We start from the raw sequence: 72,089 nt of genomic DNA, 5'->3' as shown, positions 1-72,089 counted from the left end.
TTGTGACCAAAGACGGGTGGAATCGATACATCGTCAAAGCATGTAGAATCCATTCATGCGACACACTATCAAACGCCTTTTTGAAGTCCAGGTATGCCATGACCAGATTTCGCCCTTTCGTATGGGCATCCTCCAGAATCATCTTATCCACCATCAGGTGCTCCTTGCAACCGAGACCAGCTGCTGCACAACCGCGCTGCTCCGTTGCAAGTATTTCATGTTGATTGATGTGCTGCCACATAATCTTCGATATGGCGGCGGTAAAGAGCTTGTACTGTATCGGAAGACACGTAATTGGTCTATAATCTTTGGGCATTGCCGAAGGTGGAGAAGTCTTAGGAAGGAGAGTGGTAGCGCCAGACGTCGTCCAATACATGAGATATAACGTCTTTCTTGTTGTTTTTCCTTCTCCATGTAGCTGCTTCCAGCATGGTAAACGACAGTACCATGGCCTTTTCAGATTTTCATTGTACCTATTTGTAGTACCTCCCGGGATCAGTATTTTCCACTTGAAATAACATCCACCCCAATGCCTCATTCTTAGCATTCTTTTATTCGCTTCCATGTAATTGGGCTTATTGCCCGTTTGGTATTGCGAATTCAAATAAAAAACAACAACAACAAACAACAACAACGTCAACCATCCCGGAATGTCACTGTGGCCATCTATCACCCTCTGGAAGGCTCTCCGAAGGTAAGAGTGCAGGCTTGTCAGCCTCTTCCACCAGTACCCATGCAACTTGTCATGGCCCGGAGCCCTCCACAAGGCTAGTTTGCGTAGGCAGTCAGCCAGGATGTCCTGGGTGATAACTGCGCTACTCTGCACAGGGACATGTTCTTCATAATATTCTGCTTGCCTTACATACCACTCACCAGCGGTGAACGGCGCAGGTGTAGACAGAAGATCACTCCAGAATTCGGTGGCTTCACCCGCCTCTGGAAATTGCGGCGTCTCCAATCGATTTGAAGCACCACTAACTGAGTGTGCAGGCTCCCGAAGCGTCCGGTAGAAAGCACGCTCATTCATTTGGAACATTTTGTTGGCTTTTTTGGCCTTTTCATTTTCTCGGTATCGACGCATTCTGGCTGCTAGCGCAAGAAGTCGATCTTTCTTTCCCTGTAGCTTCATTTCCAACTCGTCTGTGTTTCCGGCTTCAACTTCATATCTCCTCCAGAAGTCATGATGTTTCTCCGATGGATATCGCAGCATGCTGGTGAGTCGGGAAACATCCGAGCGGAGTTGATCGATTTCCTTTGTCAATCGGATCTGCCACTGCGGCGGATGGTCCTTGTCACTTCCGTTTTGCTTGGTATTGCCAGTCGGATGATTCTGACTGCCTTGGATAGTCGATATGCAAACGCAAGCACCAGCATACACGAGGCAATTGATCTCATGGAGCGACGCCTCACCATCAGGAAATAGCCGGCGACACACAAGCTTGAGCTGAGAGTTGACCATGGCGGTAACACTGTATAATAATTTATTTTGTACATGCTTTTTTGTTGGATTAGGGAGGCATTGTCGCTGTGCCATGTCGGCCACGACCTCTGCACGATACCTCTTCTCCAACTCCTCCGTTACATCACTAATCTCCTCAGGCAGCAGCTCATCTTCCAGGTTGTACTGCTCAGCATCAGTGTTGGTGGCGTTTTCTACAGTCGGTAGATTGGGTTCAACACCACACGCCACATCATCACTGTCATCACTACTACTACTACTAGGTAACTCACATGTACACGTACCGTGGGGTGAACTGCTTCCACATGCACAAGCGCACACAGCCTGGCCACGCGGTGTCATGTCAGCAGCAGTAGTCGCACCAGCAGCAGCAGCAACTGCACTAGCTGCAGTAGCAGTAGTACTAGCACTAGCAGTAGCAGAAGCACCAGCACCACCGCAGCACCCCGCCAGGCCACGGTCGCCTAGCGCTCCAGTCGCCATGGCTTCCTCACATAGCGCATCCCGAGACGCCTCTGGACTGGTCTCCGTCCTTGCTGGTTCTTCTGCCGTGCACTGCTGACGAATGGCCTCGACATCGGCGGAGGAGAGTCGTCCGCTCTTCCGAATTTCTCGCAACTGGTTGGCCAAATTTACCTCGCTTACCTGTCTCTCCAGGACCCTGCCACACCAAGCATCGTGCATCCGTCTCATGTACCCACGAGACTGGACACCTCCAGGCGTCGCAATTGCGTAGCACTTGGCCAACACTCTCACTTCCTCCTCTGACCAGCGCTTTCTCCGGGCCCCCTGGCCCCCATTTCCATCCATTATTGAAATAAGTATTACAATGAACAAAACGTTCAATTTTCTGAGCGGACGAGCCATTGAGCCACGCTAAGGAAGCTCTGCTCATCATTATTATTATTATTATTATTATTAAAATTGCAATTTCAAATTTGGACTTCACGGAGAATTTCAAAGTTTTAGGAAATTAGAGGCCACATGCCACGTACTGCTCTTTGTGTTGAGTTTCGGAGAGAAAAGAGCAGTACGTGGCATGTGGCCTCTAATTTCCTAAATTATTATTATTCTTAATTCATGGATGACATGGTGTCAACCAATATTATGAAAGAGGGCTACCAGCCATGGAACAAAAGAACAAGAAGGCAAAAATGCACACGCAAAATATGGCAAGTTAAATGAAAATGAAAATGAAATAAAAGTAAATCAATCCAAAACCAAAATCAATTATAAAAATCAATCCAAAACCCAAACGAATTGTACAGGTAGCATATGTGATTTACTTTGGAGCTTGTAGTAATACACAAAGAGAATGAAAATCAATGATTAGTAAATGAAGATCGACGTACGTGTATATTTATCAAGCTTAAAAACGCATTGAGGGTGTTGCTGGATTTTAATTGCTGAGGAAGAGAATCCCATAATTGGTATGCTAGGAATACAGGCGATTTGCTAACGGAATTGTTTCTTGCAATTGGGAAACGAAGCGAGTTCCGGCTTGTTGAGGATTCATTGAACCAGTTTAAGGGGGCAGCCTACCCATAAATTTCATATGGCATTCAATTGACCGTAACTTTGGTGTTTCTCAGTGGATTTGAGTGAAATTTTGACCACACACTCCTGCCACTATGCTGGCCCTCAGGACATGATTTACAAGTTCTTGCGCCTCACTGACAGGCTTTCCAGGCCGGAAAAACTCAAATTTCCGGCATAATGCCACGGTGTGCGAGCCACCCAGGAGCCAAACAAATGCATTTACATTTTTTCACATTTTCGTGCCCATTCTGTCCGTGCGCGGGACCCAAACCTAAAACAAGTCCAGAAGCAGCCATGGGTGGTGGGGTAGGGCCCCTCAACGTGGTCCTGGAATCTGTCACAACGGAACGAGTGGGCGTTCTCTCGCGGACTCCCACAGACCCAAGTCAATTTTTGAATTTTTTAGGTTTAGGGTGTGCTACGAGGTCGTACCTTTGATACAACATCCAGTGCTGGGACCTCCACAGCAAGCCATTTCCACAGCGCTGCACACCAAATCCAGGATGCCCTCAGAAACCGGCAAAGACTGCCACTCACGTTTCACTTCTGCCTAGTACTGAATCCTACCTGACTTCTTGACACGACTCAAACTTGCCAAAGTCACTAAATCAACGTCAACTACAATAATCAAGCCACATATCTGCAACGTCACGAGGGTGCTGGCAAAAGTCCTGCTGCACGGCTGCGGGCTTCGCCCGCCGCCGTGCAGCCCAATACGTGGTTTTTTAACGTGATTTTTTTGGACTTTTTTGGACTTGGGGCAAAATTCTGCACACTTTCGCGTGTTTCCATAATACGACAAGTTGCGCACGGTCTGCTCACATTCAAATACAGTGCTGCCAACAAATGACAGCATGCAACAGAAAAATATTTCCTTGCAAGGGCACATTTTTGGCCATAACTCTTGAACGGCTGGTCAGATAGGGACACAATTTTCAGAGAATTTGCAGCTACTCATGCTCTTTCAACTGACGTAGCACTCAATATGAATTTACAAATTCGATTTTTCAGCGAATTTTTGGGTAGTCTGCCACCTTAAGGGGGCACATCACCCAAAAATTTCATATGGCATTCAATTGACCGTAACTTTGGTGTTTCTCAGTGGATTTGAGTGAAATTTTGACCACACACTCCTGCCACTATGCTAGCCCTCAGGACATGATTTACAAGTTCTTGCGCCTCACTGACAGGCTTTCCAGGCCGGAAAAACTCAAATTTCCGGCATAGTGCTACGGTGTGCGAGCCACCCAGGAGCCAAACAAATGCATTTACATTTTTTCACATTTTCGTGCCCATTCTGTCCGTGCGCGGGACCCAAACCTAAAACAAGTCCAGAAGCAGCCATGGGTGGTGGGGTAGGGCCCCTCAACGTGGCCCTGGAATATGTCACAACGGAACGAGTGGGCGTTCTTTCACGGACTCCCACAGACCCAAGTCAATTTTTGAATTTTTTTAGGTTTAGCACGTGCTACGAGGTCGTACCTTTGATACAACATCCAGTGCTGGGACCTCCACAGCAAGCCATTTCCACAGCGCTGCACACCAAATCCAGGATGCCCTCAGAAACCGGCAAAGACTGCCACTCACGTTTCACTACTGCCTAGTACTGAATCCTACCTGACTTCTTGACACGACTCAAACTTGCCAAAGTCACTAAATCAACGTCAACTACAATAATCAAGCCACATATCTGCAACGTCACGAGGGTGCTGGCAAAAGTCCTGCTGCACGGCGGCTGGCTTCGCCCGCCGCCGTGCAGCCCAATACGTGGTTTTTTAACGTGATTTTTTGGACTTTTTTGGACTTGGGGCAAAATTCTGCACACTTTCGCGTGTTTCCATAATACGACAAGTTGCGCACGGTCTGCTCACATTCAAATACAGTGCTGCTGTCGTAACCGGGTATCCCGCTAGTAGTAGCGTTCAGCCGCAATATACGGCTACTGCCCAACCACTCACACAACAAGGTCACCGTAACCTAAAGGACGTTTATTGCTCCTGACAAGAAGAGGGAGAAACGAGAAGTGACCCTAGCGGCTACGAACACCTCCTATTGTAAGCTTAGCTAAAAACATGAAGTAAACATCAGCGCGGGTTATAATGCAATAGCGAACGACCATGCCAGCTGAGAAGCAGTTACGCTGCTAATGTATTGTTCAGTGCAACAGCAATAGCACCGGCTATACGGTGAGGTCCTACGTTGTCATCAGCGGGACTAAGAGTACTCAGTACTAGTACGGACGTACATGTATATGCGCACCAGACCATAACGACGGTGACAGGTATGAATATGTCGCACTGTCACCAACTGATTTGTCAGGGGAGAGCTAGAGGCAAGATGATGGCGGCGTGGATCAATACTACTACTAGTACATTACAACAAGTACACAGATGTAGAGGTAAGGGGATACGTAGTCGTTAGGACAGCTCTGCATGCATGATGCTCGCGGCCAACAATAATAATAACATACATCTAGTCATGAGTAGGAAAAGTCACAGTTGTAGCATTGCCGGATATGACATCTCCCCCGGCTTCGCAAAAGACACGTCCTCGTGTTTTGCAAAGGTGGAATAACTAACAAATGGAAAAGACTGTACAGAGAGTCCGCGTAGCGCAAGCAATGAATGGAGGGGAAAGAAGGGAATTTAAACCTACCCAACGTATTTCACTAACACTTTCGTTTTAGGAACGGTAATTATGGAATTGCTAATGCCACATGATTATTATAATAGTTCACAGCACCTTCTCTAAGAACATGAAATATCAGAACCGTGCCGGCGGTCTACGATTCCTTTGCGGCCGCGCCATGGCATAAGGCGTTTGTGGCAGCTGAACTACTGGTGGCAGCTGAGGAATGGGAGCATGCGCTTGTGCCATAACGGCAGGCTCACCACCATAAGTTTCGCCATTATCGCACTCGTCCCGGTACAGAAGGTCTGTGGCATCGGGTTGGTACGCTTCAGGTTGTCGAACTTTAGCGGGGTTGCATCCGGAATCACCCATGGGCTCGACCTCCTCCGGTACTGGTTGCAGGTGTTGCGGACGCACTAGACACTTCTTCAGCCGGTTTACATGGACTATCATGACTCCACGTTTCCCGACAGGGTCCCGCACCCTGTACAGGACAGACGACAGCTTGGTCATAACTTCGAACGGACCGCGCCAAAGTTTGGCAAATTTGGCTGAAGTTCCAACTGGGATGGCGGGCACCAGCATCCACACCAAATCGCCGACTTCGAACGACACGAGCACTGCGCCCGCGTCATGGAGATGTGCTTGATGGCGATGTACCGCCCGCAGTTTGTCCCGCACAAACGCATGTGTTTCTTGCAGGGAAAGTCGCAACTCCTTGACGTATCCTGCAGTTGTCTCGGCCCGAGCCGTCGTGACCGGGGGTAAACCGTAGGCGACATCCTGTGGCAAACAGAGTTCTCTACCAAACAACAGGTAAGCCGGGGTATACCCTGTACTGGTTTGTGGCGTGGCCCTGTACGCCAACAACATGGCGGGCAAGTGTGTGTCCCAATCCCGCTGGTGATCCGCCACATAGTGTGACAAGACCTTCTCGAGCGTCTGATTGAAACGCTCCACGAGACCATCGCTGGCTGGATGATACGCTGTGGTGCGTGTTTTTCTAATACCCAACAGGCTACACACGTGTTTGAACAGAGCAGAGTCAAAATTCCGGCCTTGATCTGTATGTATACTTTCCGGCGCACCATAGCGTGCAACAAACTCGCTAGCAAATGCTGAGGCAATGGTTTCGGCGTCCATCCTCTGAAGTGGGTAGGCCTCTACCCATTTAGTAAAATAATCTGCGATAACTAAGATGTGTTTGTTGCCTCTCACAGTTTCAGGCAGGTTAGGAATAAGATCCATAGCAATCCTTTCGAAAGGGTAGCCACACCATGTTACTTGCAGAGGGGCGCCTCGCCCTCTCTGCGCTGGCTTACGTCTCTGGCTACACGATTCACAGCTTGCGACCCAGTCTTCGACGTCCCGTTTCATTCCATACCAGTGAAACCTTAGCGATAACTGCGCGTACGTGCGTTGTACTCCCCAATGACCCCCGTGGTCATGGTACTCAGACAAAACCGCAGTCCTCTGGTTCACCGGAACCAGTACCTGGGTCCTGGGTGGCACAGAGACGCATGGATCTTCCCACTTTCTGCACACCACCCCCTCCCGAACGAACATGCGCTGGCGTCCTCGCCAGTAAGACCGGAAAGCAGGACTGACACCTGTCAAGTCCGCGACCTCAGCAGATTCATCACCGCTGAGCAATGTAGCTAACTGAGACAAATCCGTGTCTCTGCTCTGGCAGTCGCGCCAGTCCTGCAACGTCCAACCGCGACGCTGCACCAAAGGTGAGGGTACTACATGCTCTGCCACCGTATTAGCAGAGACAGAAGCCACCGCAGACGCCTTCCCAGGAAGTCGGGATAGGCCATCGGCGTTGGCATGGGACCGCCCCGCACGGTACTGCATAACATAATCAAACTCACTGAGGAACTCTAACCAACGCGCGATAATCGCAGGGGGATCCTTAAACCGAGACAAGTGCTCCAACGCGCGATGGTCCGTGCGCACCAGAAATGGCCTACCCAGCAAATAGCACCTGAAGTGCCGGAAGGCCCAAACAATGCCGAGCAACTCGCTCTTCGTGGACGCATACCGCTGCTCCGTGTCGGTAAGAGATCTACTGGCAAAAGCCACGGGCCGTTCGCAGCCCTCAGAATCAGCTTGGGAGAGCACCGCGCCCAACCCCACCCCTACATAAGGGCCCACTTACTTGGTCGATGCATCTGGTGGAAGCTCTACCTCTGACCATACCTTTTCCAGGTGCAATGCCGTTTCGACCGCCGCTTGGACGGTTGCCGGTGGGTTCTCCTGTAAAAGCACCCTAAGAGCCACTGGTGTAAGAGATTCGATAAATTGGTCTGACACCAAATCATCGCGAACCGCATCTGGCATCATAGGGTAAGCCCGGACGACTAAGCGACGAAGGTCATCAGCGACCCGCAGTAGGTCCTCACCCGCCTTCCGTCGCCGCGTACGGAATTGGGCCTTGTACTGGTTTGCAACCGCAGCAGGGGCAAACCGATTGCCCATATTGGTTGGTTGGTTGGTTTTTATTTCACTTCGCACATTCAAACGGGATGACGACCCAATAAAATGACGGCGAAGGCTTAGCCTAGAAGTTGCTATGGAAGAACATAGTAAAAGCTATGGAAGCACATAGTAAGAGAATAGGATACTAATAACTGCGGGTAAACGGGGGGAGAGAGAGAGAATACGATGTATCTGTGATACTACGTGCGGGTTACTGAACTGCACGGGGAGGGAGAGCAGAGCAATCAGCAGCAACTCGAACTACTCCCTACAGGCGTATGGTACACATGCATGCTTAAACTCAGGTAGCCGGGTAATTGTGCGGACCTCACCAGGGAGAGCGTTCCACAGCAGAGCACCAGCAACAGAAAATCTCCGCTGACCGCGGCGGGTACGGTTTGCCTGGCTTAGTAGGCCATTTGACTGCTGATGGCGGGTAGGGGTGCCTTGTGCCGGGGTCAGAAGCTGGGCGAGCACAGGGCTGGTGCGGGCGTTGATGCACCGCCAGATGGTGATCAATATTTTCTGCCTGTAGAGCTCGCTGACACGGTACAGGGAGTGAGCAGTGAGCAGCGGCTGCATGGCTGTCCGGGGCGGGTTGCCATCGATACAGCGGATGGCTCTGTTTTGCGTGGTTTGCAGTCGTTTCAGTTGACCCTCTCGCATTGCGGCTGAAAAACAGCAGGAGCCATAAAGCAGGTCGGGCATTATGACCGCCTTCACATACACCTGACGAGAGCGTCTTGATAGGCTTCGGCGTGCCCGCCACAAGGCGCCAATTTTCTTGGCAACCTTGGTGACCACATAGTTTACATGGGTGTCCCAATCTAGGCGATTGTCAAGGTGAACGCCGAGGTAGCGCGCAGAAGATGCTGAGGGGAGGAGACAGTCGCCGCTTTTGACTGTTACTTCCTGTACATGCTGCTGGGGAGAGATAGTCAGAACCTGGCTCTTGGTGGCGTTCAAGATAAGGCCTCGGGACTTCAGCCAACCGGCCAGAGCAGTTGCCGCTGTGGTGAGGGTTCTGGACGCTTCCGCCGCTGAGGCCTGGGAGTCGTACAGGGCTATGTCGTCTGCAAATTGTACACTTGGCACAGGCGAGGAAACCAAAGGGACATCGCGTGTGTATATACTGAAGAGGACAGGGCCGAGAACAGAGCCTTGGGGCACTCCGCAGGTGCAAGCCAGAGCAGGGCTGGTTGAAGGCGAGATGAGGATCTGCTGCTTGCGGCCGGACAAGTAGTCGACGAACCAACTAAGGGCTTTTCCAGAAATTCCAACCGCAAGGAGGTCTTGAATTAACTTGTCGTGGTGCACTTTATCAAAAGCCTTCGACATGTCTAATAGGCACAGCCCTGTGGTCTTGCCACTGTCTCTCGCCTTCTGCAGATTATCAGTCAGCACACAGAGGGCGTCTTCCGTGGAACATTTCTTGCGGAAGGCAAATTGTGTTTCGGGTAATGCCTGGGTCAAGTCCAAATGACGAACTAACTGGTGTTGCACTACCCTCTCCAGCAACTTGGACACTATTGGGAGAAGGGATACAGGCCTATAGTTGGTGGGGACTGATGGGTCACCGGCCTTGTACAGTGGCACGACAGACGCCAATTTAAATGCGGATGGAATGGTTCCAGTCCTCAGCGAGGTGCAGAACAGCACAGCAAGAGAATATGAAAGCAAGTCAGCACACTGCTGTAGCAGAGAGCCCGGTATGCCGTCACTACCTGTGGCTTTCCGCGCATCCAACTTCTCAAGGAGATGTCGGACGTCAGCAGGAGTCACAGGATCAAGTTCGGTCAAGGAGACGGGTCCAGCGGGACCGTGCGGGGTACAGAGTTGTTCAGGACGGTTGGGATCGGTGACAATGGAGTGGAACGTGTCGGCCACCTCGCTGATGCTACAACTAGGATCTTGGCGGCGACGTGAACGCCCAGTGACTGCATTTAGAATGGCCCAAGACTTCCTAGGGTTGGCCACATTTTCTTCGCACTGACGGGAGAAGTACTCGTTTCGCTTGCGCCGATACGCGTTCCGAGCAGTGCTACGTGCTTGTTTAAACTCTGCATACAGTGTGCCGTTTGTCCTATCCTTCCGCCAACGGCTGTGCAGCCGCCGTTTACGCTGTTCGAGCTGGTGCAGCTCTCTGTCAGACCAGGGAGGTATCGCCCTCCGGGAAGGCTTAGAGTTGTGCAGCGGGGCATGCTTGTCCAAAACGTACAGGAACTTAGTGTGCCACTCTTTCCACATGTGATTTACATCATTGTGATCCGAAAAATCATGTAGAGAAGCCTCAAGGATATCTTGCCGAAAAGAGTTAATGTCAACGCCACGTATATTCCTGGTCAGCCGCGACGTCGTGGATGACGCGGGTGGAACGTCAACGGCAAGCTGAATAAAGGCTTCCACAGCGCTGTGGTCACTAATATCAGTGGGCACAACCGTTGCTAGGGACACTAGCGCCGGGTTGGTCAATATGAGATCGATCATCGTGCCTTCAGGGCACTGTGGAGTTTCACGGGTCGGCTGCATGACGATGTTCTGGAGGCCAAACGCAGCACAGAGGTCGGTGAGGTGTTTGTGCTGGGGTGCCGGATGGGCTGGGTCCATATTTACATTAAAGTCTCCAACTAGGGTCACGGAAGAAGACTGCACAGCTGCTCGTACAATATCTGCTTCCAAATCTGCCCAGTAAGACACTGGCTCCCCCGGTGGCCGGTACACGCAACCAACCAGGTGTCGACCTGGTTTTCCGTTTATTTCTACCCAGACTGTTTCTGTAGATTCAGAATGCAGATCTGGGCGGGATCGAACTGGGAGATCTTGACGGTAGTAGAAGCAGACTCCGCCACCCAAGCGTTGAGTGCGGTCTTTTCGAATCAGATTGTACCCGGCAATACTGAGCTCTCCGTCTGTAATCTCGGGATCTAGCCATGTCTCTGATAGACCCAAGATGTCGTACTGACGCGTGCGGATGAGGCTGGCAATCTCTGGCAGTTTGTATCTTAAACTACATGCATTGAGCGTGGCTATTTTGATGCCAGACTGAGTCGGCGTAGATGCATGGGGTATAAAAGGTGGTGCATGAGGATTGAGAGGGAGAGTCATAGTAGGGGCTAAAATGTTGATGCAGATAGATACAGACAAATGCGGAATAAGCCAATGAGACAAACAATGCAAGGCGCGCAACCTCTAACAACTTACAAGCTGTCCCTTCGCCTGCTCCCATATCAGCGCAGAGATGTTGCCAATTCACTCGTCGAGCAGCAGGCAAGGTAGTGAAGAACCGGCGAGCCGCATCGCGCAGCCTCACCCCAAGGAACTGGGCCCTCTGCGGATCCTGCCATCCGTTGACTTCCGCACACTGTATGAAATAGGCCAAGTATTCCTGCCAATCTCCTTCTCCATCAAAGGTCTCTGGCATAACAGCAGGCCGAGCAACCGCGCCGCCTGCTCTCGCTGGAGCGGCTCCTGCAGCAGGAACACCTCCAAGCGCAGCTGCCCCCACAGCAGCAGCGGCACCACCACCTACGGGCGCTGCACCGGCAGCACCCTGGTTTTGCCCTCGTTGAGCCATCGCACCTCTCACGCACACAACAAATTAAGAACACAAAAAAAAGAAAACGCGGGACGACAGGACCCAGGCACAATCCGTCAGGAAACAAGGTACAACAACCACCAACTGACTCCCCAGCGACGAACACGTTGCTTTATACTATCACTGGGCCCGCTAGCACTTCCTAGCGGCCCACCGAAGACCCAGGTCTTCGCGCGATACTCCCGATCGCCCACGACCAGCTCATCAAGAGCTGTCCATTGTTACCTTAGCCGTCCCGACACCCTGACCTCTGTGCATTCGGTCCACACGCACACGCACACACACACAGTACCCTAGTACATCGTTATCCTGGCGTGGCGCCACCAGACTCTTAAATTATCCTCGTCAACTGTAACCTGAACTAACCACAGGCTCCCAGGATACATCAACTCCATCGGATCACACCGAATCACAACCACTAGACCCTTATCAGAGCGCTGTTCCGAACAAACCACCAATGCCCTCAAGGGTAACAACAAGCCTCTAGACGTACAGACAACGCAACCAACCATGACACCTACTCAGACTGATCAGAACCACAGCCAATGCTGATACATGATTTGGAACTAACCGCAGTTCCACACCTAGTCTAAAGCCTTGCCAGGGTTTCGGTCACGACCCGTAACTGAACTCATGCGAGCAAGTGACTGCTAACCGCAAGCAGGTGACGCACACAGCACAACAGCATGCCGCAGACTAGTTCATATCCAAGCATTGGTTCATTGAAGGAGAGGTAGACATACATGATACATGCACATGTAGATCATGCGTTAGCAATACATACAAGTCAGTATACACGATGTCCGCGTGAGCAGGCGCTCATTGGGGTTCCGCTGACGGTGCCGGCGGTGGTGGCGGTGGTGGCCGGACTGGTTTAACGACCACCGACCGTAGCCGACCGGTGTAGGTTGCGCTGACCTCTTCCTCGTCTTCCGTGCCTCCGTAATCGAGATCGGTGTCCAGGTCCATCGCGACCTGGTCACCTTGACGTTCTGGCCCGCCGCGGACCGCGTCAGCATAGGGGGGCTTCTTGGGAGGTGCAGCATTGACAACTCCCGCCACACTTCCCGCTGCCACCACGGCAGCTGCAGCAGTAGTTGCGGCAACTGTTGCCGCCGCCTCACCGCGAGGCTTCTCCGCGGGCCAACCTCGCTTGGCCAAATGCGCCTGCCACCGCTCCTCCCGCTTCACCCGCCGTCGGTCAGAACAGGACCTCTTTCCTGGTGCGACGTTGGCAGACTCCTCGCTTTCTCGTCGCCGCTTCTGGGGTAGGGAACCGTTCCGCCTTGGTACCGGAGGGGAATCCTCACTCCTGCCGGCATCCGCACCGACGAAGGAGGAGAAGAAGCCCTCCGATGACCGCTGCAACCGAACCAGCTCGCCACGCAGCCTCCGCAGCAGCGTGGCAGGCCGTTCGCGCCCGGTTGCCTCCAAGGCCGCCGCTCCATCGCGGAGCGCCCTCCGGACCTCTTCTGCCTGGCAATTGCTAGTTTCCGCCATCTAGCCGTCCTTTGTAGAGTGGTGGGCAGACCCTGCTCGCAGCGCCAAATGTCGTAACCGGGTATCCCGCTAGTAGTAGCGTTCAGCCGCAATATACGGCTACTGCCCAACCACTCACACAACAAGGTCACCGTAACCTAAAGGACGTTTATTGCTCCGGACAAGAAGAGGGAGAAACGAGAAGTGACCCTAGCGGCTACGAACACCTCCTATTGTAAGCTTAGCTAAAAACATGAAGTAAACATCAGCGCGGGTTATAATGCAATAGCGAACGACCATGCCAGCTGAGAAGCAGTTACGCTGCTAATGTATTGTTCAGTGCAACAGCAATAGGGCTTGAAAGTGCTACGTCACAGCATAGCAACAATTTCAAAAATTCAAAAATTGGATCCACTTGGATCCAGTTTTTGTATGGATCCAAGCACATTTCAAGCCGTCTTACTCTCAGCAAGGTGATGTAACCAGTGAAACTGACTGATTTGGCTACTGGGGGCGGGGTTACAACTGGTGGCGAAATAAAAGTCACACCTGCATGCGACATGAGTGGGTTGCTATGTACCCACATACTTAGGCAATAGCAAAGTCACACCTTAGTGGATCCAAAAGTAGAAATCTGATGTCAACTTACTACTCCCTGGCCGTTTTGACGTCATCACTTTCAAGCCCTATAGCACCGGCTATACGGTGAGGTCCTACGTTGTCATCAGCGGGACTAAGAGTACTCAGTACTAGTACGGACGTACATGTATATGCGCACCAGACCATAACGACGGTGACAGGTATGAATATGTCGCACTGTCACCAACTGATTTGTCAGGGGAGAGCTAGAGGCAAGATGATGGCGGCGTGGATCAATACTACTACTAGTACATTACAACAAGTACACAGATGTAGAGGTAAGGGGATACGTAGTCGTTAGGACAGCTCTGCATGCATGATGCTCGCGGCCAACAATAATAATAACATACATCTAGTCATGAGTAGGAAAAGTCACAGTTGTAGCATTGCCGGATATGACACTGCCAACAAATGACAGCATGCAACAAAAAAATCTTTCCTTGCAAGGGCACATTTTCGGCCATAACTCTTGAACGGCTGGTCAGATAGGGACACAGTTTTCAGAGAATTTGCAGCTATTCATGCTCTTTCAACTGACGTAGCACTCAATATGAATTTACAAATTCGATTTTTCAGCGAATTTTTGGGTGATGTGCCCCCTTAAGGAATGCTGCACATGCTGAGGGGCAGTGATAAGTTTGATTTTGTGAATGTATACGCAGAAGGATCGGTCAATGTAATGTTTCAGAGGAAATCTACAGCAATTTTCATAGAGAACGGCTATGTTGGTCTCGGGCGGCAAACGAAGTATTGCCCGGAGAATCCGTCGATGCACAATCTCCAGCTTTGCAAAGAGGCCATTACCAGCGCCACACCACGCCACACAGCATTACAAGAAAATAGGCAAAACGTATGTATGATAAAATATTGTATTCAAAATGGCTGCTCCACAACGAGTGCATTAATACTAAGGAGTAGTGCACGTCAGTAGGGAAGTTTAGTCCCACGCAGTCTGTGCGCACTTTGGGTGTGTTTACCACGTGATCACTAACAAAAAAACCACGTGATACTCAGTGACCCGAGTACAGCCGTTTTCTGATTCACGACATACTGGCTGCGTTCGATTATGCACTTGAATCGATCATGAATCCATTCGCATGCATTCAAGTCGTTCAATTTCATGTCTTGAGCCCTGGAATCGATTCGGAATCCATTCCCCCTATTCACATGGGGTGATGTGAATAACGCGAATCGATTCATGAATCGATTCAGGAATCGATTCGAGTGTGTAATCGAACGCACTCACCGTGTATGGAGGCTCACCCGGTAGTGTGACTCAAAAAAACATTGCGAACGTGGGTCCAATGCATGCATGAACTTTACGTATATCACCCAGGTTCCCGTATCCGTTACGTGGGACAAAACCTCCCTATTATACTTCTAACACATAGTAGTCCACACACCTGCAACACGCTTATCAGTACAAGTATGTGTATTACATCACAATCATAATGCACACGCACGGACTGGCACAGTACTGGCACATTGCTGCAGGCAGCATACTGTTTCGGACAAGTAGGACTCCTCAGTGTAACAACGGGATGAAGTGCATGTAGAACTGAACAGGAAGCCATGTCCACAAGACTTTGATTCCTACATACATCAAAGGAACCGGCGTAGTACCTTCACGTCCCACAGCTACAACGCTTACATCGAGTAGTCTCCTACCGCTGCAACTAAGGTATAAGTCAGAGCTCTCATACTTACAAAGAGCTAGTTGACTCTGTAAATCTGTCGCTGGGTTCAGTTTTCTTCCTCCGAGACATTGTTTATCTGAAAGAGAACATGGCGACGGAACCAGTCGAGAACGAACTGGATTGTGTTCTAGAGGATGTGTGGATTGAAGTTCTGTTACCTTTGCTATCCATTCGCGACATCTTCCAGCTCTGTGCTGTCAACAGGCGCATTCGAGATCTGTTGCTGAATGAGTGCACATTTAGACGTCTCTGTCAGGTGAGTAGTAATGTACAGGATTCGTGTGTTTGTGTGTTTGGAGAAATTTGGTTTCAAGTAGAGTCAGTATCCTCTAAAGCGTACCGATCACTTCGTGTATATAATTCGATGTATCACATGCGCATATACATTTTTTTTTTTTTTTTACTATGTTCACACTCCCAGCTCGGATATAATAAAGAAAGACAATGATACTGAGACTAGGACGAACGTGACAACTATTGAGCAGGGGCTGCACCGAGACGCAGCAGTGATGGTGGGGCATTGATGGCTCTGCCGACCTGAGGTCTCGGCATCACGGCCAAAAACACGCACCAAAAACAAAAGATAGAGCTGTACGAGTCAGCAAAATGAAAAGAAAGGTAGGGTTAACATCAGCGAGTGTGCGGGAGAAACTGTGAGACTATTAACAAATTACAAGGGCTGTTACTGAGAGGAGCATCATCATGGCTGATCATGGCAAGTCGGTTGTCTGAGCCAGTTGTGGTGCATAGATAGGGATAGAGGAGAACGACGAGAGCATCATCATAGCGAGTCGACTGCCCAGAGCCAGTTTGTGCTTCGCAGATGGCGATAAACATTAGTTTTGAATGCTTGCATTCCCTTGCTGTGGGGAGGCTGGGACAGAAGAGCGGCGGGGAGGGAGTTCCAGTCACTAACCCTGCAGTGTGGGAACGAGCGCTTTAATGCCAGCGGGACAGATGCAAGCAGCTGGTGTTGGAGCTGGTGGTCATGGCCAATGACGCTACCATGCTCGCTGCGAGTTCTGGGGCTGGATGAGGGGAAATGGCGCGGTGGCAAAACAGAGAGCAGCTGCGGAGGGCCAGGCAGGTAATGCAGCTTGTATAGGCAGGCAAGCGAGGCAACAGTACGACGGATGGCCAGGCTAGGTAATAGTGCACCTGGACCGATGAGTCGCAGAGCACAGCGTTGGATATGATCCAGGCGTTGCAGGTAGCTGGGCGGAGCACCTATCCAGATGAGGGGGGCATACTCCATAACTGGTCGACATGTAGAAGATAGGGTTCTCACCCGTTAGAAAACATCTCTGACTGCGTATCTCTAGCAGTTATTCATCAGCACTCGACCGAAGGCCGGTGATTAGCTTAGATTGCCTTAGATTAATTTGTGGCTGCTGCAGACAATAAAAGTATCGGCAAGTCTGTACAGTTGTCCGTTTATTAGATATGGCGATCTTACGCTGCATACGGAAATTGAACCTGTACTCAAACCCAGTCATTCCAGGGTATAGTGGGTTTCTGCCTACAGAGTTCGTTTTAGACTCCAGTTGGCGGGAGTCCCAGCGGGTACGACTCGTTGGTGGCAATAATCATTCAGCTGAATAGATTGAACAAATTAATACACAGCAAAATGCACAACAGAAGAGCAAAGACACTCAAGGCTTGGTTGCTGCTACTTCAAGTTTCATTCTCACGCAATCATCAGGCAACGGCACTCTGGGTACATCCTCCGGTACAAAGCAAAATGTAAAATTCAGGTGGACTTGCAAGGGCAGTGCGAGCAACTGTACAAATACAATCAAATATTTTTCATGCTAGTCTTCATGGCTGCCAAACTTCGAGTTGTGTAATGTTACGCTCAGTGCCTGATATAAATTAAGTGTTGGTGCTACAAGATGAAAAGTACATTGGCTGTTTCATGTACGCAAAAGCAGCAGCAGTTAGAATACAGTAGCAACGAGCCACCCTAATAAAAACTATAAGTAAAAAGACAACCAAATTATTCACATGACATACAAATAGTCGCTTTGTCTCTCTCAAGTGGCGCAACAGTTAGGATCCAGTTGGCAAACGTGGGGCCATGCATCATATGGATGTTAAATGTGATGATTGGTAAACAACAGATCGAAACAGAACACATTTTTTTAATATCGATCATAGGAACCACGAGAGGGTTTGGAGGGAAATAGGAACGAAATAACTCCAACACACAACCGAGAAACATTACAAATCAAGGATCTTAGGCTGGATAGCTGCGGAGCCAGGAAGAACAGAGATGGTATGCTCAGATTCTAGTATAACATTGTATTATTCAATACTTTTACGACTACAGCCGATTACTGTTTATACCTTTCGGAGGAAGAGGTTGTTTCGACTTCTGCGATAGTTTAAATTATGCGTTTCTCCCTACACGGGAGCTGGCACGCATCCTGCAGACTTGACTTGCACTGTAGTGACTTACTATTGCCATTGAGAGTACACAAGACGTCCATCGAACATCCCACTCGGAAAATCTGCAAGAACGCACTACCGTCCTTGCTCAATACACAGTGTAGAGTTCACCCCTCATCAGCTGAGCTTGAGTAGGCTTATGAAATTTGTGCTTCGTCAGCACTGAATTATGCAATGCTTTCTGCACCGAAACATCTCTAGCGATGCTAACTTCAGCAACACTCCGTATCAAGGTTAACAAACATCTCTAGCAATGCTAACTTCAGCAACACTCCGTATCAAGGTTAACAAACATCTCTAGCAATGCTAACTTTAGCAACACTCCGTATCAAGGTTAACAAATATCTCTAGCAATGCTAACTTCAGCAACACTCCGTATCAAGGTTAACAAACATCTCTAGCAATGCTAACTTTAGCAACACTCCGTATCAAGGTTAACAAATATCTCTAGCAATGCTAACTTCAGCAACACTCCGTATCAAGGTTAACAAACATCTCTAGCAATGCTAACTTCAGCAACACTCCGTGTCAAGGTTAACAAACATCTCTAGCAATGCTAACATCAGTAACACTCCGTATCAAGATTAACAAACATCTCTAGCGATGCTAACTTCAGCAACACTCCGTATGAAGGAGGGGTATAACAAACATCTCTAGCGATGCTAACTTCAGAAGGGAAAGGGACAAAGTGATAACAAAAAAGAGCAGTACATTACACCTAGAACATTTACGGCCAAGCTTGGCCGCACAAAACATGACACTTTACTTGAACAATTTCAACCCAATTATACTATCCTTCTGTACACACAAATTAGGCTTATACAGACGCTGACAGATGGCTTCCAAACTTTTAACTGCAGTCCATTACCATGACGACCACGGCACAATACAGTGCAAGAAGAGTCGGAATACGAATTGCAACAATCAGGACTAGCCAATAGCCAACATCTATATTCTAAGTGTAATGTACTGCTGTTATTTGTTATCACTTTGTCCCTTTCTCTTCTTTGTTCATTTTTCAGTTGCAAGTTTAGTGTTAGTACACGCATTAATTATTGCTCTCGCTTTCATTGATAAAACTCACACTTGTAAATTTCACTGCTGTTGTTCTCAGTGTTATTTCTCTAACATAGATTTTCTATAATAGTTCAATTTTGTTTTCATTGTCCTTTAGTACAACGAAGATTCCTGATGAGTGTTGTACGAAAGCTTGTTTGAATCCTCATTTTCTCTACACCATTTCGTCACATTTTCATCGTTTTATTGCACATTGTCTCCACAGTTTTACATTCATGAATAAAGTGTACACAAATGTCGATCCAGCTTGTATTACTGATTGCGGTTATCAAATTGTTGTTTCCTCGCCGTTTGTTCAAATTATTATTATTATTCTCGTATCCGTCCCGAATGGGACTCACGACGGCAGAATTAACTGTGAGCATGTGTGTGTGAGAGTGGGAGAACGAAATGAAAAAGAAAAGAAGAGTCTTGTAATAAGGTAAAAATTACGAAGAGCAGTAGTAGACTAAATGGCTGAGCAGATGTTACTCCATTGTTTTCTGTCGCAAACTGTAAATAGGACCGGCGAAAGGCCATCTCCTTGAGGAATGCTTTTCGTAGTTGGAAAGCCAGATGATTTTGCTGATTCCACCCTGAATAAGATGTGATAATTTAAGAGTGGGTAGGACATCCTTCTTCTCCATGAAGGCACGAGCTGTTGTGTAGACGAACCGGACACTAACATTACGAAATTTCGATTCTACAGCTGATTTAACTCGACGTTGCATGGTACGGCAAACAGCTTCACCCTTCCAAGGCAAACGAAGATACACCGGAGTGGCCTCGGAAGACACTTCCTTCGCTCCAACCCGTGTACTAACTACGACATATTTAGATATCACATATTCCGGGTAGCCGGTGTATGTTGGTTTCCGGTACACCGATGTACATGTAATTACACCACCCATACCAGACTTCTCTACAAGAACGTCCAAGAAGGACAATTTACTAGACGAAAAAACTTCAGTGACGGGTGCAGCTTATTCAATAATTCAAGAAACTCCTGCGCGTCGCTCCGAGACTGAAAGTAGGACCAACTATCATCAACAAAACGACAATACACCGCAGGTCATTTACATTTGGGGACCAATGATCCGCAGTAACCTACAAATATATCAGCAAGAACTGGACCCAACGGTGAACCCATCGCGACACCATCCATCTGACGATAAAGAACATTCTCGAACGAAAATTCAACGCCAGACGTTACCATACCCATAAGGCGGCGAAAGTGCGTCTCTTCGATAGTAACAGGAGAACCTACATTACCACGGTATATAGCATCACAGCAAATATCAATCGTAATATCCAAAGGTACGTTCGTAAAAAGACTCACAACATCAAACGAACACATAAAGAATGTCTCCGGGAATTCGTGATCATGCAGAATGTCTCGTGTTATTCTTTTGAACAGCGCATAAATCTTAAACTCTATGATTATTATTATTGTAAAAGAGAAAAGGACATATGGATACTAGTTTAGAGTAACTCTCCATCACTGTAACATGATACTATATACAGTCAGAAAGTGCAATAACTAGGCACAAAACTGACAGAGTACTGAGACATTCGACGTCCTGACACCTAACTTTAACACATCTCCGTAGCGCTAACCGACAGCCTTCCAACTTGGAAGGTTCAAGGTTATGGAAAGACCAAAGAGGGGAAGGCAAGCGCAACGAAAACGAGCAAAAGCTACAGTCCCAACGGAACAAAGAATGTCGATTGTTACTGGACGATGACGAGACCAGTACGATATTTGACAAAGCGGTCTAACTACAATTCGAAGCAGCAAAGCAGCACACCACCCAACTTGGGTGGGTCATAAATATCAAAGATAAGTAAAGAAAGGGAAGCTTTGCGAAAACGAATTGTACAAGCCGAAAGCCAAACTCCTACAGTACTCCTCATGCATGACATTGTGATGAGGAGTACTGTAGGAGTTTGGCTGTCGGCTTGTACAATTCGTTTTCGCAAAGCTTCCCTTTCTTTACTTATCTTTGATATTTATGACCCACCCAAGTTGGGTGGTGTGCTGCTTTGCTGCTTCGAATTGTAGTTAGACTGCTTTGTCAAATATCGTACTGGTCTCGTCATCGTCCAGTAACAATCGACATTCTTTGTTCCGTTGGGACTGTAGCTTTTGCTCGTTTTCGTTGCGCTTGCCTTCCCCTCTTTGGTCTTTCCATAACCTTGAACCTTCCAAGTTGGAAGGCTGTCGGTTAGCGCTACGGAGATGTGTTAAAGTTAGGTGTCAGGACGTCGAATGTCTCAGTACTCTGTCAGTTTTGTGCCTAGTTATTGCACTTTCTGACTGTATATAGTATCATGTTACAGTGATGGAGAGTTACTCTAAACTCGTATCCATAATGTCCTTTTCTCTTTTACATTTATTTATGGCTCAACATCCGATTTTCAAATTATTATTATTATTATTATTTATTGACTGGTTTTGATTATTATTATTATTCAAAGGATCAGTCGGGGAAGTGAACTGCCTGAAAAGAGAAAAAAACGCCAGACCCACCTGGGGGGGGGGGGGGAGGAGGGAGGAGGTGTCCTGGTGGGTCTGGCGTTTTTTTCTCTTTTCAGGCAGTTCACTTCCCCGACTGATCCTTTGAATATGAAGTTCTCCCAATCCTTTCCAAATTATTATTATTATTATTATTATTATGTTTTCGTGTTCCGCTGCTTGACCCCACATCTTGCTAGTCCCCTTCTCCAATCCTTGTTCCAGCTTAGGGCTGCTGTGCCTGGACACCAGGCTCGCACGCGCGGCCAGGCACTGCGCGCATTAGTTCTTCCGCCTGTTTCTACGCAATATGGCATGCGTTCTATTTCTTTCCTGGCGGCAGACAGATGGAATGCTCTTCCCACTGACTGCCGTCAGGCCCCGTCTCTTACTCTGTATGTAAACATGGTAAAAATTCACCTAGGGTTCCCAGTAAAAAGGCAACGCCTGTTGGGACTCCCCTAGTAAAATAGTAAAATCTACTACTCTACTCTTGTGTAGGCAGAAAAGAATTTGTTTGCGTTGAAATTGTTTGTGAATTTAGATTAGTAGTTCTCGTTTTTGGTTGCATGGTTACTTTCTAGTGGTGAAATTATCTCATCTGTTGTCACCTGATATCGTTGATTGATGTAATGTTTCTTTCAACTCTCATTTCTCGCGCTAGATAGGGTCAAAATTATTACTTGCATTGTGCGTATATAAATTGAGTTTCGAATTAATTTTGATTTGTCAGTAATCCTTCTGATGAGATGGCCACGAAAACGTTCAAGGAACAAATTCTATACATGAAAACAAGTTTTGCTAATGGTGATTGTACTGAGTGCGCAGCTTACTCTATTTAAATAAAGAAGGCTTGTACAATCCGTTCTCGCAAAGCTTCCCCCTTCTTTATTTTTCTTTGATATTTATGACCCACCCAAGTTGGGTGGTGTGCTGCTTTGCTTTTTCGAATTGTAGTGAGACCGCTTTGTCAAGTCGCCTACTGGTTTCGTCATCGGCCAGTAACAATCGACATTCTTTGTTCCGTTGGGACTGTAGCTTGTGCTCGTTTTCGTTGCGCTTGCCTTCCCCTCTTTGGTATTTCTATAACCTTGAACCTTCCAAGCTGGAAGGCTGTCGGTTAGCGCTACGGAGATGTGTTGAAGCTAGGTGTCAGAACGTCGAATGTCTCAGTACTCTGTCAGTTTTGTGCCTGGTTGGTGCACTTTCTGACTGTATAATAGTATCTAGTTACAGTGGTGGAGAGTTACTCTTAACTCGTTTCCATATGTCCTTTTCCTTTCTACTATTATTATTATTATTATAAAGTTGGTTGTTCCAACTAGGAACACACGCTTCTTGCCGAACTTGACACTTGACTGACTCGCGACTGGCATCCGGAGCACACGAGGAGCACGTCCCACCTTCCATTCGGCAAACCTGCAAGAAAGCACCACTCCCTGCTCAATACACAGTGTTTCGGGGAATACACCCCTCATCAGTTGAGCTTGAGTAGGCTGAGGAAGATTGTGCCTGAAGAGCACCACTTATATAATGCTCTACAGGCACAAACCATCACCAGGGATACAAACTTACAGAGACGCTCCGTTTCCAGTGCGACAAACACCTCGTGAAGCCCCAGGTAGCAGCGTGAGTCAGAGTCGCTCATGGAGTTGTGCTAAACAGACGTTGAGAGGCAGTACTCACTGGTATAGCTATTCACAACGCTGTCACCTCCAACAACTAGTCGCACGTCCGCGTGAGGGACAACAATACGAACTTAGAAGTAGCGACTTCGGTGGTAATAGTCATGAAGTTGATTGTTCCAACTAGGAACACACACTTCTTGCCGAACTTGACACTTGACTGACTCACGACTGCCATCTGGAGCACACGAGCAGCACGTCGCACCTTCCTCTCGGCAAACCTGCACGAAAGCACCACTCCCTGCTCAATACACAGTGTTCCGGGAATTCACCCCTCATCAGTTGAGCTTGAGTAGGCTGAGGAAATAATAATTATTATTATTACAAAGCTTCCGTGGAGATAAAAATGTAATCAACGCAATAAATAGAGTAAGCTGCGCACTCAGTACAAACACCATTAGCAAAACTTGTTTTCATGTAAATAAAGAAGCTTGTTCCTAAACGTTTTCATGATTCTGATGAGATGGCGATGAAAACGTTTAGGAACAAGCTTCTTTATTTACATGAAAACAAGTTTTGCTAATGGTGTTTGTACTGAGTGCGCAGCTTACTCTATTTATTGCGTTGATTATTATTACAAAAAATGTATTATTTACGCATGCATCTACGCAAGAATCACCACCAGCCAATTAGGACATGACTGTGTCAAAGTATTGAACGTTTTCGTTCCCTTCTTCTCAAAATACTACAGGGAATGATGGAAATACGCTAAGAGACTACAACTATAAAGAAAAGAAGTTCATAGATACATGACTCCAATTACCCTCCCCCCCCCCCCCCCATGTGTAGAAGTGACACAAAAAAATAGAAGTGAAAAGTCAAGAAAACAGCATGATGGTGATTCTTGCGTAGATGCATGCGAAGATTATTATTATTACCGGTATTATTATTTGAGGGATTCCCCAAAGGCCGAAGCCTAAATCAAGGGGGTCTCCGAGAATAAATATACGTGTACAATGCGTGTACAATAGGGTGCAATTCTTAAAAGGAAGAAAATATTAAGATAAAAAAGATTAATGTGAAGAGGTAAAATAATTAAGACGTCTGAGTAGAAGCAAGCGAAAAGGGTACTGGTAAAGAAGGGGGCCCGGGGGGGGGGGGGGGGTGGTAATCAGGAAGTGAGAAAACCTCGAGGATGGAATCTATACCTGTGGAAATGGGACTTGACGTGCCGGCTAAATACACCACAGGTTTCAGATATCCTAATCTCGGTAGGCAGGGAGTTCCACGTGGCGATCATGGAATGTAGTAGAGTGGAGCGGAAACAGGGACCAGTGTGAGTGGGCAGGAGGTAAAAGTGAGGGCGTCGTGCACTCTTGGATAGAACTATGTTGAAATGATTGAGGGTTTCCGGGGATTGGCGGGTGAAATGGTAAAACAGTTTGAGGCAATGTATATGCCGCCGCCACCCAAGACTTTCCCATTCAGCAGCTTCAAACACGTTCTCCATGCCATGAGGAATGGGCACTTTCCGACGATGTAAATACTGCCTGGCCACGCGTGCTTGCAATCGTTCCAAAGTGTCAATATTCCCTGCGGTCAGTTTGTTATTCCACAGAGGTGAGGCATACTCGATGGAGGGACGGACGTATCCTTTGTAGAGGCGGGTAATGAGAGCAGGGGTCAGATTGGGTGACATGTAGGGTGGCAGAACAACGCGACGACGAAAGTTGGAGGTGACACTATTGATGTGGGTCTGGAAGGACAGGCGGGGATCCAGGGTGATTCCTAGATGGCGGTGGGTAGTCGAGGGACATACATGTAGGTCTGCAACATGCACACGCAGTGCTGGGGCAGGAGTCTGGGCGGGGTCAAGTTTGCCGAATACAACACGCACGGATTTAGCGGCATTAAACCTGCCACCAAATGTAGCAGCCCAGTCCATCACCATGTTCACTGCTGACTGGAGCTGTTGAGGTGCTGCTGCTGACGGTCGGGATAACCCCAGCGCAGTATCATCAGCATAGAGGTATGTTTCCGTCCTGTTGCCATCAGGGATTGATCTCGGGAGGGTATTAATGTACAGGAGAAATAGGATGAGACCAAGGTGGGATCCTTGAGGAACTCCCGCCGAGATAGGGGCGAGGAGGGAAAGGTCTTCGCCAACTTTGACCTGTAACTGGCCAGCGTCAAGGTAACCTGCAAACCAAGTAGTAGCCGTTGGGTTGCATAGTGGTTGTAGAAGGGCCAGAAGGGTAGAATGTGGGACGCGATCAAATGCCTTGGCAAAATCCAAGAAGATCACATCATACTCCTGGCTGCTGTCCATGCATGCTCTTGGCGGCGCTAGCCGTTAGATGTATCAGTTGGTCAACTGTGCTCCGACCGTGTACAAACCCGAACTGATCCGAAACTATTACATCTTCCTTCCTAAGGAACCTGCTAAGACGGCGCGCGACAATCGAATCAGGCACTTTGGCGACCAAGTTCAAGAGGGAAATAGGGCGGTAGTTCTGGGGTTCAGCTGTGGAACCTCTCTGCTTATTATATTGGTACAACTTGCGCCGTTTTCCACGATGGTGGTGGGCGGCCTTGTGTTATACTTAAATTAAAGACTTTGCAGAGGGAGTGGGCAATGACATCAGCGGTCTCCTTCAGAATGCGGTTCGGGATGTCACCACCGGCAGCTTTATGGACAGGCAATCTCTTGAGAGTATCAAAGACGTCGTAGGCAGAGACAACTGAGATACTGAAGGGGATGTTGGCGTAGGAGGGGGGTGCGGAATAGGTAGTCGTTGGGTGTGGGTGTTGGAGCATTGGTTGGAGAACACGTCAGCCAGCAAGTGCGCCTTGGAGGCGTCTGTGGTTACAACTTGGTCTCCAGACTCAAGGGATGGAATTGGTGGACGCGTTTTAGATAGATTGGTGAGCTGTTTGGCTTGGCGCCACCACTGGTACGGACTTCGTTCTCTGTCAACCCGTGCGCTCATGTTCTCCAGGTAGATTGCTTTAGAACGTCGGACGGAGGCTTGATAGGCGTTGCGGGCAACTTAAAAGGCAACCCAGTGGGTTGTTAAGTTTGTGCGCTTGGCTAAACGGAAAATAAATGGCCGATTTGGGAAAGGCCTACCATCTGTGGTTCGGAACCAGTTGTACACGCTAAGATGAGGAGGATGTAGAGCTAGTTTAAATTTGTGAGCAAAAGTGCAAATTAATTTTTGGCGGTGGGTTGACAGTGGGCAAGCATTTGCAAGGGCATATCGGGAAGCAGACGAGTAGAGAGGGGGAAGTCTAAACAGGATACGAAGAAGTTTCCTATGGTGGATTTCGAGACGCTCAGCGAGAACCGAGGACAAGCCACACCAGCTGACAGCAGCGTACATAAAAGAGGCAGGATGTACAGTTTGTAAAACCAACTTTACGGTGTGGTGTATCAGTGCACCACGTAACTAGTCGTTGTCCGCATACATGTACATTGTACATGTACTAGCAAGAGTAAAAGAGAGCTCCCCGTGGCAGCTTTTAAAATAATATTCACTCTTCAAGTATGAACTCAGATGGAGAGCCAAGGTTTAATTTATACAAAAGAGAAAGACCAAGGAACTACAAGTTGCGCTATACTGTCCACTAACACCACCAGTTACTAAACAATCAGCTCATGCGATAACATTGCACGACACTGACCGACGGTACTGACGTTCTACAACTAACTGGCTAACAGGTCTAGCACATCTTTTATTGATCTTCGCATCTTTTGAGCCACACAAGTTGTGTGGAATGTTGCTTTGCGTTCTAGAACCGTGGTTTGACCGTATTGTCCAATGGTCTTGCCAGTATCGTCATCGACATGCATGAACATCCGCCAACGTCCTTTACAGCTGAGACTTTCAGCTCGTGCTTATCTTGGTTACGCTCACCTTCCCCTCCTTATGTTATTTCTATAACTTGGAACCTTCCACGTTGGAAGGCTGTTGGAGTGCGCATCAAAGATTTGCTAGAGGTGTTAGCCAGTTTTAAATTGTAGAACGTCAGTACCGTCGGTCACTGCCGTGCAATGTTATCGCATGAGCTGATTGTTTAGTAACTGGTGGTGTTAGTGGACAGTATAGCGTAACTTGTAGTGCCTTGGTCTTTCTCTTTTGTATAAATAATAATTACTCTTCAAGTCTTGATACTATACTACCGGTAGTAGCAAGGCTGAAGAAGAGTATACAATCATGTACATAATTATGTAAGCCGCCAGGAGGTTATACTCTTGCTAGTACCGTGCTGGCAACTGAAATCCGACCCCCTTGGCGGCACGCCGCGCCGCCAAGGGGGTCGGATTTCAGTTGCCAGAACTGTAGTACTGAGAATGAGATACAGTGTACTACTACTACAGTATACTGCTACTGGGTGTGGTGTGGACCTCAGCGTCGATCATGCGGCAACGTGCCCTACTGGGGGGGGGTACCCCACTCTCCGGCACAATGCTCTGCGTGACCTGATTGCCGAGGCCATGGATGCAGCCATCCCCGATGTGCGGATTGAGCCTCCGCTGCTCCCACTCGAGGGTGAAGCGCTCCCTGGTGCCATGACTAACGGGCGTCCGGAGGCTCGTCTGGATATCTGTGCAAGGGGCTTCTGGTCTCGGCAGCAAGACGCATTCTTTGATGTTAGGGTGACTCATCCTTCAGTGTCCTTGCTGTCGAGAGCGAAGGTTCTTGCTCAGCTAACCAGGAATGAGCAACAGAAGAAGAGAGCATACCTGCAGAGGGTAATACATGTGGAGAGAGGTGCATTCACGCCCTTGGTTTTTGCTACCAATGGTATTTGCAGCCAGGAGTGTTCACGTGCCCTAAAGAATTTGGTTGGCTTAATTATCAACAAGCATCCTGATTTACATTATTCAAGCGTTATGGCAAGATTGAGGTGCTGTATCTCTTTCTTGCTATTAAAATGGTTTGTAACGTGCTTTCGTGGATAGGCCTTGACAGATTATGCTAATATTTTCGTGAAATTATGCTTTTCGCATTGCTGAAAAAATTGCAGAATTATGCTATTTGTATGCTAAAAGTTATCATAATTATGCCGCATTATGCTCACATATGCTGCTAATGTAATGGTTCTGTGCAAAATAACAGGCGAATTATTTGTAGTGTAAATAGCAGTTTTTGTTTTTCAAACCCTATTTTGTTTTTTTTCCGCCCGCCCGCGTTCCTTTTGAGATTTTCAGGTGACGAGAAACAATGAAATAACTTGGTGTGGCCTAATAATAACGAACTACTTCTTGCGTAGGGATGAATAATTATCCGATCAACGATGGGAATTAACCGTATTGCGTGACTGATCCTTTCAATAGGGCTTGAGAGTGCTACGTCACAGCATAGCAACAATTTCAAAAATTCAAAAACTGGATCCACTTGGATCCAGTTTTTGTATGGATCCAAGCACATTTCAAGCGGTCTTACCAACAGCATGGTGATGTAGCCAGTGAAACTGACTGATTTGGCTACTGGGGGCGGGGTTACAACTGGTGGCGAAATAAAAGTCACACCTGCATGCGACATGAGTGGGTTGCTATGCACCCACATACATAGGCAATAGGGAGGTTCCGGAGTACGATTTTTCGTGCCAAAATCCGTGGAGGCTCTACGGATTTTTTATACGTCGTTTTCGAGCAGTGAAAAGTTCCGGGGTACGGAACTTATGTGTTTGCCGTCATTGCCTAGGTTACGATCGCAAACACGTCACATTCCCGCGCTATGTCTTTTGATTTTGAAAATTTGTACCGAAATCAAAACTTCCCGCGAAAAATCGATGTTTCTCGTACGTAAATAAAAAATAAATAAAAAAGTTTTCATGTTTCTCGTACCAAATTTGTACGCGAAAAATCTTTCTGCACCCGATGACGCAAAATCTCCATACGAAACATGGTTCGTGTGAAAGCCAGTTCACACGGATTCTCCGTGCCGAAAAATCGTATGGAGCACGCCTGGAAAAAATCCGTAGCGCCCATACGGATTTTGGCACGGAAAATCGTACCCCGGAACCTCTCTATTAGCTAAGTCACACCTTAGTGGATCCAAAAATAGAAATCTGATGTCAACTTACTACTCCCTGGCCGTTTTGACGTCATCACTTTCAAGCCCTACGTTCTAATCTTTCAAGTGACGTTTCCTTTTCTACCTGGACGCCTCCCTGTTTTCCCTTTTCTCTCTAGCTCCTCTCTTGTGCCTTCTTGCCATTATTCACTTAAATGTGGGTCTTTGAATAAAACAAGTTGACTACTACAGTATACGGGTAGTAACAACACGCCGTGCTGCAGGTACTGACTGTACAAAATCATTGATTGAATAATGAACTCAAAACTAACTAACTTACTTGATGATATGAGTAACGATGGTCTTGACGAATGACGGGCTGCGGCCATCCGACGTCAGCCTTGTGCATCTGCCGAAGCCTCCCGAACGTCACTTCATCATTACGGAGGATTAGCAAGACGAAATTCGCGTTCGCGTTCGCTCTCCAAGGAAAGTCGAACTCAGTGACGGAATTCGCGTTATGAGAAGGATTAGCAAACAGACTTCGCACATGCATGACGTTGACATGTCGTGTGCAGAGTCTGCAGACAGTATAGCGTAGTAAATTTTTGACTGTCCTGACACGAATCCGCGATTCGTGTTCCGACTACTTTTCCGAACGAAAAATGCGAAAGTTCGCAATCCAGTTCGCTAAACTGAAAAATGTTTGCGAACGCGAACGCGAATTTCGTCTTGCTAATCCTCCGTATTCTAGTCTTTTCTTTTCGCAGTGGACCGGGGTCTACGACCTATGGCTATGGCCATAGAGGCTACGTACTGTCAATGTACTCGAGTCAGTTTACTAAAAGTACAAAATTAGTCTTTGCTTTCCCGGTTTCCGTCGCCGACAAATGCAAACAAGGTTGCATGCATGAGTACGACAGTGTAGCCTTTCGGCTTGTCAGCATGACTCCGCAAGCTTGTGACTACAGTAGTGCTACAAAATGCGGGTAGGCTTCTTCGAACTCTTTTTCTTCTTCGCCGACTTGGCTGACTGTGCCCACACCCTTTCACCATTGATGGCATTGTTCACGACGTGATCATGGTGATCGTGTTGTTGCGAAATAAATTTGTGGGGATTTCCCATCAATCATGTGCCCAAACTGATCTGGAAGTCGTAGACCTGGTGACACACGATCACGCGCATTTCAAAACTTTGAGTTTGGCTTCTTTGAGTTCGACTTTCACGATGTTGAGAAATTATTTGTGCACGTTCTGCAAGGTTTGAAGCTGGAAGTGGAAGGTGCTGTTCTGGCTAGCTGGTCGTCTTCACGCCTTTTTCTCGCACGCGCAGCTGTAGAACAGCTACAAGTAGGCCACTGGCGTTATCTTTTGATCAGCTATAAATTTATGTGACAGGTAAAGAAAGCGCTCATTCTTGCTGTACTGTAAACCTATTATTTGTTTGCACTCTTTTTCTTATTTTTTGGTTTCTGGGATCATTCAGTCACTTTGTAATCGTTGCAGTAAACTAGCAAATGTTTTTCTCCATCTCTAGGTCTGTGCGGCGGTCGAAGCCAAGACAAGTTTAGTTGAGCATGGAGATGTCGTCGCGAGTCGATGCCTCTCGGAGGCGCTCCACGTTGACGCAGATGACCACTCGCACTGGAGCTCGCGTCAAGTTCTCCGACCTGACCGTGGATCTGAAAGAGCGTCGCATCCTTGACTCCGTGAGCGGGTATGCAGAGCCTGGTGAGGTATTGGCCGTGATGGGTCCCAGTGGTAAGTAGTTCACGTGGCAATGCTGAGGGCTAGAACGTGTCCGGAAATTCATGTGCTCAAAAACTTCTACGAAATAATACAATATGAAAAATATTCCCAGTCCTGGTCACTGTATATAGTACAGTACAGTTGCTGTATTTGTGGTGACGGTCATTTTTTCTGTCATTTTTCCCTTTTCATTTCCCTCAACCAGTGAACATTCCGTGTAAATAATGGATAATCACATACTTGTGTAAACCCGGCTGTAGCATTGTTGACAAGGCTTGCCCGCGGTCTGCCCCTCGGCCCTGCCAGCTACGAGTGTGAAGAACCGGAAGAGATTTATTGTCCGCCTACAGTACAGTGAATATCGGTTATAAAGTCATCGGACATAGTGATAAACCGGCTATATTGATACAAAATGAAAATATCAAAAGCAAAACAAGAAAAAGCCAGTCAAATTATCATTATAACCAATATATCGTATATAGCGATAAATCGGCTATAAGGATACAGAATGACCATTCAAAACACCTATTTGTGCAGAAAAATTATCGTCTATAGTGATAGCAACACACGAGTGTGAGGCATTGATGTCTCGATTTGGAGCCACATGCGTGTTTTCATAGGGTATTCTGGTCTGGTGCTTCCTGGATGATGCCTTTGGGCCAAGACGTTCTTCACTCTAGACTGGAGAAGGTGCAGTAGCATCCATCACGTATCAGTACGCTACATTAGCGCGATCGAGTACCCACACGTGTATAACGTGTATGTATGACGCGCAGTTGAAAATCGCCTGTAGTGATATACCGGTTATAGTGATAAAATGTGAAAAATCAGAAGGGCACGTTATAACCGATATCTACTGTATACATACACTCTCCCTCGCTGTCTCTCCCCCCCCCCCCCCCCCCCCCCACACACACACAGACACTGCATTAAGACGATTCAATCAAACGTAGCTCGGTTCATCCTGCTCAAGAACTATAATGATTTGTTGTTGCATCCGTTGTGTTTGCTCTGTCTCTGTTCAGGTTCCGGCAAAACAACCTTGTTCAATGTGTTAGCTGGTCTACTGCCAATGGTACGAGGTGAGATCTGCTTGGACGACCAGCCTCTGGACAAGCGCCTTCGCCGTCAGATGTGCTATGTTCTGCAGCACGACCTCATGTTTCCGTACTTGACGCTATTCGAAACGTTCAAGGTGGGTGCATGTCTGCGTGTGCATGCATGTGTGCGCACGAGTGCGGGTGTGTGCACGTATGGCTGTTGGTGTGTGTGTGTGTGTGTGTGTGTGTGTGTGTGTGTGTGTGTGTGTGTGTGTGTGTGTGTGTGTGTGTGTGTGTGTGTGTGTGTGTGTGTGTGTGTGTGTGTGTGTGTGTGTGTGTGTGTGTGTGTGTGTGTGTGTGTGTGTGTGTGTGTGTGTGTGTGTGTGTGTGTGTGTGTGTGTGTGTGTGTGTGTGTGTGTGTGTGTGTGTGTGTGTGTGTGTGTGTGTGTGTGTGTGTGTGTGTGTGTGTGTGTGTGTGTGTGTGTGTGTGTGTGTGTGTGTGTGTGTGTGTGTGTGTGTGTGTGTGTGTGTGTGTGTGTGTGTGTGTGTGTGTGTGTGTGTGTGTGTGTGTGTGTGTGTGTGTGTGTGTGTGTGTGTGTGTGTGTGTGTGTGTGTGTGTGTGTGTGTGTGTGTGTGTGTGTGTGTGTGTGTGTGTGTGTGTGTGTGTGTGTGTGTGTGTGGTGTTATCTCGACACAAGAACTTCTGCCTCGCCTAATAGCTATCATCGCCTTCGGCGATGGGCTTTCCAAAGGTCCGAATGTGTGTGTGTGTGTGTGTGTGTGTGTGTGTGTGTGTGTGTGTGTGTGTGTGTGTGTGACGTCTTTCTTCTCTTTCTCAGACTCCTCCTGACTTTTCTTTCATTCTCCTGGGTGGTTACCAACAGCCAGTCCATGCCGGAGTATGTGGTGTGATGTGTGTGCGGGAACAAAAATGAAAAAGACCAAAAATTAGGGATTCACTGGCCAGAAAAACCCACTTCATATCTGTGTGGTGTAGACCAGGCTGAATAGTGGTGGTCAATTCTTCAGCCTTGCAAGCTGTTGAATGGTGCAATCCCAGCACGAGTTGCTATGGCTTCTGCTGTAGCATCGCTATCATCGGTTCCGGCGATGGGCGTCAAATGGTGTGCTTGTGTGTGTGTGTGTGTGTGTGTGTGTGTGTGTGTGTGGTGTGTGTGTGTGTGTGTGTGTGTGTGTGTGTGTGTGTGTGTGTGTGCGTGCGTGCACGCACATGCGTATCTGTTTTATTTGTTTGTAGTTTAGCATCATGTCCTATCTGTGTGTAAACAGTAGTGAAGGGAAAAGACCAGCGGCAAATCTTGGGTGGGATTTGTCGGAGGGTCTGGATCGGTAGGCACCAGGAGGCAGGAGTAGGATTTTGATTGCTACTGGTCTTCTTTGAATGAGCGACTATGATGTGTATTTATTTGTGTGTGTGTGTGTGTGTGTGTGTGCGTGTGTGTGTGTGTGTGTGTGTGTGCGTGTGCGTGTGTGTGTGTGCGTGTGCGTGTGTATGGACATGCGTATGTGTTTGATTTCAGTATGCCGCTCTACTACGTCTGCCGCACACGATGAGCCACGAGAAGAAAATGGCTGCTGTGAGTGCACAAACCTGTCTGTTTTTCTTGAGACCGCTCTCCTTGTATTGGCTGTGAATAATGAACATCTCCGTCTGCACGAACAGGGCTGGTTGAGGCCGCTCGATTCAGCGCTCAATACACCCGTGTGCAGAGCGGTACACAGAAACACCGGAGGTCGAGGCCCGTGTAGCTGTAACTGCCGCTGTCTGATGATCGCTTGAATTACGTAGGACCAGCTACACAGCCGTTGACGTGCGGTGTTTGTGTACACTGCTGCAGTCTGTACGTATTTCTCATAATGCGAAGACTCCGCTGTAGCCATCCGCTATATCCATACATCTTCACAACACTCTCCGAACGGTCTCTGGTCTACACCAATCACTCGTAGCAAAAGAGATGTTGTATTTTCGGGCAAGGCCCATCTTCAGGAATGTGCACGTGTTTTTTTTGGTTCTGAGCTGTTTGTTGCACTCATATGCCCGTTGATTGCACCCTGTAATGTGTGGTTTCTATGTGCCGACAACTGTTAGACACCACCATACATGTAGTGCCATAGTGAAGTCCATGTGAGAGCACAGGACAGTCGGACCTCGCTTTTAAAGCCGCACAAATCGGTTTTCCGAAAAAAAATATGCGGATAGGCGAGGGAACCGGATAATTGAACACGCATACTGCATATGTCACGCATATGTATGCATGACAATATTCTGTAAATCGGTAACCAACGATTTTCTTCCGGATGGCGAGGGATCCGGATAAAAGAGGTCCGGATAAGCGAGGTCTGACTGTATTGTGTTGTGGGTGTGAGTTCAGCATCAGAACCAAGCCAGCATGATTTCCTACCGACGTCGGTGTGCTCTTTGTTTTGTTTTCGTCTCGCTTCAGGTCGACGAGGTCATCAACGTCTTGCAGGTGTCGCACTGCAGGAATACGAGTAAGCACACGGCGACTCCGGCATATGTCTTGCTCTGTTTGCATCTGCAGTACTGTATGCGCAGAAATGTTCGCCGGATATTTAATTTCGTCTTTTTCGTCCGGGGGGGGGGGGGCTTTCATACTAAATATAAAGCCAGACTTACGTCATTTTGTCCAGCTTTGCAATCTGTTTGTTTTGTAAATGGGCGGAATTATAGACTGGACTCTTTCGTGGGGCTTGGATGAAAATTGTCACCTACCATTTTTTCTGCGTGTACAGTATGTCTTCTCCTATTAGTGCCTGCACTGATGAATCCAGACGTAATGGCCGCCCTGTGCTGACATAGGATTGAGTGAAAGAAACTCGGCTTCTGGAGGGGCGAAATTTAACTTAATGGTCATACAGGGCCATGTATTATAAACAGGGAGCCAGGGATATTTTTGATATAGCCGTGCGGGGGTGTGTGTTGTGTGTGTGTTTGTGTGTGTGTGTTTTTGTGTGTGTGTTGTGTGTGTGTGTTGTGTGCGTGTGTGTGTGTGTTTGTGGATGTCTGGGTGGGTGCAGTTATCGGCAATCATATAAAGCGTGGCTTGTCCGGTGGTGAACGTAAGCGTGCAAGCATCGGCCAGGAGCTTCTAGCTAACCCCCGCGTTCTCGTCATGGACGTGAGTGCTACTGCTTGCTATCTTCCTGCTTTTCTTCTCTGTGTTGCTTCCCCCCCCCCCCTCTCTCTCTCTCCCTGTCTCTCTCTATCTCGCTCTCTCTCTCTCCTCTCTTCTCTCTCTCTCTCTCTCTCTCTCTCTCTCTCTCTCTCTCTCTCTCTCTCTCTCTCTCTCTCTCTCTCTCTCTCTCTCTCTCTCTCTCTCTCTCTCTCTCTCTCTCTCTCTCTCTCTCTCTCTCTCTCTCTCTCTCTCTCTCTCTCTCTCTCTCTCTCTCTCTCTCTCTCTCTCTCTCTCTCTCCCCTCTCTCTCTCTCTCTCTCTCTCTCTCTCTCTCTCTCTCTCTCTCTCTCTCTCTCTCTCTCTCTCTCTCTCTCTCTCTCTCTCTCTATGAGTATGCGGATGGATGGGGACAGTTGTGTGTGCGTAAGTGCTTGAGCGTGTGTGCACCTGTGTGTGTGTTCCGCTTGCGTACATATACATCGTCATTATGATAGAGGATCAATCAGTGTTGACATCATTCTTCTTGTCTTTCTGTGCTGCACTCTGCTGTGTGTTCAGGAGCCGACATCAGGACTGGACTCCACGATAGCCCACGACCTGCTGCGCACAGTGCAGGCGCTGGCACAGGATCACGGCCGCACCATCATCACCAGCATTCACCAGCCGTCCAGTCAGATCTTCCACATGTTCAACAAGCTAATGCTGCTCTCTAGAGGACAGGTTGGCATCTTGGTGTTTGTTGTTGTCTTGTGATGTTCTTCAGTTGAAATACAGTGAGACCTCGCTTATCCGGTCCTCTTTTATCTGGATCCATCGCCATCCGGAAGAAAATCGCTGGTCACCGATTTACAGCATATGCCATACATACATACAGTATGTGTGTTGGATTATCTTGTTCCCTCGCCTATCCGGGCGTTTTTTGTTGATAACGGATGTGTGCGGGTATGCGAGGTCTGACTGTGCATCACAATTAGAAAATCAGGGAAGCAGAACAGAATATATGCAGAGAAAATGAACGATTGCCGACTACAAACAGTGAGAATTAGCACTAGATGTGCAGTAGAAGGAAGACTTATAGCTATCCACAGAGAGCCGGTTGGCACTGGGGCCACTTAGCTTTTCGTGCGTGCAGTCCCTTCTCATGTCCTGTATGCGTTATTGTGTGTGTGTGTGCCATGTGTGTGTGTGTGTGTGTGTGTGTGTGTGTGTGTGTGTGTGTGTGTGTGTGTGTGTGTGTGTCCGCATGTGTTCGTGTGTGCCCGTGTGCACGGCCACGTCTGTCTATACCAGGTGGTATACTTCGGCCCCGGCAAAGACGCAGTTGCACATTTCTCCAGGCTCGGCTACGAATGTCCGATGAACTACAACCCAGCTGACTTTCTGCGTAAGTACCCAGAGGTCTAGCCAGGATTTTATGCCAGCCGGCCAACGTTCTAGTGAAAATGCATCGCAGCCGGGGTACTACCCCGGCTGCGGAGACACCCCCGAAGTGCTGAAGAATATCCTTTCGGAAATCTCTGTTCATCGCACATTGCAATGTGTTGCCATAGCGATGATCAGATGAACCTTCTGCCTGTAGTCAAAGAAGGACTACGACTACTACTACTGGTCTTGCTACTGCTACAACTCTCACTCTTATCTTACTCAATCACCAGGTACACTAGGAGGGCTTTTAGAATGGTGTTATTATGACAAGCAAGTCACCGGAGAGATCAAGACTGGGACAAGGACAAGGACTGGAAAATAGCACCAAGAGATCTGAGAGCGAGAACAAGAGATCCAGACTAGAACAAGACTAGAGATCGATCAGACTAGAACAAAGGACCACACGAATAGAACAAAGGACTGGAACAAAGGACAACACTGCGCAAGCGCAGCCTTCGGGGTATATCTCAAACTATGGAGGGGAAAAGGGGTGCATGCAGTAAGTGGGAATAGGGTGAGCGGGAAAAGGGGTGCATACATTAAGTGAGACAGGGTGAGCGGGAAAAGGGGTGCAGGCATTAAGCGAGACAGGGTGAGCGGGAAAGGGGGTGCATACAGTTAGTGAGACAGGGTGAGCGGGAAAAGGGGTGAGCAGGGCAAAGGCCAGCAGGGAGTGCATGAATATGACTGTGTATGGGAGTGTGTACGGGGCTCGTACAACATGCCAAACAAAGTCCACAGGTTGTTTCTACGGTGAGTGTTCCAATTAGGATAGTATCCTGAGCCGTTTATTTGTGTGTGCGTGTGTGTGTATGAGGGGGTCTGCATTTGTCTGTGTATATGCGTGCATGCGTGTTCGCATCCGTGCGTGCGTTTGTATGTACGCCTCTCGCTGCAGTTGATGTTGTGTCCCCCGATGATGTCGTGAAGCGCCTCACCAACTTGAAGTAAGTTTGCAGGACTGCCGCTGCATTTGAACACGAGGCTCCATCAGTTATAAGTGCACCTACCTGTACCCACGAGTCTTCACGAATCCTCCAGACCAGCAATCAGCAGTCCCTTTTGAAAAGAGGCTCCTTGGGTGCTTGGGAAGGGCGGTTTGCGCTGAAATCAACGTCGAGATGCGATTTTTGATCACCGTGTGGCTTTGGACCTGCCAAGAATACCCAAGGTTCTTTTTTTTAAATTTTGGATAGGACTGTAGACAAATTCTTATCAACCACCACACCGCACCGCTGCGCCCTCCTGTAGACAAGCCAAATTTTCTATGAAAGAATGTCATGTACTGTAGATCTGATTGTCTTGTTTTTCCTGTTTGTTATCTGTGTCTCTCTACCTCCTCACCCCATCTCTCTCTCTCTCTCTCTCTCTCTCTCTCTCTCTCTCTCTCTCTCTCTCTCTCTCTCTCTCTCTCTCTCTCTCTCTCTCTCTCTCTGTCTCTCTCTCTCTCACCCAGGGCTGACCGTGCATTAGAAAGTGGCCCAACCAGCTTTGCTAGCACTGACGGAGATGGCACAGACCCGCTGCTCCCCAGACATGCTAGTCTATGTAAGCGCGATACTTCTACATCGGTCGTTGTCTTTGAAGGAGACAGCGGTCGAGGTGGTATGACAACGACTAGCAAAATCACGGAAGATGTCGAAGCCGACCCGTTTGAGCCTGCTGTGAACATAGTTCGAACAGGACGCAGTAAGTTTGTAAAAAATATTGACTGTTTACCTCGGCTTCTGCCTCATGTGGAGTCTATGTAGATGCACACGTGCCCTTCTTTCTCTTCTGCTTGTGTGTGTGTGTGTGTGTGTGTGTGTGCGTGCGTGCGTGTGCCTGTGTGTGCCTGTGTCTGTGCAGGGGGGTGCAGGTTCACCCCCCCCCCCCCCCCCCCCCTAAACATTTCGACCTAGGTTCAGCATGCACATGATGACCATGAATGGCATGCACCAGCCATCGTACACATATGCAGTCGTGCAGGCGTGACCAGCTAAGGGGACCAGCTACGCCCCTGGTGTGCGGGTGTGTATGTTTGTGTGTGTGAGTGTGTGTGTGTGTGTGTGTGTGTGTGTGTGTGTGTGTGTGTGTGTGTGTGTGTGTGTGTGTGTGTGTGTGTGTGTGTGTGTGCCTGCGGGTGTGTATCTGTGTGTCTGCGTGTGTGTTTGTGTCTGTACGTGCATGCAGGACTCGTGTATACTTCTACCACTGTTTAACTATTCTGGTGTTTGCCCTGTGCGTCTGTGCCGTAGATCAAGATTCGTTCGACAAGTGGCCATCTACTTTCTGGATGCAGCTTTCCGTCCTCTTCCAAAGGTCCTGGAAGAACAGCGTTGGTGACGTATTGTCTATTGTAAATTTCGCTCAGGTGAGTTCCGATTGATCTTTTTCGCTTTTCCGCTGTTCAGCCTGGGAGGGTATTACGGTTGTACAGTCAAATCTGTCGTAAGCGACCGCCCCTTGGTGCAAGAAAAAGCGGTCCCTTACGGCAGATGGTCTCTTACGGCAGATGTATGGTAAATCCGGCATACCAGGTATATGCTTCCATGTACTCAAATCGACGAGAATCATGTGATTTTTTATATCATTTTATTGGATATTCAACGACGACCATACCCGTATAGTACGCGTATGCGACACGGCAGTAGATCGACACTGCCTGGACTTGAGAGCTACAGCACAGCCTCAGTACAGACTACAGGCCAGGCACCAGTCGATCGCACTTGCAAGACAGCGCATTTTCACACTTTGCAGTTGACAGCGCACTGGCAAGTACAGTTTCGCACCTTACTGAACCTGGGTCGCGGTCGCTTACAGCAGATTTGAATGCAGCCACCGACCCGAGAGAGAGGTCCGTGCATGAAATCGCGGTCGCTGGTCGCGCACAGCAGATGGTCACTCTGGACAGATCAGTTTGTATGTGAAACCGTCGGTGCACGGAAAATCGGTCGCTAACGGTAGATGGTCGCCTACAGCAGAGGTCGCTAACGGCAGATTTGACTGTACTCGTGAAATCCGACCCGCCTCTGCTGCGATTAGGGTAGCACGGCTCTGAGCTTGCAGCTCTGCCATGCTCCTTGCTAGTGGTGGATCGCTGTAACTGGGGACCTTTTGCATTTCCTGCGAATCGAATGCGAAACGAAAGTTTGATTCGGCTCGTGCTCGTTTCGTTCGGAAAGAGATTCAGGTTTCGCGAGTCGTCATGCTAATTTCCAAGGCACCTACGAATACGGCCGTTATCTTGGCGTACGCGTGTTTACGCATACACGTGTTAACGCATACACGTACATGGATCATGGAATCAAAGAAGAAATGTGTACAGTCAACTTTTGTGTACTAGTACCTGACGAGTTCGGAGCGATCTACGAATGAAGAGGCTTCCATTCGTGAAAACGAGCCCTCATAAGGGATTGGATTAGGTCCTATGTGTTCACGTGTGTGTGTCTATCTGTCTGTCTGTCTGTCTGTCTGTGTGTCTGTTTGTCTTGAGGCAGCTGGCAGTCCTGATCGTCGTCTCATGTCTGATCTGGTTTCGCACGCCGAAGACGGAAGGTCACATTCGTGACATCACCGGCTACGTAAGCAGTGTTTGTGATGCCACTCCAATACAAGCTGTCAAAATTAATGGTGATGTAATCACATCACGTCGACAGCTGCATTGTACAAGTTGAGTCCCTGGCAGTGCTAATACAGCAACCTCTTCGGTGACCAGAGAAGCACTGTGTATGTTTGACTACTGTGCACATCGGCCGAAATCACTAGAGCCCGTACACATTCTGTATATTAAACATGACATTGTAATTGTTGGTGTAATTGTTATTAAAAATTCAGTGCCAGAGACCTGCCAGATTTCTGGTGTAGTGTAGAATAGGTGGCCAACATTCCCTTCACATGCAGTGCATACTCTGGTGCCTTTTAGGTGTAATCTAAATTTAGGTGCCTGGTTTCTCTACTGATATTAAAGTTACGCCGAAAATAACGTGTTAAACTGTATCTCTACTAAACAAGAGTAGGCAGATGTGGTCATGGGTCAGTTCGCCGCATGCTCTCTGCACCGCGTCTGTACTCCTGCACCAACATCCAGAACCTCGCGTACCAGCTCACCCAGTTTTGCTTGATTCGTCCGAGTCCAGACACGAACTCCAGGTGTTGGGTGCATGAGAGACCTCGTTGGTTGGTGTGTGATGGTGTGGTGGCCAAGAACGCCGTACTGGTTTTTTAATATATTTTGCAGCATGGAGTTTATGGTAACACTGAACAAGGAGGCACAGACATCATGTGTCCCGGTATCTTTACTATTTCTCGCTCTGTGTATCTTGCCTAAGCACTCACAGACGCCACTGCAGCCGTTTACACCTTAACCCTTTAGGGCCCACAATTATTTCAAGAAATGCACTGCATACGCGAGCCCAGGTACTTATCTGGTCGTAACTTTGGTGTCCTTTGGCCGATTTTGGTGATCTTGGGCTTTCTGGAAAGCTCTTGGCCAGAGGAATACAGCGATAGCCAGCAATACATCACTGGATCCACAGAACAAGCGCCGCAGCGCGATACAGCGCCGCAGCGCGATACAGCGCCGCAGCGCGATACAGCGCCGCAGCGCGATACAGCGCCGCAGCGCGATACAGCGCCGCAGCGCGATACAGCGCCGCAGCGCGATACAGCGCCGCAGCGCGATACAGCGCTCCAAAGCCAGCATTGTGAGCGCCCAACTCAAATTCTCTGCCATTTCAACAAATTGCATTGCAGATCGCTCAAATCTTTTTTACTGGAGAGCTGAGAAACATGCCTTTGCGATGACGTGAACTATCTGTAGCTGCGTGGGCCGCGAGTCAGGGAAAACCCCTAAAAACGAGTTCAAAATGCACGCGCTCGAGTTGACTCTGCTGAGCGAATTTAGTTCGAGTCTCGTATCTCCGCTCTCCAAACTCGGATCGCTTGCGGGTTTTTTCGAGCCGATAGCTGAGACAATTCTAATGTCGATGGCCCTTTCGATTGTCCGATTTGGTCAAGGGACGGCCGAGTTACGCCAGGTTGAGCTTTGAAAAGTATGCACTGTACACTGGTACGGATATATATGGGCCTCAAAGGGTTAAATTAAAAATTTAAATTTCACGGTTCGCGTGAGACTCGGCTGGAAGCCGAGTTTTCCGCATCCGCCGTGGGAACGCCACCACCCTCTAGGATCAAAGGCGCAGATGCAGCGCCTAAACGGTGGGAGGTGAGTAGATCAGACCCACCACCAAGTGGTCAAAGACCGAAATCCCATTAGCTGCATCCATGTTTACACCTTAGGGTCCCTCAACTCAAACATTCAAAAACGCGGTCTCTTTGCTGCTGCATACGTCCCTTGCAATGTTCACCAATTTTCCTCTTCGCTGCAAACGTCACTTCAAATGTTCACCAAAATTCCTCTTCGCTGCTGCATACGTCACTTGAAATGTTCACCAAACCCTCTTCGCTGCATACGTCCCTTGAAATGTTCACCAAATTTTCCTCTTCTTTGCTGCATACGTCACTTGAAATGTTCACCGAATTGTCGTGCCTATGTTTGTATGTGTACTGCAGCTGTTCTTCATCGCCGTCTTCTTCGGCTTTCAGCCGATAATCATATCCACTGGAACTTGTGAGTTTGCAGATAAACCGAGCCGTTGTGCGTGGTGTCTGGATGCTTGCACCACAACAGGATTCTTCTTTTGGAGGGGGGGGGGGGGGGGACAACCTTAAACCTTGCCTCACACGATCCGATTTCATTGAGAAGCACTGTAGTTGTGTAACTGAACCTCGGCTCCTTCATGCAGAAGATGCAGTAAGAATTTTCAGTTCACGGAGAGAATGATGTGCAGCGTGGTTGGTAACACATGTCCACGTACGTTTAGTAGTTAATTCTTTCTTTCTTTTTTAAGATGTCCTTGCTTTGTCAGGGTGTGCAGACTCCACTGTAGCCACAGTTCACGTTTCACACAGTTGTACACCACTACCCAAAAACGGTCTCTCAGCTAGGCATCGGCGGATAATGCCGGCAGAAAAATTGGCAGAATTCGGTACTTTTTCTGGTAAGTTTCATGCATGTTTGGTACATGGATAAAGAAATGGAGCAGAATTCGAGGAATTGCCCGCCATAAGGTTTGTATGGTTCTGCCAATTTCACTGCTTTTCGAGCAGAATCTGCCACCTTTACGAGCAGAATCCGCCGGTGCCTAGTCTCAGCTACAAATTCCTCCAAATAAAAAAAAATAAAAAAATTCTATCCCAATGTCCTTGCTTTGCTGCAGTTATTGTGGAGAGAAGCATAATCAACCGTGAACGGTCGTCGGGTTACTATCGTCTGGCCTCCTACTTCCTGGCCAAGGTTTGTAATTGATCATGTGCGCGTGTGTGTGTGTGTGTGCATGCGTGTACGTGTGTGTACGTGTGTGTATGTGTGTGCGTGCGTGCGCTCGTTTACCTCGTTGAACGAATTGTTCGTTGCATCCTTTTGAGTCAGTCCGGTTATGCTTGCAAGTGTGAGAGCAGATGCCGAAGCTTTCCGTCTGTTGGTAGTCCCGTTTGCAAAATACTTCAAAGTTCAAATGGATCCTGCTCTGTAGCCCTGTGTGACATACACCGGTCACACTGTCCTTTCACAGTGTCGTGTTGATGCATGGCTTGACTATGTGGTCTGCCTTGTAATGTGTTCCGGGTTTGTTTCTGTGTGCGTGTGTGTGTGTGGGTGAGTGCCCGTACGTGTGCGCGTACGTGTGTGTGTGTATGTGTGATCTGTAGATGGTGAGTGATGCACCGTTAATCTGCGTACTTCCTACCGTCTACCTGGCGATAACGTTTCCCGTGACTGGCTTCGGTGGTTTCCTGATGTTCTGTCGACTGTGGCTCGTGTTGATATTCGGCGTTCTGGTGTCACAGGTAACTTTCAACAGCTAGTTTGTAATCCTGTCGTGTCATTTTTGCCCTCTCCCCATGTGTATGTGTGTGTGTGTGTGTCTCTCCCCCCCCCCCCCCCCTCTCTCTCTCTCTCTTTCTCTCTCTCCCCCCCCCCCCCCTCTCTCTCTCTCTCTCTCTCTCTCTCTCTCTCTCTCTCTCTCCCCCCCCCTCTCTCTCTCTCTCTCTCTCTCTCTCTCTCTCTCTCTCTCTCTCTCTCTCTCTCTCTCTCTCTCTCTCCCCCCCCCCTCTCTCTCTCTCTCTCTCTCTCTCTCTCTCTCTCTCTCTCTCTCTCTCTCTCTCTCTCTCTCTCTCTCTCTCTCTCTCTCTCTCTCTCGTGTGTGTGCCCTGTGTGTGTGCCCTTTTGTCCGAATATCCTTCTCTATGTGTGACTGTAGCTGTATTGTGTGTGTTTGTTTTGTCTTATGGTCTTACAGAGTTTTGGTGTGTTTGTGGGAGCTCTGGCACCTTCCCTGCAGAAGGCCATTATCGCTGCATCTACTCTCATGATCTCCTTCTTGCTTGGTGGTACGTATTCACACACACGCGCATCCACACACGCGTGCACACACACAGTCACACACACACAAACACACAAACACACATGCACACAAACACACACACACAGTCTTCGTTGTAACATGATGTGGAGTGACGGTGACGATGCGAGTGGTTAGGCTGTTGGGGCTGTACATTGTGCAATGGAACTGTTCTTTTAACTTCGATGTGTGTGTGTGTGTGTGTGTGTGTGTGTGTGTGTGTGTGTGTGTGTGTGTGTGTGTGTGTGTCTGTGTGTGTGTCTGGCCAGAAAAAGTCACTTCAAATAGCTGTATGGTGTAGACCAGGCTGAATAGTAACGGTCAATTCTTCAGCCTTGCAAGCTGTTGAATGGTGCAATCCCAGCACAAGTTGCTATGGCTTCTGCCGTAGCATTGCTATCATCGCCTCCGGCGATGGGCGTCAAAGGGTCAAAAGGTGTGTGTGTGTGTGCGTGTGCGTGTGCATGTGTTTGCTACTGCTGCTTGCAGGTGGTTTCTATGTGTCCAAGTTCTCTCCAAAGCTGGAATGGATACGCTACCTGTCCTACATCAATTACATCTACAATGCGTTTGTCGTCGTTCTCTTTGACGAGAACGCAGTGTACAAGTAAGTGAAGCATCTGTTCACTCATCGTCTAGCTGTATGGGTAGACGAGAAGGCAGCAATGCCCGTGCATCCGGTGAAGTAAAATAGGAACACAAAAGCAAGCCCGCAGCAAACTGGGTGTATCGTGTCTTGCTTTGTTTCACGCCAACTGTCTGAACTACAGTGAAAGTACAAGGTCCCGTACCATTTATAACTAAGGTAACCAAGGTAACCAAGGCACTACTGTAGAACGCTCATTTTGTGAGAGGAAAGTTTACCGATTTATAACCCAGCACAGGGATGAATTTATCCGGTATCGCATCGCAGTTTGCTATGCAAAATCGATCTACTGCTACTCAAAAATCACCGCGACTAGCAGAAAACTGCGATACATACAGGCTATCCATGCCTAGCTTGCGCCGTCAACTAACAAAAACTGCTATGCAAAAAAATAACAGTAAATTCAATTCCGTGCGATCACTTTGCTCGACCGTACAGACCGGTGCGTACATCTGTATGTAATAGGATTTCGTGTGAAAGCTTGTGATTTCCCAGTGTGCGAAACTGACCCACTACATTAGAATTGCGATTATCCGAACTATCCCAGTGGTCAAATTGTTTCCACCCTGGCCTGAAACCCATGAATTCCCAGTCCGCTCGCTGCGCCTCTCTCTCCGTCGCCCTGCAGAGCAGACCTGTGATTTGAAAAAATTCTAACTTCACTCACCAAGAACGGAAGTTGATCATCTTGGGCTCTTTGGAAAGCTTTGGTGCGAAATTTTGTGCCCTGTATTTCGGCCGTGAATTGCGTTTCCACCTTCGGCGCTCCGGTATTTTACTTTTCGCCCCAGCAAACGACATACCATTGGAAAGCTTATTCCTTCAGCTTTCCAACGAGCCATCAGGTGTGAGAATCGAAGAAAGTATAACAGAGTTACGAAGGTTTGAATAGTGAGGTATACGCAATCCGAGTTCACTGTACATACACTACATTTTCTACCCGAGTATACTCGGGCTTGGGAAAGCAGGGCATGCTACAAAACGAGTATACTCGGGCGCGGGGCGCAAAAGGTTAACTTAAATACTTCCTCCGTATACAAAAACTTCGTGACTTTTTTTTGAAAGCTGCGCACAGCTCTGGAATTGTTCCGTTTGACTCGGAATAACACTTGTGGCATTGTCTAACCTGTTTACAAGCTATATACAAAGAAAAAAGCAACTCAGACGAATGAGATTGAGTTTTTTCAGAGTCGTCGTCGCTCATGTCATTGTCACCTGACGACGCCGACTCCGCATCGCCAACAGTCGCTGCTTCCGCTCGCATTTCGTTCAGATTCTTGTCACCTGCAGTGATGATCCGACGCTGGACTTTGGCTACGTCCTCTTCATCTCTAGAGCTGTGTACGAATCGGTGTCGACTATATTTAGTTGTTCCAACCCGCGACCACCATTATGCCGTGAAACAAGTCGTACAAGCACATCCACACGCTTCGCATTTTCTCGCCAGGATAATCCTCCCAAGCATTCTACAATGGCTTCGAGGAGGTCCCTGCGATTCCCTTTGGCGACAATGGAGACGTCTAACTGGAGAGAGGCGAAGAAAGCCAGGCCATCGACATTCTGATCCTGAGTCTGCGCTGGTTGCACGACGACTGAAATGTTTCATCTTGCCGTGCGAGCGAAACAAATCTATGTTCTCACGCCGCGTAGATCTATGGGGCCGCGCACCGCAAGTCGAGCCTGGCCAGTTTCAGGGCAGCGAGTGCCGCGTGACTCCGTGTTCCAGCCACGAGCTACACTTCGTCACTGTGTCAGTTTCGAGCGAGTGTTAGTTTTTTTCATTATGACTCTTGAGTTTCTGTCGGCATCGTCCTCACACGCAGGGCGTCCGTGGAGAATCTGTTCGGGATCAACCAACAAACCTCGACATGGACTTGGGTTGTCGATGACAGCCTTTGGCGCCGTTCGTTGAGGAGGTTCAACACTGTTCAAAAAAAGTCACGAAGTTTTTGTATACGGAGGAAGTACTTGTTTGCATTGAATTGAAGGGACGAAAATGAATTTTTGCTGATTTTCTCCACCCCAAGCACCATTCAAGCGATGCACAAGATGTATTACAACACTGAACAGGTTGGAGTCAAAATGTATAACAATAGCGTCATTTTAAGGAGCTTGGGTGCACCTAATTCCTGTTGTATTGCCGAAGAGAAATGGAAAATGATGAAAACATGCGGGAATGTGCATGTTTTAGATTGATGTGTGACTGCTCCCTTGTCCTAACATTCTCCTCGTCCGGACTCTCCGGAGACAGCCCGCTCCCCGAGAGGTGTGGGTACTAGTAACCGGCACTCTTCCGAACATAGGCTGTGTGACGATCATCATAATGACATCATTGATGACATAATTGTATATGCTTTGTGTGGAGTTGCAACTGGCACACCAGTGCTTGCACTGCCAATCCGTACAAATCATTCCAGATGATTACATAGTTGCGTAGCCTCTGTACAGTTTTTCTGTCTTTTTTTAATCGTGTTCCCCTCTGTCTCCTCCTTTCCTTCTTGCAGATGTGACCCAGACGTGTTGGGTACGCCGTACGAACAGTGTCGCCTTAACCCCACCAATGGCACCATTCGGGGCCCAGAAATAGCCAAGGAGCTCAACGCACACACGTACACCCTGGACTGGGTCATAGGTGCCATGATCGGTATCAGCGTGTTGCTTCGCTACGCAACCTACGGCGTCATGCGCTGGATACGCAAGCCTGTCGTCGCCTAGTGCCGTGGTGCTGTGTACGTGCGTGTGTATGTTTGTGTTCCTCTGTGTGTGTGTTCCCCCGTGTTTGTTCTGCCATGTGCGTTCCACTGTGTTAACCGGTAGAAACGCTTCATTCCGAATGATTTATTTACCGAAAAGATCTCCTTTCTCGCACCCCGATCTAAATACATAAGTACTCATGCAAGTAGATAGTTGAGCCATCTGGAACATCCTGGCATCGCTAAGAAAAGACCGTAATTCTACAACGTAACATATTCTCTTAGCACCCTTCTGTTATGACAGTATGTCAGTCGGTAATAGTCGCGCATAATTCTCTTACAAGTAGCACCATACTGAGGTATGATTATGACAGTCAGTAGGGAGGTTAAGCTGCGCGTTATTTTTTGACGCGACGCGAAATTTAGGCTCGCGTGTTTGGAAAGCAACGCGAGTGACCTGCGGCTCTCGTTGAAATTTTGGGGTTTTACGCCGAAATCGGCGTGAAATTGCGCGTCGCGTCAGAAATAGCGTGCCGCTGAACCTCTTTAATAGTAGGAACTTCACCGTGCTGGTGCCATTTCAGTCAGTAGTAATAGGAGCGTTTTAACCCACCGCCCGTGACGCGGATACATACTGTAATTTATTTTTGAATACTATTGTTACGTAGTAGCAACAACACTCTGAGCAGGAGTAACAATACAATTATAGGTAGCTCATGACATCCACTATTATTAAACTTTTTTTCTTTTCTTTTTGTTAGCCTTTTGTGCATCATTTCCCTTCTACTTTCTAGTTTCTGTGAATTTTAGTGTGGCCAAATTTTGGTACCACTCTCTACTGCAAAAAACATTTTCTCCCCCGCAAATTGACGAAAGGGTGCTTCTTGACTATTTATTTTGGTGATAATACAGCAAGTTTACAAGCTTTCGGTGTGAGTGGTGGTTGCCCATGGTGAGAGTGAATTCCACTTGTACTGGCAAAGGTGTGCTTGCAATGGGGGTGCTCTCTCTCGCTTTCACTCTCTCGCTCTCTCGCTCGCTCTCTCTCTCTCTCTCTCTCTCTCTCGCTCTCGCTCTCGCTCTCGCTCTCGCTCTCTCTTTCTCTCTGTCTCTTTCTCTCTCTCTCTCTCGCTCTCTCTCTCTTTCTCTCTGTCTCTTTCTCTCTCGCTCTCTCTCTCTCTCGCTCTCTCTCTCTTTCTCTCTGTCTCTTTCTCTCTCGCACACTGTTTCGCTCTCTCACTTGCCCACACTCTCCCTCTCCTCTCTCTCGTTATTGCGCTCGGAGATGGAGGACCGTTCAAGGAGCCGAGGCCTGGAGGATGCACCCTGTGCGCTGACAGTGCTCAACACCGCGGAGGCACAGTCTAATTAAAAATGAAACGAAATCGGTATCTTTATACTGAATGATCTCAAGTTAAAGTAAACAAAAAAAAAAGTATTTTGCGACAGCCGGTTTGCATTGTGAGTTTGCTACTTCCTTGCCCACTGCTCACACAGTATCCCAGTGTGGGTGCGTGTGACCTTTCGAAAGTAGTACGAGCACCAGTGCAGTGCTACAGTAGCCATGCAACTAAACCTTCTCACCAGCTGAGGATAAACTCTGAGAAGAGTTACGGAAGTCATGAAAGGTGTGTACTGCTCCGACAGTGCTGGCCAAAGAAATCCAACGTCATGAATACAATAGCATTGCCGGGCGCTATGCAGCCCTAGCACTACACAGCCCTAGCATTACACACACTGGTCTGTGCACTCGAACGCAGTGTTACTGTCTTTATTCATGACGTAGGGTTTTACTGACCAGCACTGTACTGCATTGTACTGGAACTACTAGTGCACGAATTAATTAAATTTGCAAGCACGTCATATCAATTTGTGCATGTACGACTTGTACTTCAAGCATTTGCATTGCAGGTCTGCAGTGGGTAACAGTTATATCTAACTGTTCAAAGCCTGGCCACGATAGTGGCGTTTGCGTGAGGATGCATATCTGCGTGTGCTATTGTGTGTGTGTGTGTGTGTGTGTGTGTGTGTGTGTGTGTGTGTGTTTGTGTGTGTGTGTGTGTAATAGTATGTGTGTGGTGTGTGTGTGTTTGTGTGTGCAGTGCGGGTGGGGCATGTGTGCACAAGTTTCACTTCTTGTTGAGCAGATCTTTCTTCCAGTCAGGCATGGCAGCCACCTTTGCTTTTTTCTCCTGTTCCATTTTCTTACGGGCAAGTTCAGGCTGCATGTCCGCCAGTCTGTAGCATGGAATGTAGAGAAACAAAACATGCCGCCACCACACGTACACACACACATGTGCGCGCGAACACACACACACACACACGTGCGAGCACACACACACGCGCGCGCGTGCGTGCACACACACACATCGTTTACAGCAAAACTAGGGCTCAAACGGTTAGTCCGATTAACCGGTCACAGACCGGTTACGAAGAATTAACGGTTAACCTATAAAGATAACGGTTACGCAGTAACCTTTCAGTGAATTTTTCAAGTATCAGGTCGTTGCAAAGTGTGCACTTTCGCAGGCTGTCGCACGCGTACGCAATTTCTGGGCTGTCAACTCGGTCATATCTGGTCTCTTGGTGTGAGAGTATGTATGAATGAGCATGCAGGAGCATTGTACATTTGTGCGTTGCACTGAATAGGGAACATTTTTTGAATGAGTATAGTCAAATATACGGTTAAAAAAGAGTCCGCAGGATTGCAGTGGCTTATAGGTTATAACCGTTAAACCGACCGCTAGCTTAGCAGTTAACCGTTAGGGATAAAACCGTGACCGTTTGAGCCCTAAGCAAAACCTAGTAGGGCGACCACCTGCCTCAGAAGACCACTGCAACCAGGACCAAGGGATGCCACTTCCCGTCAGATCACCCTGGATAAGGAGACCACCTGGTAACAGAGACGTTCTGGAGGTTCCTTGTGCGTTTGCCCGGGAAGGGGGAGGGGTACTCTGGCGTGACACTAGGCCTTGATTTGAAAAAAAAATTAAAATTACACCTGCACCGAGCTGGCAGAATACCGTTTTCTCCGATCCAGCCTACCACTGAGGCGGCGGACCGTTGGAACAACAGATCTCCATGCAGTAACAAATGCTGCTATGACAAATGAGGAGAAGGAAATAGGGAACATCTAGATTCAGTATGAGGGCACACCCTCATTGTTGGGTTTCCTTTCGTTGGGACTTTCCCCGCCGACGGCCACCTCGCGAGGCCAGCTCCGGCACACAAAGTATCTTTTGAGACAATGCACATGTGCACAGGACACTCACCTCTTTGCTTCCCTCTCCTCCATGACTTTACGCTTCCACGCCGGAATGCCTTCCCACTTTTCTTTCTCTTCAGTATCCTGCATGCGTATACACAAACACACACACGAACACACACACACACACACACACACACACACACACACAGAAGTAACGTTACGCCTAAATGCTATCAAGAGTACATAACCCCAACAGTGTGTGCAACGCCAGATCCAGCTCTGCCTAGGATCTCGGTCGAGCGCAGTCGGATCTTCTGTTGCCATGGGTACGCTCCACACCAGTGCGAGGCAGGGCACCTTTGTCTTTGAGTCGAGAGTCCCCAACCCGGGTCTGGTGTATTTTGGTGAAAAAAGTCGCCCTAGAATGCACAAACTGTACGGGTGCTATGGTGTTGTGAATCTTGGGATTATGCTGTGTGCTGATCTCGTGTGGTTGTAGACTCCAGTACAGGGTTGGTACAACTGCCAGGACCCCAGAAATGTCCTGCTTGCGACCGGGACGTGCCCGGAATCAGATCTGTACGGTATTATGACGCAAAGATATAATTACGCTCGACCAAGACCCTGTGCAGAGCTGAATCAAGCATTGCACACTCTGCAGGGGGGGGGGGGGTAATGGGGAGGGTATATACTCTTGATGCCACGCAACATCTGAACTCATAATAGCACCAACAGTAGCACATCCACGGCAAGGGACCTAGGTCAGGTCATTGCTTGACTTCAGAAGATTGCCTTCAACCGTACATTCCATGACACTTACCTGCATATTTGGTTGAAAATCGGATTTACTCTAGAAAATGTGCTCGTCTGTAGAAGGTGTTTGCTTAGGGAGCATGCAGATTTCTGCTATAATATTTCTGGTTAACTAGAATTAGACTTTGTTGGAACTTGTATGCATGTTAGAATCACAGCACAACTGATTTTACTACCATATTTCCCCGATTATAAGTCGCACCTTTTTACACTAAAATCCAGGGTAAAAAAGGGGGTACAACTTACAATCCAGCATGACTTACTACTGAAGTGAATATATCAAAACAATAATACTCAATCTGCGGACAGAACTGTTTCGTCCTTTGTGGACTCGTCAGCGCAGCACAGAGGAAATGAGGCCGAACCTGATAGCAATGGAAATAAAAATTTCCAAACAGGCCCGAACGTACCTTGCCAGAGTGCTCAAACTGACAAGTCAGTGAGCTCTGCATAACGCAAACAGCAAAGGCACTACCCCACGTAAGAGTGCTCAACTGCTACAAGAGCAGGACAATAATATTATTGCTCAAACCTGAAAATGGGGATGCGACTTATAACCGAGTGCGACTTATAATCGGGGAAGTACGGTAATCGCCATTAGTCGCCATTAGTCATTAGTACTAATCGCCATTATTAAACTTTTGTCTCCACCGAGTTTGTTACACAATTTCTTCTCTTTTCTTTCAGTTTTGATCATCATGACATGGACCTCTCTGAAAGCACAGTGTGTGACGGAAGATAGAACTTTAGGCGATTTTTAGCCCAACCCAGCAGCGCTGACTGACCTTCTGCTGCTTGACAGCACGTTTCTGCTTTTTCTGCTCCACCTTCTTCTCCAAGATTTTCTTCTTCCAGGCGGGCAATGGCTTGCCGTCGGCGTCCATTGCCGGCACGACTAGCTCCGCACCGCTATCGTCGTCCTCGTCGTCAAGCACGTGACCAGTTTCCTAGAAAAGAAATGGAAGACAATGCCAAACCCAGGAGGTCACCGGCACCACGAAGGGCGGGGGGGGGGGGGGGGGAGGAAATTATGACTTTTTTGCCTGTTATGTACACGTGTATGTGGGTGTATGTGGGTGTATGTGGGTGTGGGGGGGGGGGGGTTCTGGTGCAATAGGACTCATTTGATCTGAATTGGTATGTCGGCATACATGCCAGGTAAATCCCAACATACGTGCCAGGAAGGGGGCTATGGGTGTCTTCCCAAGCTAATACTGTTCTCTAGGAATGCATGTATGCACGCCTGGCCGCCCGTACCGGTGCCAGGAATCTCTTCGCCGGGTTTGTTTGCTTCAGAACGGATTTGTCCACACCGCGAATGTCGCTCAGCAAACCAGAGTCTTGCGCTGCAAGTGCACCGACAACACACAACCCAGACATGATCAAAATACATCGTGTTGGGTCCGAAGAAGAGAAGTTTTCTAATGTTGGGTCCGAACAAGAGAGGTTTCTTACTCACTAACACGACTGACAACGGGAACAGGTAGGTTGATGGGAACGACATTTATTATAGACGAAGAGACAAGAGACCAAGACAAACGAATCGACTACATTGAAGAGTGAGATTATTGAAGAGAGCGAGCTTATTGAAGAGAGCGAGTTGAAGAGAGAAGCAACGCAATATAAAGGGCCTGGGTAGCTATGGCAAACATGGGCGCGCAAGTAGCTACCCAGGCCAACGGAACGAAAGGTGAGTATGACGTAGTACGGGTGCATGTAGGCCGGTCAGCTTAGGTAAGATTGTACGGGAGGAGGTACCTAACAATCGTATACAGCCCACTAACACACAACCCAGACATGATCAAAATACAGCGTGTATAGCCCGCTGTAGCTGGTAGTGTGAGGATCTTTAATATTATTTTATCACATGGCACGTGATTGTTGCCCGTACTCCAGCGAATCAGCACCTTTCGCGCCGCGGGCAATAATATGCGATATTGCCCGCAAAAAAATAGTTTATTTGCCCGCAAAAAAATAGTTTATTTCAGTGATCGCGTGACTACGGTACGACGACTCGACTCTGTAGACTGTACGACTCTACGACGTCGACGATTCGCAGTGTAGCATTGAGACGAAGATGGAATTCTTTTTGGAGATGGACATCCCGGCAATGGACATGGCCTCGGACGTCTGCCGTGTGGTGCTTGCAGGGATCATTTGTTCAGTCATGTTGGCAGCCTGACCGTCGGTAAGCTTGTGGATAAGATTCAGTTCTGCTCGAAGTGGTACTGTGATCACAAACAATATTTTGAAATAACACAAATTCAACTCAGCGTCGCGCGTTTTCAAATCCTCGCAAAGTCACTGCCTGTGTGTGGTCTTCATGTGCCACGCAAAACTCTTACCAGGCTCATCTGTCCTCTGCCTTCACCTTTGCTTGAACAACAAACACAACAATTCAGGAATGTTTTGCAATGAAAAATACAGCTATCTGGTGCTGAAAAAAAGAAGAAAAATTGTCCTTAGAATTACACACCAGGGAGTCGTCAAATACTTGCACTTGTTGCAGTACTGTATTTGACAACTTCCTGATACACATGTAAACATGAAGAAACTCTTTGTGGTAGCACTCTTAATTTTTCAACTGAAATTATGATTCTGCTGTATTTTATTGTCGTTGCCATGTCTATTGCTATGACGATGCGGTGCCGGCACTTTTTTCTGTCTCCGTCTTTCAGTACTGTATACTCTCTGATGGCCTGTAGCAGACTTTTTGTTAGGGCGTAGGAGAAATATCTTCATTTTTCCTGTTTTGATAATGATAGCACATCAATATACATTGTGGTCATAATGTGTTGGCATTTGGGCTAATTTCAACAGCAGCCCAATGGTCTGCTCTGTGGGCCATGTGATAAATTTGTTATCGCATGGTTGCTGCGGGCCTTATGGCATATTATTGCCCCTCGAGGTTAGCCCTCGGGCCTACGGCCCTCGGGCTAACCTCTCGGGGCAATAATATGCCATAAGGCCCTTGCAACCATGCGATAACATATACATAGGTGACCTCTTTTACACCAAATTACGGGCAAATTTTTATATCGACCTTTGATTTTTTTGGAATGGGTTTGCTCCCACACTATTTCATTATTTTCGTTTTGATTTCTTTGCGTGTGTAAAACTTTTTTTCTGCTGAGAGTGAGATGAGGGTGTTACGGTATGTTTTCGTGTACCGCTGCTTGACCCCACATCTTGCTAGTCCCCTTCTCCAATCCTTGTTCCAGCTTAGGGCTGCTGTGCCTGGACACCAGGCTCGCACGCGCGGCCAGGCACAGCGCGCATTAGTTCTTCCGCCTGTTTCTACGCAATATGGCATGCGTTCTATTTCTTTCCTGGCGGCAGACAGATGGAATGCTCTTCCCACTGACTGCCGTCAGGCCCCGTCTCTTACTCTGTATGTAAACATGGTAAAAATTCACCTAGGGTTCCCAGTAAAAAGGCAACGCCTGTTGGGACTCCCCTAGTAAAATAATAAAATCTACTACTACTACTCTACTACGGTAAAGTACAGCGAGAGCGCCCCACCTTGATTTTACGGATTTGGAAAGGAAAATAGTATGGCAAAGGGCAATCAAGTTTGTACGATGTGAGAACCTTAGTGTACTAAGGTCACGCTTAAGCATGTTCTTCCGTGGAGCTCCAAGGTAAACTGAGTACGGATTGACTGCACAACATGCAATGTGTGCAGAAGAAACGTGTCGTATGGCCTACTGACAGGCCGCCACCTCCCCAGGACGTTCACGAAAGAACGCGTTGATGGGGTGTTCTCGCGATACTTTACGCTATTGGTAACTACGGAGGACACACTTACTCAACCCCATGGCAGCCAGAGAGACAGACAGATAGACTGGCACAAGACAAACAGATAATGTTAGACAGACAGACCACAGAAAGACAGACAGGCACAGAGACCATTATGGTCGAAATGTTAACATTCGTCAGTATCAAGTCTTCCTCCTGCTGTGTTGTTAGGCTAGCTATGGTTGGTAGTGCGAGACACACAGGCTGACAAACAGACAAACAGACAGACAGACAGACAGACAGACAGACAGACAGACAGACAGACAAGCAAACAGACAGACAGATGGACTGACAAACAGGAAGGCAGATAGACAGATAGATAGACAGACAGACAGACAGACAGACAGACAGACAGACAGGCAGACAGACAGACAGACAGACAGACAGACAGACAGACAGACAGACAGACAGACAAACAGACAGACAGACGGACTGACAGACAGATAGACAGTTAGATAGAAAGATAGAAAGACAGAAAGACACACATCTGATCGCAATGATAGTACCTCTGTTTTAGACTGTTCAGATCAAATGGCGCAGAAGATGAACAATACTTGAACTAAAATGGCGCATTGCTAATACTCACCTTGTTGTGGGGAGCGATCCTGGGAGATCTGAGCTTCGGACACTTTCCGTAGCTTCACCTTCGACAACAGAAGACTGGTCTCGCCGTCCGTGGTGGTCGCCGAGCTCAGGGACGACGTCACGTCGCGCTTCTTCAACTGCACGCCGGCCAGGAAAGAGTCGGGAGGCGGTGGAGGGGGTGCCGGCGCTCCACCACCAGACGGGCCCGGCTCCTTGCGCTTGCGAAGCCTCGGCGACTTGTTGCCACCGCCCTGCTCGGGGTTCTGCCGATGGGCTTTATCCTTGCGTCGCTGGACCGGGGCTTTCTGAAAACGAAAAGAACATGAGACACAGTGGTACAGAATACAAACAATTGATTTCAATTACAAATTTTGTCACCGCTGTTTGCTATTTTCTTCCTTTCATACCCTAGTTTATCGTCATAATTGTGTTTCTTTTGCACGTAAAATAGGCTGTTTATTACAGCAAAACAAAAGACTGCTTTCAATTATCATTTTTGACATCCTATCATATCCTTTACCGTAAATATTCTGATCATAGGCCAACATGATAATTTGATCACGTTAAAATTAAAGGAAATGGTGGGGGGGGGCTCATCAATTGACAACCGCCGCAGTCTATTCAGTTGGCATTCACTAAATACGCCAAGTTACTCGCCAAATCAGTCTTCTTGATTTACGATTATGACGCTTTCAGACCAGTCGCCTATCGTTCGAAGAATCAGTTTTACTGGCCGTCATCATGATGTGCCATGAGATGATGATGTAAATACAAAAACAAAAAAAACGACTTGTAAGGGACGGACCTGGCCTTTCCATAGCATCGTGAAAGTAAGGGCGAATGAATTTCCGATAGGACAACTTTCACAAAGTTTTCATCCAATAGGATAGCTTAGTAGCTGTGGTATCATTCAAGATCCACAGCAAGAAGGCAACAGTGCCTGTATCTATGCTGAAGGCGAAATACACAAACATAAAATACCCATTTGCGACACCCATGCTACCCTTGTGCCAGGCCACAAGACCCCAATTCACTGTGGATCGCAGCACAGTTGGACTATCCGCCCGCTTCCAGGCGGTACTTGAACCCGGTACCTCTCGTCTCTCAACCGTGGTCTCTAGACCAACCAACTGCGGTTGCCTGCTTCATGAGATGTGATGGTAATAAGCAACACTGTGCTTAGATTGGGTGCTGGAAACCAACTACAATTATTATCCGGAGTATAAGCCACAATTTAAACACCAGTATTTCACAATTTAAACACCAGTATTTCACAATTTAAACACCAGTATTTCAGTATTTAAACACCAGTATTTCAGTATTTAAACACCAGTATTTCAGTATTTAAACACCAGCGATTCATCGTAAAAAAGGTCGCTGCGACTTTTACTACGATGGTCAAATTAACCATGCTAAATATGGTATTAGTCTGCATTTTGTGACAGACAAATTTGGTGTGGCTTCAGGGATGAATTTACTGTCCTGATTTTGTATAGCAGTTTCAGCTATACAAAATCACAATTGTGTGGCAGTCTTTGATTTTGATTAGCGTTTTTTCTTTGAAGGTTGTGTGTTTACCGGATTTTCCTTCTTGAGAGTGTTGCCTGAAAGCCCATTTGCAAAAAAAACAATGATGCATGCATACATGTGCACGCAGATTGAGATTGCCTGCACCACATACACTGCACTGTACGGTATTCAGGTTACTTCATAGCCAAAGAGTTGGTGGACAAGCCGTTGACTATCCACTCTCATTGTAATATCAAAAAGTATTCTTTCTAGACCAAAGAGTGGTATATTTACAAAACGTCTGGAGAAGTTAGAAGTTGCGACTTCAACGGTAATAGTCATGAAGTTGGTTGCTCTTCCTCAGCGTACTCAAGCTCAACTGATGAGGGGTGAATTCCCCGCAACACTGTGTATTGAACAGGGAGTGGTGCTTTCTTGCAGGTTTGCCGAGAGGAAGGTGCGAAGTGCTCCTTGTGTGCTCCGGATGGCAGTCGTGAGTCAGTCAAGTGTCAAGTTTGGCAAGAAGCGTGTGCTCCTCGTTGGAGCAACCAACTTCATGTTTGGAGAAGTATCATAAATATTTCTATATTTATTTATCAAATATACCACTCTTTGGTCTAGAAAAAATACTTCTTGATATTACTTCATAGCGCAGGCTAAGCATGGATATTCTGTATGCATAGCAGTTTTCCGCGAGTCACAATGACTTTTGAGCATCAGTTTGTGATACAGGATAAATTCATCCCTGGGCCGCTTACATGCATACTCCGGAAAGTACGGTAACACCTACCTTCTTCCTCCGCTGCACACCGCGCATGGCAAGTAGCTCACAGCACGCGGAGTGGTCCTCCTGGTCTGCGATGTCCAATGGTGTCTGCCCGCTGGCATCCTCAGCGTTCAGCTGTGACATCTCGTTGGGCATGAGACGCGCAGCGTTGGCCAGCACGCCCAGACACTGGCAAAGTCAGCAAATAATTATAGGTATACATGCAGGCACACACACAAGCCCACAAGCACATGCACACACGCACGTCCCCCCCCCCCCCACACGCACACGCACACTCACACACACACACACACACACACACACACACACACACACACACACACACACACACACACACACACACACTACTACTACTACTACTAGCAGCATGACTGCCCAGAGGGGCAAGTGTCACCCCTATGGAAAGGGGACCAGAAAACGGGACACGGATCACAAGCAGGACCGCGAATGTCTGGCTAGGTCCTGCTGCCGGCGGAAATTGCGTTTACAACGTGGGCAGCTGAGGGGCAGACCTGCTCTCTCAGCAGCAGATGGTCTCGCACCACGATTGCAGTTGTGACGCTTGAACCCGGCCGCAGAACGGAAGCATCGCTGACATGTTGGGCAGTGCTGCTGGCAACAAGCTGAAAGTGGCACAGACAGACTGACTGTTGGTGTAGGAGAACTCGTGACAGGCTGGCATCGATGAACAGAGTAGCCACCCTTGCTGCGGAACCACCTCTGGCAGTTCTGGCATTGCACTGATCCACGCTGGAGCTGGATGGGAAGCCGTCTCTGAGTGGTGCACTTGTGCCGCGTCCTATCTGAGACCCGTGAGAAGTTCCGGTCACACACTGCGCAATGCACAGACTTGGGCATGGTGGAGCTCGACTGAGGGGCAACCCGTACTTCCCTCCACTCTTGGCGGTCCTGAGCAAGGATGAACCACTGAGATGGCTGTTGCAGTGCAACCTTGAGGTCGGTCATCACCGTGTCTTTCCACCGTCGCCGGGGACCACAAAACGGCCGAGGCACAGGCAGCCACCCAAAGAGGAGTTGGAGGGGGGTGCGATCCTCATCCATACGCGCAACGTGCCCAGTCCATTCCAGACGCCGATTGCGGAGGCGTGTAGACATCAGTACTGGGTCTCCCCAACGGTTCCGCAGGTCTGTGGATGACAGCCGCTCGGACCACTGACGAGGCTTGGTGATGCTGAGGACAGTCCGGATGCATTGATGGTGGAATTTACACACACACACACACACACACAGTTGTAGCCAACGAGAATCGACCCGTGAACCGAAAGCAGTACCGAAGCTCATGTGGCCGATGGAGCCCTTGGATGAGTTTTCGACGATGCATGATGTAATTAAAATGGAAACCTGGCGCTACTGTAGACCTTTGGGTCAGATTTCTTTCACCATGCCTCTACATGCCTCTGCATGCCTCTGCATGCTTGTAGATGCGTTTTATGCACACACACGTGTATATAGAACACACACACACGCACGGATGCCTGTGCATACAAATCATCGGAATATCCAATCTAAATAGCACACGAAGCAGTTGAGGCCTGTGCAATGCTGCTAGTCTTTCAATACTACGAGCAGACATCAACATCCTGCCTGCTACTGATGATTTTCCATACTTCCAAGTACAAACATAGAAAGGTGACAAACTAGTTACTTGGTAACCTTAGGGTAAGTTTGTGCATGATAGGAAGTGTGTTTTGGGGGTTTAGCTCAGTGGTAGAGCGCTCGCTTCGCATGTGAGAGGCCGCGGGTTCAAATCCCGCAACCTCCACATTTTTTTCTTTGCGTTCTTTTTATCGAACAAAAATTAGCAAAAAAAGTCTGGAGGTTGCGGGATTTGAACCCGCGGCCTCTCACATGCGAAGCGAGCGCTCTACCACTGAGCTAAACCCCCAACATACGATAAAATGCTGGAGAAAGAATGCATTCTGTTTTGCCATTCCTCTCACAGAGGGTTTCTGCAGTTCCCAAAGTATTGTCGATGTCTATTGAAAAGGCACGCAATCCATCGAAACAAATTCTACAAGTAGTGAGAGTAATTAGGTTTTCAAGAGTGTGAAACTCTGGATACAGGGTCTCCGACGGAGAGACTCCCATAACTTGTTCCTAGCACGATTTGTACTATGTACAGTGGAGGCTAGCGCACCCTCATACCGAATATGTGCCACGATCATGCTGATGGCTTGCATGCCCGACTATCTCACTTAATTGGCTGATCTTTGTTTTCCTCCCTGTTCCTTTCTTTCCTCTGTTTTCTTGTTTTCTTTTGTACTTTTACCGTGGCTGGTTATCGCCCTCATCTCTGGGGTTGCTCCCCACATTAGCAATGCGTGCACATGCTACGAGATTGAGTTTAATAATAATGACACCAGCAAGTTGATATTGTTAGGTACACTATGTCATTTTTCATAGCGTGTTTCATTTCTGTCATACTATTGAGAATGTATGGTATTCTGTGACAGTGTTCGCTTCATTGACTTTTGCGGTATTTTACTAGGGCTCCAATTTACTTATCACAAGCAAGTTGAGTGGCTTTCCGTCAGAAGTGCTAGTTTCCAACTCTCGCTACAAAAGGGGCTGGAAACTTACAACTGGAACCGACTACACCAGACGGTGTGAGTATGAGTGTGAGCGTTCGTCACCAGGATATCCAGAGCTTCACACTCTAGGGAGCTGATGTACTCCTGCTAGTACATCAACGCCGAGAGAAATTGGTCGGTTAAACGACGGTATGGCTCGCCAGTATAGTCTACTCGCAGTAAGAAGAAGAAGGGACATTTTCGTCTCCAATTTTCCAGGGGAAATCCCGACGGACGCTATCACCCGGAATATCCCAGCGGCAGATGTAGCGCCTAACAGTAAACACCCTCACCCCACACCCACACACACGCGGTTTTACGTCACACACTCGCCATTATCAAGACGCGTATTCTTTTTGTAACCATGACAACATGCACGCATGTGGTACACCTCCAGTGAGACTGAGTAAGTCACAATTTTCCTTCTCCTCAAGCGTCGAATGTGTGACTTAGGTGTCGCAGCAGAGGGTTTTTCGTCTGCGAAAGAGCACATCGTTCATTTCGCACCAGAGTAGAAATTGAGGATATATTCTATTTAGAGACTTCCCTCCAGCATTCTCCATGCTACTGTCGTGGACATGGAAATCCAGTCGATTGACGAAGGCCGGCGCCCTCAACGTACAGAACGTAGTCGTTGCATGCAGTACACCGTCATGTTGTTTCGATGTGACCAGCGCACTGCAGGCTGCATGTGTGCTTATCCACGGCTGCATGGCCAGTACCCTGGCCTGGGGCCGCTAGACGTGCGACTGGATTTCCATGTCCACAACAGTAGATTTATCTTGCACTGTACTGTGCTGCTATGCGCACTTGCAACATTAATTGTATTAGTCAAACGAGTTTTCCTCAGCATGGATGCAGCAGGAATTTGCCCTCTCTGAGCACAACACACAACTTACACCAATTGCCCTATCCACCTCACCATCACCCCTGAACAAAACAGAACAGCCATCCCCTCCCTCTCCCCTCATCATCACTTCTGTTAACAGAACAACCACACCCTCCCCCTCCCCTCGTCAAGATCCTCGTGTACAGGGCAAACACCCCACCCCCATTTGCCCCCCCCCCCCTCACCGGCCAATGTGCACAAGACTCACCTCCGAGTGACCATGCTGGGCAGCGTCATGTAGCGGTGTGTTCCCTAGTCGGTCAGGATCCGGAATGAGCTTGTGGTTATTTACCAGCCACCACAGCAGCTCAACATGGCCTGCATTGCACACGGGCAAAGAACAGACAGTTGTTCAGATAAAGAACATAATATCTGTAGTTCTTACATGCCCGGTTCCCTTTCACTCACAGTGGTGCTCACTGGTATTGTGGCCTGTAGTCAAACCAACTGCACTAAATACATGCAGGGACAGCTATCAAAAGTCAGCCATTCTGCTATTAAATGCACGGTTCCATTTCACTCATTAGTGGTGGCAAGAGTACATAATCGCCCAAGAGTGTGCAACTCGACGATGGGTGGTGTTCCGACAGAATTTCAAGTTGACATCATTATGATGATGCAACCCGGACCCCCGGAAATAAAATCGGATTTTTCGGCCAATAGGGCACATATTAGCTCTTTAACTGTGTGTGTTTTTCTTGGATGAATTGGGCAGACCATCCTGGACGAAAAGTGATACGATTATGGTCGTACCGTGTGTGACATCCTTGGTCTTACCGTTAGCAGCCGCGTAGTGTACAGGTGTAGCGTTACTCCCGTCCAGATCCACGGATGATGCCATTTCATTCTGGATCTGCACAGCAAAGGAGGACAGCAGCAGCAGCACTTGCGTTTATATCAAATCTGCTACACGGAATACAGGTTCATCTGCACAGGACTTCTTTGTATACAAGTGGTTTATACAGGGTCTTGCATACAGGTGGTTTATTCAAATTTCAAGTTATATGCCATTGCCAGCTTGTGGGGCAAGGTCTTCTTCGTGTACTGAAAACTCTAGGTTGTCTAAGATTTAGCCCATCAATTGGAACCTGTGTAAAAAAGACAAACTGTCTTATAAGACCGAGGCGCTGACTCGGAGCACCGACCCAACGGATAGACGGTGAGAAGTGTCTCGCAGAGCAACACACAGGTGCTGACCAATAACTTGATCACCGGGTAGATAGAGGGAGAGAAGTCTAACACAGATAAACACACTGCTCACCAAGAACTTAACCACATAGACCACAACAGACACACAAACACACACAAACACTACACACACACATACACACACACCCACACACCCTGCTGCTCACCAGGAACTTGACCACCGGGTAGTGGCCAGCGGCTGCAGCAGCGTGGATTGGCAGCGTTCCGTCCACGGCTCTCACGCGTGCACTGCCGCTGCAGTGCATGGCAATGTACTCCACACACGCCGGCCTGCCCTCCTGCGCGGCCATATACACAGGTGTGGTGCCATCCTCGGCACGCTCATACCCGGACCTGTGTGACAACGTGCACAACGAAAAAAATACTACAGTTCTGGCTAGTGAAATCCAACCTCAGGAATAAAGTAGCGCTGCGTTTGAGTGCAAAAAAACAGTATGTGTAGTGCCAGGGCTGTGTAGTGCCAGGGCTGTGTAGTGCCAGGGCTGTGTAGTGCCAGGGCTGTGTAGTGCCAGGGCTGTGTGGTGCCAGGGCTGTGTAGTGCCAGGGCTGTGTAGTGCCAGGGCTGTGTAGTGCCAGGGATGTGTAGTGCACAGACCAGTATGTGTAGTGCCGGGGATGTGTAGTGCCAGGGCTGTGTAGTGCCAGGGCTGTGTAGTGCCAGGGCTGTGTAGTGCCAGGGCTGTGTAGTGCCAGGGCTGTGTAGTGCCAGGGCTGTGTAGTGCAAAGAACCAGTATGTGTAGTGCACAGACCAGTATGTGTAGTGCCAGGGCTGCGTAGTGCCAGGGCTGTGTAGTGCCAGGGCTGTGTAGTGCCAGGGCTGTGTAGTGCCAGGGCTGTGTAGTGCCAGGGCTGTGTAGTGCCAGGGCTGTGTAGTGCTAGGGCTGTGTAGTGCCAGGGCTGTGTAGTGCCAGGGCTGTGTAGTGCCAGGGCTGTGTAGTGCAAAGAACCAGTATGTGTAGTGCACAGACCAGTATGTGTAGTGCCAGGGCTGCGTAGTGCCAGGGCTGTGTAGTGCCAGGGCTGTGTAGTGCCAGGGCTGTGTAGTGCCAGGGCTGTGTAGTGCCAGGGCTGTGTAGTGCCAGGGCTGTGTAGTGCCAGGGCTGTGTAGTGCCAGGGCTGTGTAGTGCTAGGGCTGTGTAGTGCCAGGGCTGTGGAGTGCCAGGGCTGTGTAGTGCCAGGGCTGTGTAGTGCCAGGGCTGTGTAGTGCACAGACCAGTATGTGTAGTGCACAGACCAGTATGTGTAGTGCCAGGGCTGTGTAGTGCTAGGGCTGTGTAGTGCCAGGGCCCAGGGCTGTGTAGTGCCAGGGCTGTGTAGTGCCAGGGCTGTGTAGTGCCAGGGCTGTGTAGTGCCAGGGCTGTGTAGTGCCAGGGCTGTGTAGTGCTAGGGCTGTGTAGTGCCAGGGCTGTGTAGTGCCAGGGCTGTGTAGTGCCAGGGCTGTGTAGTGCCAGGGCTGTGTAGTGCTAGGGCTGTGTAGTGCCAGGGCTGTGTAGTGCCAGGGCTGTGTAGTGCCAGGGCTGTGTAGTGCCAGGGCTGTGTAGTGCCAGGGCTGTGTAGTGCCAGGGCTGTGTAGTGCCAGGGCTGTGTAGTGCCAGGGCTGTGTAGTGCCAGGGCTGGGTAGTGCCAGGGCTGTGTAGTGCCAGGGCTGTGTAGTGTCAGGGCTGTGTAGTGCTAGGGCTGTGTAGTGCCAGGGCTGTGTAGTGCCAGGGCTGTGTAGTGCCAGGGCTGTGTAGTGCCAGGGCTGTGTAGTGCCAGGGCTGTGTAGTGCCAGGGCTGTGTAGTGCCAGGGCTGTGTAGTGCCAGGGCTGTGTAGTGCCAGGGCTGTGTAGTGTCAGGGCTGTGTAGTGCTAGGGCTGTGTAGTGCCAGGGCTGTGTAGTGTCAGGGCTGTGTAGTGCTAGGGCTGTGTAGTGCCAGGGCTGTGTAGTGCCAGGGCTGTGTAGTGCCAGGGCTGTGCAGTGCCAGGGCTGTGTAGTGCCAGGGCTGTGTAGTGCCAGGGCTGTGTAGTGCCAGGGCTGTGTAGTGCAAAGAACCAGTATGTGTAGTGCACAGACCAGTATGTGTAGTGCCAGGGCTGCGTAGTGCCAGGGCTTTGTAGTGCCAGGGCTGTGTAGTGCCAGGGCTGTGTAGTGCCAGGGCTGTGTAGTGCCAGGGCTGTGTAGTGCCAGGGCTGTGTAGTGCTAGGGCTGTGTAGTGCCAGGGCTGTGTAGTGCCAGGGCTGTGTAGTGCCAGGGCTGTGTAGTGCAAAGAACCAGTATGTGTAGTGCACAGACCAGTATGTGTAGTGCCAGGGCTGCGTAGTGCCAGGGCTGTGTAGTGCCAGGGCTGTGTAGTGCCAGGGCTGTGTAGTGCCAGGGCTGTGTAGTGCCAGGGCTGTGTAGTGCCAGGGCTGTGTAGTGCCAGGGCTGTGTAGTGTCAGGGCTGTGTAGTGCCGGGGCTGTGTAGTGCCGGGGCTGTGTAGTGCCTGGGCTGTGTAGTGCCAGGGCTGTGTAGTGCCCAGCACTAGTTTATTCATGAGGTTGGATTTCTTTGGCCAGCACTGTAGTATGCAAGAGATCACAGACTGTGTCTGCATCACTACAGAACAGTGCCATAGAGTCCCGACTGCATCAGACATGTACCATGTGTAAGGTGCAACTGTTTCAGCGCTTGATTCGAGTCTTACAGTTTCCTGTTTCATGCCCACGTACTTTCGCGATTTCACACCTGTCGCGAAAACCGTAATTGTTTCAGGATTGCTAAGGTTGGGATTACAGTACAGAGGCGTCGGACACGCTGCGATCATTGCGGTGTTGTCGGGTGCTGAAGAACTGGAGGGAGGTCAGACCCGTAGGCTGGACTGTCTTTGTTTCATGTGTAGCTGTTTATGCGCAGTGGAGTCAGTGACCTGGCACATATCGCTATGCCATGCTTGGCGAAATTCTAGCCCGTGTCTCCGTCGGCATTACGCTCCTCGGCACCTGACAGTGCTGTATGGTATGGATTGTAACATTATCACTACTTGCATCACGGATCCATCCCGTGGGGCAATCAAACACACTGATTCGGGCTCAGATTTCAAAAGAGGCTTCAGCGGAGCTACTTTTGGAAGCGCGAGTAACTTGTACTTCAGATGGCTGACCGTACCACCCAAAAATATCTTCCTACGCCCCTTACACAACAAGAGAACACGTCCCTTACACAACAAGAGAACACGTCCCTTACACAACAAGAGAACACGTCCCTTACACAACAAGAGAACACGTCCCTTACACAACAAGAGAACACGTCCCTTACACAACAAGAGAACACGTCCCTTACACAACAAGAGAACACGTCCCTTACACAACAAGAGAACACGTCCCTTACACAACAAGAGAACACGTCCCTTACACAACAAGAGAACACGTCCCTTACACAACAAGAGAACACGTCCCTTACACAACAAGAGAACACGTCCCTTACACAACAAGAGAACACGTCCCTTACACAACAAGAGAACACGTCCCTTACACAACAAGAGAACACGTCCCTTACACAACAAGAGAACACGTCCCTTACACAACAAGAGAACACGTCCCTTACACAACAAGAGAACACGTCCCTTACACAACAAGAGAACACGTCCCTTACACAACAAGAGAACACGTCCCTTACACAACAAGAGAACACGTCCCTTACACAACAAGAGAACACGTCCCTTACACAACAAGAGAACACGTCCCTTACACAACAAGAGAACACGTCCCTTACACAACAAGAGAACACGTCCCTTACACAACAAGAGAACACGTCCCTTACACAACAAGAGAACACGTCCCTTACACAACAAGAGAACACGTCCCTTACACAACAAGAGAACACGTCCCTTACACAACAAGAGAACACGTCCCTTACACAACAAGAGAACACGTCCCTTACACAACAAGAGAACACGTCCCTTACACAACAAGAGAACACGTCCCTTACACAACAAGAGAACACGTCCCTTACACAACAAGAGAACACGTCCCTTACACAACAAGAGAACACGTCCCTTACACAACAAGAGAACACGTCCCTTACACAACAAGAGAACACGTCCCTTACACAACAAGAGAACACGTCCCTTACACAACAAGAGAACACGTCCCTTACACAACAAGAGAACACGTCCCTTACACAACAAGAGAACACGTCCCTTACACAACAAGAGAACACGTCCCTTACACAACAAGAGAACACGTCCCTTACACAACAAGAGAACACGTCCCTTACACAACAAGAGAACACGTCCCTTACACAACAAGAGAACACGTCCCTTACACAACAAGAGAACACGTCCCTGACACAACAAGAGAACACGTCCCTTACACAACAAGAGAACACGTCCCTTACACAACAAGAGAACACGTCCCTTACACAACAAGAGAACACGTCCCTTACACAACAAGAGAACACGTCCCTTACACAACAAGAGAACACGTCCCTTACACAACAAGAGAACACGTCCCTTACACAACAAGAGAACACGTCCCTTACACAACAAGAGAACACGTCCCTTACACAACAAGAGAACACGTCCCTTACACAACAAGAGAACACGTCCCTTACACAACAAGAGAACACGTCCCTTACACAACAAGAGAACACGTCCCTTACACAACAAGAGAACACGTCCCTTACACAACAAGAGAACACGTCCCTTACACAACAAGAGAACACGTCCCTTACACAACAAGAGAACACGTCCCTTACACAACAAGAGAACACGTCCCTTACACAACAAGAGAACACGTCCCTTACACAACAAGAGAACACGTCCCTTACACAACAAGAGAACACGTCCCTTACACAACAAGAGAACACGTCCCTTACACAACAAGAGAACACGTCCCTTACACAACAAGAGAACACGTCCCTTACACAACAAGAGAACACGTCCCTTACACAACAAGAGAACACGTCCCTTACACAACAAGAGAACACGTCCCTTACACAACAAGAGAACACGTCCCTTACACAACAAGAGAACACGTCCCTTACACAACAAGAGAACACGTCCCTTACACAACAAGAGAACACGTCCCTTACACAACAAGAGAACACGTCCCTTACACAACAAGAGAACACGTCCCTTACACAACAAGAGAACACGTCCCTTACACAACAAGAGAACACGTCCCTTACACAACAAGAGAACACGTCCCTTACACAACAAGAGAACACGTCCCTTACACAACAAGAGAACACGTCCCTTACACAACAAGAGAACACGTCCCTTACACAACAAGAGAACACGTCCCTTACACAACAAGAGAACACGTCCCTTACACAACAAGAGAACACGTCCCTTACACAACAAGAGAACACGTCCCTTACACAACAAGAGAACACGTCCCTTACACAACAAGAGAACACGTCCCTTACACAACAAGAGAACACGTCCCTTACACAACAAGAGAACACGTCCCTTACACAACAAGAGAACACGTCCCTGACACAACAAGAGAACACGTCCCTTACACAACAAGAGAACACGTCCCTTACACAACAAGAGAACACGCTTTGTGTAGATAGAATGGAGCACCAAGCACCTTACATTGTAGTGTCCTGGGGACTCAAAGCCAGGTGGTCTTTAGAACCAGGTCCCACAGTGTCTGTGTTGTACCTATTTGTAGTACCTCCCGGGATCAGTATTTTCCACTTGAAATAACATCCACCCCAATGCCTCATTCTTAGCATTCTTTTATTCGCTTCCATGTAATTGGGCTTATTGCCCGTTTGGTATTGCGAATTCAAATAAAAAACAACAACAACTGTTGGTGCATGGAAAACCGGTCGTTAACAGCAGGTGGTCGCTAAACACAGAGGTCGCTTACACCGGGTTTCCTGTGCTATCGAACACCAGCGTGAACACTGATTTAATAAAAGAAGAAGATCTGTTCACTGTTTTCAGTTTCTAGTCTCCCCGGCAAGATCTGCAATGGTCGAAAAACTATCGGGAGGACTGTCAATATTAGTATAGAATGGTCTGATGGCAGTACCATCATCTTCAACTGGACCAAATCAGGGGAAAGTGAGTGCTGATGGAACAAGTATCCTAAACAAGCCCCGGGAGACAAAGCTCCCATCAAACAGTTTGTACCGGCCTCATAGGGTATAGTACTGCCGGTCGTTGAAGAAGAAACGGGGGGGGGGGGGGGGGGGTCAGCCTCCTAGCCTAGGCCGTTCTTGTTTTCATCATTGTATTACAGTCGCTGCACAGTTGAGTCGCCGTGTCTGCATTGGTGTGCTGTGCTGGGTGAAATTCTAGGCTGACAGGTCTTCGGCGCCCGACAGCAGTGTAGGTCTGAACCGAAGACCGGATTCTTTTCATTTGTTTAAATCTTGTCCCTATTCGACAGTATTTGTTCCCTGTGGCGTTGAGGCAGAGGCTGAAAAAGAATTCCGCTGGTCGCTCATTTCTTGTCCAGCACAACCAGCAGACCACCCACTGCGTGCGTTTTGATTTTGCCCATAAATCGATCTTTAATCCATTCATGGATTACTCCTGGCTACTCGCATCATCCCATGTGAATAGGATGAATCGATTACGAAAAGATTCCACCGCTCATGACATGAAGTCGAACGACGAGATTTCATTCGTGAATCGATTCATGTGAATGGAGTCATGGCGGTAATCAAGCACACCCAGTGTAAGGCAAGGTGGAAAGAGCCGCAGCACATCTTACCTCTGGTGCGTACCGACGATCCACTTGACGATGGCGATGCGCCCCTTGGCCGCCGCCCAGTGCAGTGGTGTCATCCCGCTCTTCGTGGTTGCCATGGCATCGCAGCCGCACTGCGTCACCAGGTACTGGAGCACGCCGAGGCGGCCGAAGCGCGCGGCGAAGTGCAGCGCCGTGCAGCCGTCTGCGTCGGCGTCGTTGCTCGCCGAGCACAGGCGCTCCTCGTGCAGCCACTTGACGACGTCGCGATGTCCCATGGCTGCCGCGTCGTGCAGCGGAGTGTGCCCGTCTGTCGTCGTCATGACGGCGGTGAAGCGAGACGTCTCGTGCAGGTGCCGGAGCACCGCCTGCTGCCCGTAGCGTGCCGCGTAGTGCGCCGCGCTCGCGCCGTGCTCGTCCCGAAACTCGCCAACGTCCAGCGAGCTCAGAGCCGTGACGTCGCCGCGCGATATTGCCGCGACGATCTCCGACCGCTCCTCTTCGGTCAGGCCCATCGCGATGCTCGCTAAGGCCGCTTACTAGCTCTGCCGTTGACAAGCAGCAGGAATTTGGTTAGTTTGCAGGTGTTACTGCGGGAGTTTGCTGGATAGATGGAACTACAAAGGGCAGTTTGGTGGACTGTTACTCAGGGAGTTTGTTGGAATTACTCCTGGAGTTTACTGGAGTTACGAAGGGAGTTTACTGGATTGCTGGAGTTTCCAGGGAGTTTGCTGTATTGCTAGAGTTTACAAGACAGTGTCTTTTGGACCTTTGGACTGCGGAGTAGAACCAGCGTGACGGCACGTAGTCGGCTCGCGACTACTTGGCTAGATTCTGGCCGTGACTGAACGCAGGATTCAGTACAGACAGAGACAGCAGATGATCAACCGATCACATACATGACTGTCTTCACCATGCCGTAGTCCACGTAGTGTCGGAATGAGATTCGATGCTGAGCGGGACGCCAAAGCTAGAGTTTAGTGCTCCCGACCGGACTTTATCGATCCGTAACTAGTCGGCCAACGGCAATGGTTGCGCAGAACGGGCCCTTTCTCGCCAGCCGCCTATCACCACACGAAGGCGTTCAACGCTGTCGAACCACACAGACCGACGATGCAAGCAAAAGTGATACCGGTAATGTATGGCAAATCCCTCAAACACCCTGTTCGGTGACTCCGCAAGGGTGTTCTCCTTGCGCCACTCCGAATCACCGCAAACTGTGCCGAGCGAAGTCCAGCAAAGTCCAGCACTGTCTTTGCTCCAGTAGGTCGTTGTACACACGCCCTGTCTCTGGGATCGTTGGTAGAGTGGGCGCTAACAAACTGTAAACGAAGTGCCCTCGACAAGAGCGTCTTCCCATATGGGGAAGGTGGATGCACCAACCCGTCGCCTTACTCCACTTGAACTAACTATTCTCACCACAAGCGACTGCCGACACAACAAACAAACTTCGAGACTATTTAGGTGCATTTTTCGTCTCGTTTATATGCAAATGCACCTGAAGGCTTGTAGTGAATGTAGCCATATTGTAGGGCTAGCTGTGGACGAGTAACATGTCAACGCCGCTGTCAGTGAGAATATGCGGCCTAGCACCTCCTTCGCAGGCTTCGGTGAAGAGCTACTACGGTAGTAGCAGCTGCTGCTCTTGTAGCATGCCAAAAAAATAGTTTGGTAAAACTACAGAACCGGCTGACTTCAGCTGAACTGAGCGATGTAAGCTGTCACTTCCTGACTGTCAAAAAGAAGCGTGGTAGACTTGTGAGTAGTTAGGAGTGTGTGACACTGGACTGGAGAGTGGAGTACAGTCCTGACTGACCTGAGTCTCCACAAGTACAAGACTAGTAAGGGGCCGTCCGTAAATATCGAACTTTTTTCACCAAACGAATTATTTTAGTTTAGACCCAACCCCTCCCTCCCTCCCCCTCAGAACGTAAAAAAATGTTGAGATATACATGTGTATACAACAAAAGTCGCAAGTGTGTCACTGCTCCTACGGCCATGTACATGTATCGAAGTTTTCTGAAACGAAATTGGTCAACCCCCTCCCACCCCATAACGAAATTATTTCGTTTCGTGAAAAAGTTCGATAATTGTGGACGACCCCTAAGTAACTAGTTACTTACGTTGTCATTGTGCAGTTGGATACCTTTTCGTTATGCCGGCGGTTGTAATACTGTACTAAATAGTTCTACAATACCCTTTCAAGCCGTTGCCTGGATAAGTTTGTAGCCAGATGATGTACAGATGTATCAGTTGCCTGAGGATTTCCGTATTATTATGCTTTGCTATGTGCCGCGGCATGAAAAGCAGCGCTACGACATTCAACAATGACCTAGCCAGTTCTCTTCTTCCTTTCTGGTACAGACCAGTTGATGAGATACGTGGTTGATTTGATACGTGGCTATTGCAAGACCTGAAAGAGAAGCACTTTGACAGATCAAGACCCTTTGGAAAGAAGTGCGCAATGCTGCTCAATGGAATTAGATCTAGTTGAATCGAGTTTGTGCCCTGCGCTAGTTCACATCCTACAGTCCATTCATTGAAAACTGGCACCCTAACTAAAAGAATATTACCTTTTCGTGTCTCCCGCTTATTATAGTTGTAGATATCATGAACACAACAGTACATCCTGCATTGTGTGACCCGTGCAAACTGCAATTATTCCTTGCCACATTTGATGCCAGAAAAGTCCAA

The 72,089-nt window shown here is 48.5% G+C and overlaps 2 protein-coding genes and 2 non-coding genes across 4 annotated transcripts; 2 read left to right on the top strand and 2 right to left on the bottom strand.

Annotated features, from left to right (window-relative positions):
- The first annotated feature begins 30,340 nt into the window (after positions 1-30,340).
- Positions 30,341-48,264, top strand: LOC135812026 (uncharacterized). Its single transcript, XM_065325327.1, has 18 exons — positions 30,341-30,585; positions 30,725-30,948; positions 31,962-32,131; positions 33,518-33,574; positions 34,442-34,490; positions 35,037-35,137; positions 35,692-35,853; positions 36,424-36,517; positions 37,457-37,505; positions 38,015-38,247; positions 38,796-38,911; positions 40,038-40,121; positions 42,112-42,169; positions 42,819-42,895; positions 43,309-43,446; positions 43,899-43,989; positions 44,490-44,607; positions 47,151-48,264. The coding sequence occupies exons 2-18, from the start codon at positions 30,765-30,767 to the stop codon at positions 47,359-47,361; spliced, it is 1,992 nt and encodes a 663-aa protein (XP_065181399.1). The 5' UTR covers positions 30,341-30,585; positions 30,725-30,764; the 3' UTR covers positions 47,362-48,264.
- Positions 48,265-48,702: 438 nt separating this feature from the next.
- Positions 48,703-70,641, bottom strand: LOC135812025 (espin-like; the record flags this gene model as incomplete). Its single annotated transcript, XM_065325326.1, is given in 10 exon segments — positions 48,703-49,577; positions 50,612-50,688; positions 52,146-52,307; positions 52,618-52,706; positions 55,745-56,048; positions 58,043-58,207; positions 61,728-61,837; positions 62,297-62,372; positions 62,875-63,061; positions 69,420-70,641. Coding segments are annotated over 10 exon segments (1,770 nt in total). The 3' UTR covers positions 48,703-49,468.
- On the top strand, positions 59,751-59,822 carry Trnaa-cgc (transfer RNA alanine (anticodon CGC)). The gene has a single exon. It is a non-coding gene; the product is annotated as a tRNA-Ala (tRNA).
- On the bottom strand, positions 59,874-59,945 carry Trnaa-cgc (transfer RNA alanine (anticodon CGC)). Its single transcript has one exon. It is a non-coding gene; the product is annotated as a tRNA-Ala (tRNA).
- Positions 70,642-72,089: the final 1,448 nt, after the last annotated feature.

Source organism: Sycon ciliatum, chromosome 3, assembly GCF_964019385.1.
Source record: "Sycon ciliatum chromosome 3, ocSycCili1.1, whole genome shotgun sequence".
NCBI classification, from domain to species: Eukaryota; Metazoa; Porifera; class Calcarea; order Leucosolenida; family Sycettidae; genus Sycon; species Sycon ciliatum.
The sequence above is the reverse complement of the archived record's forward strand: the minus strand, read 5'-3'. Positions and strand labels throughout refer to the sequence as shown.

Excerpts from the sequence above, each read along its gene's own strand:
- LOC135812026 (XM_065325327.1), top strand. The coding sequence starts at position 30,765 with ATGGAGATGTCGTCGCGAGTCGATGCCTCTCGGAGGCGCTCCACGTTG. Across the intron at positions 32,132-33,517 it reads CGCTATTCGAAACGTTCAAG|TATGCCGCTCTACTACGTCT; the intron begins GTGGGTGCATGT and ends GTTTGATTTCAG. Across the intron at positions 35,854-36,423 it reads TGCTGCTCTCTAGAGGACAG|GTGGTATACTTCGGCCCCGG; the intron begins GTTGGCATCTTG and ends TGTCTATACCAG.